This window comes from Lycium ferocissimum, chromosome 3 (genome assembly GCF_029784015.1).
Source record: "Lycium ferocissimum isolate CSIRO_LF1 chromosome 3, AGI_CSIRO_Lferr_CH_V1, whole genome shotgun sequence".
Lineage (NCBI taxonomy): Eukaryota > Viridiplantae > Streptophyta > Magnoliopsida > Solanales > Solanaceae > Lycium > Lycium ferocissimum.
This window is the reverse complement of record NC_081344.1, coordinates 30,816,327-30,888,415: the sequence shown is the minus strand read 5'-3', so window position 1 is coordinate 30,888,415 and position 72,089 is coordinate 30,816,327. Positions and strand designations below refer to the sequence as shown.

The 72,089-nt window shown below is 36.5% G+C and overlaps 3 protein-coding genes across 4 annotated transcripts; 1 reads left to right on the top strand and 2 right to left on the bottom strand.

Moving 5' to 3' along the window:
* Window positions 1–29,273: 29,273 nt before the first annotated feature.
* On the top strand, window positions 29,274–33,590 carry LOC132050171 (BTB/POZ domain-containing protein At4g08455). The gene is made up of 2 exons (XM_059441268.1): window positions 29,274–29,739; window positions 32,962–33,590. The coding sequence occupies exons 1-2, from the start codon at window positions 29,362–29,364 to the stop codon at window positions 33,427–33,429; spliced, it is 846 nt and encodes a 281-aa protein (XP_059297251.1). The 5' UTR covers window positions 29,274–29,361; the 3' UTR covers window positions 33,430–33,590.
* A 1,411-nt stretch (window positions 33,591–35,001) lies between these two features.
* LOC132050170 (3beta-hydroxysteroid-dehydrogenase/decarboxylase) lies at window positions 35,002–47,178 on the bottom strand. Its single transcript, XM_059441266.1, has 13 exons — window positions 46,914–47,178; window positions 46,425–46,666; window positions 44,944–45,033; window positions 44,655–44,788; window positions 44,395–44,565; window positions 44,063–44,188; window positions 42,353–42,432; window positions 39,237–39,435; window positions 38,678–38,783; window positions 37,296–37,470; window positions 36,880–37,036; window positions 35,774–35,840; window positions 35,002–35,575 (listed from the first exon to the last, which is right to left on the bottom strand). Exons 2-13 carry the CDS (start codon window positions 46,657–46,659, stop codon window positions 35,430–35,432), a joined length of 1,686 nt encoding a protein of 561 aa, XP_059297249.1. The 5' UTR covers window positions 46,660–46,666; window positions 46,914–47,178; the 3' UTR covers window positions 35,002–35,429.
* Window positions 47,179–55,644: 8,466 nt separating this feature from the next.
* On the bottom strand, window positions 55,645–67,796 carry LOC132050169 (uncharacterized). 2 transcript variants are annotated; one of them, XM_059441264.1, is made up of 12 exons: window positions 67,436–67,795; window positions 64,811–64,940; window positions 64,581–64,683; window positions 62,704–62,827; window positions 61,393–61,458; window positions 60,512–60,550; window positions 58,420–58,500; window positions 58,269–58,316; window positions 57,529–57,579; window positions 57,264–57,332; window positions 56,486–56,737; window positions 55,645–56,308 (listed from the first exon to the last, which is right to left on the bottom strand). In XM_059441264.1, the coding sequence occupies exons 1-12, from the start codon at window positions 67,586–67,588 to the stop codon at window positions 56,060–56,062; spliced, it is 1,365 nt and encodes a 454-aa protein (XP_059297247.1). In that variant the 5' UTR covers window positions 67,589–67,795; the 3' UTR covers window positions 55,645–56,059. The 2 variants fall into 2 exon arrangements, with proteins under 2 accessions (XP_059297247.1, XP_059297248.1); XM_059441265.1 differs by lacking the exon at window positions 60,512–60,550 and having other exon boundaries at window positions 67,436–67,796.
* Between the last annotated feature and the right edge of the window lie 4,293 nt (window positions 67,797–72,089).

The following is a 72,089-nucleotide window of genomic DNA, read 5'->3' as shown; positions in this document are numbered from 1 at the left end:
GATGAGTTAGCGTGCTTTAAGAGAGAGGATTGTGGAGTTCCTATCAAGTGAGGCTGGAGCTATATTTTCGGGGTCGGACCCTCCTCACGGTAATTCAGTATGATTACAAGTAATATTGACTAAACAGTTTGGGTAAGTACTTTTGGATATTAATGACCTGGGAGTAATTACGTGATATTTGGAGCGGTAGTTGTAAGATTGGACATGGCATATCGAGATGTTACAATGGGGCATTCTATGGTTAAGGGGGTATTATATGAGGCTGCAGGTTTTGCGTCAAAAAGTTCAGAATGCTATTGGATTTGTATATTGGGTAAAGGTTGAGAAACATGAAGATTGAAATCGTAAGGTATAGCTATTCGGTACTAAGTTAATAACTTGGATAGGACTCAACTTGTGGAGTCAAGGGTGACAGACATGAATTGTTATGCGTGGTATGACTGTGATTGGTTTCGAAATTTGGAGTCAGTTCTAACGACTATCGTTGACATCCGAGAGCTGTGCATTCATTCAGGGTCAGCGTGGTTCGAATTTAGCTTAATGGTCTATGGTTATAATTCTAGGAAAACATTTAAGGATTTGATGTGTTTCGGCTCAGGTTTGAGGTATGACAGATTTACCAAACCTTGTTAGGATTTCCTAGGGGATTTGATAATATTTTCTAAGAATAGTACTTGGGTAGAATAATGGATTGCAATGAGTTTAGTACAGATTCGAGGAGAACTGTTGTGCGAGAGGCGATCGGTTGTTTGCTCGATGAGATATTTAGTGGTATGGTTCCTGCATTGTGATTTGAAAGATTAAGAAGATTTGGAACTGGCCAAGTTGGCTGCTGGTAAGATCGGTTTTGATGGAATTGCGTAGTGATTGCAGATGAATCAAGGATTCTTTTTGGCGAGAGTAAGTTATGGTTTTAGAATTTTGGTATGTGTGATCATATGAATCTAAATAATCGCGGTACAAGAAACGACTCTTGTAAGTGCGAAAGAAAGGTTAGCAAAATCAGAGTATTTCATCGGTTCGGAATGGGATACGGTCTGTGGTCATGTTTCAAAGGATTGTGATTAGTTTGGGATTCAGTTTGGTCCGATGAGAATCTTTTCTATTATGAGAAGCCCGATATATGGTCGAGATACCCCCAGTTATTGCGGGCTCAGGTATCTTCCTCGTTCCCTTCCTTGTCGCTTGAGGACGAGCGATTGTTTAATTGGTATCTGATGTAATGACCCGTTTGGTCGTTATTGTATCTCCGACACTTCTGAACCTTTCCTGAGCTTGATTAGCTCACTTTTGACCAGAGGGGACCGTTGACACGCTTTTCGAGGTGTTTAGATTTGATTCGGGTGACTTTTTGTGAAAATTAGGCTTAAAGCAAAAAATAGTTGACTCAAAGTTGACTTTTCGATAAACAGGCCTTTTTTAGAAATCCATCAATTCCGAAAGGTCCGGATGGTCGTTCAGAACTTGTGTATATATCTAGTTCGGTTCCCAATGCACTCGAATGCATTTTGAGACTTGGGTTGGGAAGTTGGTTATGAGGTATCGGGGGTTGACTTGGTCAACGAGACCTCTGACGAAAATTCTGAGGCCACGAGTGCGCTCGTAGAACGTTTTTATGTATATCTACATATTTGGTTTGTGTCTGGGAGGTTCCGGGATGGTTTCGAGCGTCGATTCTAAGTTCGGAAGACACCAGAATTTATCTGGTGTCTGGCGGCCGCCATAGCGGTCGGGCGGCCGCCAAAGCGATCGGGCGGCCGCCATAGCGGCTGGGTGGCCTCCATAACGATCGGCCGTAAAAGCGGTTGGGTGGCCGCAACAGCGGCAGACGGGCAAAATCTGCTATTTTTAAGTTTTAAAAGCCCCAACCTTAAGTCATTATTTCATTTTCATATCTTTATGCTTGGGAGGCAATTTTGAGTGGGTTTCCACTAGTTCTTCACAAAGGTAACATTCTTGACCTTAGAATCATCTATTCACTTCTCTTAACCATTAATCTATGCTAAGATTCTTCCTAAGAGTATGAAGGCTAAGTGGATTTTGGGGTTTTCTTCTATAATGAACTTGTGGTAATAAAACCTTGATTTGCTGGTGGATTTAGCTTGGGTAAGCATGGAATTGATGGATAATAGCTATAGTAACTTGAATCTTCCATTTCTAAGGCTTAATTTGTGAATTAAAGGCGAGGGTTTATACTCAAATTTGGGGGTTTTCTATATAATCCGACAGGCTTCGTTGCTTTATTTTCTTCCGCCATATAGATATACTGGGTTTGTGAATGTTGAATTAAGGGTTCACCTACCGAGGTTGGATAGGTAGGTGCCCGCGCGACCTTGTGAAATTGGGTCGTGACATTTCAGGACCCTAAGGTTTCCTCAACTCCCTAGACCTTGTTCTCATGACCGTGGAAGTTTAGTGAGAGTTGGTAATTTGCCAAGGATGGTTTGCCCAGGCTTGGGGAAAATGCTTGTGATTTCTTGTTGTCTAAAACTAAGATAGAATAGAGGGAAAGTTATTTGTTATATCTTTGTCATGCCTTGGGGATTTTGAATTTCATGTTGTGCAAAACTAAGTTTGAAACAAAGGGTAGTTGTCTGTCATGCCCTTGTCATGATTAGAGGGGTCAAAATTGTTATTAATTAAGTCCCAAAGAGATGAGTTGCTTGAATTCATGTTTCCTTTCTTTTCTTGAAGTTTGGCTTGTCTGATTGATTGTTTGATTCCTGAGGAGTGTGTGTCAAGGGTGGTATGGTTTGTATGTGAGGATTGTGATCATGTGAAGACATTTAACTTAGTTTGGACTTAGAGATGAACACTTGATGGACTTAGAGATGAACACTTGATTAATCTTAGGTTGGTAAGACCTTTCATTTCTTGAACTAAATGGCATAACCTAGACTAAAAGAAATAAAATTGTGATCTGTCTGGTATTAATTGGTCTTGAATCATTAGTGCTTTAAAAAAAATACTGTTAAACACAGAATTAGGAGAATGAAAAGACTAGTGTATTGTGCCTATGCTAAAATGAATGTTGTTAAATGGGAGTTGGTCTGATGTTGATTATGGAGGTGTGATAAGTACTCCTAAGGGCAGTATGGGCCACTTGGTTTAGACTGGTCTTTTAAAGACACCTCAAGAGGGGCAAAGAAGAGCCAAGTTTAGCTTGACTAATAGTATCTACCCCCAAATGAGGGGTGTGATGACCAGTCTATATGCCATGGGGGACATTCTTGTCCTAAAGGGATATGACTTCTTTAAATCCTGTCATTTCACTTTAGGGGTTAGGAATAATGAATGTGATCCATTCAAAAGGGGTTGGTCTTTAGTTTGTTTCTAAAGCAATAAACTGGTTTAGGATCATTGGTAATAAAATGTCCCTATTTAGGAGTTTAAAGAAGTGTGAATATGTGAAGGTTAGTAATTGAACTTTATGCCATTTTCTTTTTCTTTGGGACTTGTTGATACACATTTAGTTTGATTCTGCTCCTATCTATCTTAAATGGTAATTGGTATGAGGCTTTGTTGTAACATGATCCTGCTATTACTGTATTAAAACAAAGATTTTTCTGTGGTCTTTCATGAGAGTAGGAGACTGTGCAGTATCACTTCCATTTGGGGCTGCTTGGTCCAGGCTTTCTTAATGTTCCAATTTCTTTTAGTGTAACTATAAGTTACAGAATCTCCCCCTTGGTTTGTACTCTCCTGTTGTACTTCATGTGATCACCTTAGATAAATTCTAACTTTGTGCTATAAACACTGCTAATATATGGGATTGATAAGTCATTTATTTTGATGTACATGAAATTTAAAGTTGGTCTTTAGTTAATTTTACCCTGTGTATGGTAATTGAACATGTAAGAGTAAGGTTAAATATAGACCCTACCTGGATTTGTAAAAGAAAGGGAGTATACACATGGTATACACTTGGTATACACATGCCATGTGTATAGAAAGGATATACTATGTGTATACCTATAAGAAAGTAGGCTAGTTATGGGCAGTATACATATGCGAATAAAAGAATATGACTTGTTTGGGCCATTTACTTGACCAAGAATTCTGAAAGTATTGTGTATATTGAATGTATATCGTTACATTACTATACTTGTTCCAGTCTTTCGTCTTGATTCTGAATTCATTTAAAAGCCACTTGTACTCAAAATATTTCCTACAAGTTGATACTTGTGCACAGCTTTAAGACCATGATTATATATTGTGGCAACACTGGTTTGTTTGGGAGTTTGAGGAGGTTTTCGGGGATAGGTCTGTACTCCCGACATCCATTTTCCTGTGGGGTTCATGAAACCCCCTTGGAACTTGTCGATTAATCGGGAACAAGGGTGGTGACAACCTTTTCCCATTGGTATATTGTGGTTTAAGATTTTCCAGTGGAGCAATGGTATATAATTAAGTCCTTGGTTGTGCACTTGTGATCAATGTGAGGAGATATGTGTATATGTATGTATATATTATGTATGGTCACGATAGAATTAGGTCCATCAAACATAGATTTAAAACATGGGAATGTATATGTATACGTCTATACATGTATATATGAATGTATAATCTTGATGTATATATGAATGTATAATCTTGATAGTATCAGATCCACCAAACCTGTACTAATTTAATTCCTTCTTCTTTTTCCTCCTACTGCACGGCCATTTGGGCCAGAGTCCAGCCAGCCTGTTGGCCCAAACGCCCAACAGGAACATTCTTTCAAACTGATTAAATCTAAAATGGAAGCTCATATTATGAAGGCCCGATACCATCGGTGAGAATGGTATGAAGGGCCAACCATGGGTAAAAATGGCTTTTAAGGGGTTTGGTACACCCCTAACTCATTTCCTTTTCCTCCTTTAAATTTTAGCATGTCAATTTGTTCTCTTATTTGAAATGTTGTATTTGTATAAACTCACATTATCATTGGAATCTTTACATTTTGAATTAGGCATCTTAGGTGAACGGTGCATATGTCGTTTAGTTAGACCTTAGGCCCCAACACGATTTTTAAAACTCGGGTTAGCGTAAACATTTTCCAAAAAGAAACAAAAACGGCTAAGGTAATAAAGAAAATAGAAGGATCAGTCCTATCTTTTGTAAGAAATAACCCGTTTCTATCTCCTTTCCTCAAACGAGACTTTGTCTTTGCAAAAAAACTAAGAAAAACGTTTTCTTTTCAATCAAGTTTCAATCTTTTCAAAAATCCTATTTTTCGTTCAGGCAAAAAGAATTGGATTTTCAAAATTGTACGAATGTTATGTTCTTATAAAACGAGCTCTGTCTCTTTAAAGTTAAAAAAACCGACAAAGGTATGGTCTTTTTTCTAAAAACTGTGCGAATGGTAGGCTTTTGTAAAACGAGTTCTACCCTTTTAAATAAAATCAAAAAAATGGTTTTTAGGCATACATAGGTGTAATCCACTTTGTGCTGATCTGTACACATTATTTTCCTGGAAATAAACTAAGGTAAATTACAGAGTTTGAGGGCCAAAAGCCCAATCCAAGAAGGTCGTGTTTCAGGCCCCATCTAACCAAAAAATTCAGATAAGTAAAACACAAAATATATTTTGGGCTTAACTAAAAAAAATGGATTTTGGGCCAAAAACTAAATAAACTCTAATCATTTTAAAAAGAAGGCGAAATTTTGGACCTAAGCCCAAGGCCCAAGACAAAAAATTGTTCTTATATTATATAAGCAAATTAGAGGATTTAAGGCAAAATTCTGGGAATCAAGTTAATTAATTTGATTATATAGACCAACTCTTGTAAAATCTGTGCAAACTATTTTTTTAAGAAAAATGAGCAAAGTCCTAAATAAAGGTTTTCTAAAAAAGTACTAAACAGACTAACCCGGACCATGTATGAGCCTAAGCATGAACGAATTTCATTTACTCCAAACTTTTAAAACAACTTTTACCTTTACAAAACAATATTATCCTTATATGTAAAAGGAACTAATTTTATCCGGATATTATAAATCCGAACCTAAATACCCTATATGTAAGGGGAATATATTCAATTCTTTTGAAAGATGATATGCAACATGACAGACTTTTGCGGAAATAAACACTAAATAAACAGTTCATGCAAATACTCACACATTGGAATTCGAAGGTCAACCGTATAGTACGGATCCTTAATACTAGAGTGCCTAACACCTTCCCTAGGGGATCACCAGAACCCTTACCTAGAACTTTGGATTAAGAAGGATTCTTCACGGCGTATGAATAAACCCTTCACAACTAGTTTTCCTAATTTCCTAAAATTAGGTGGCGACTCTTTTAAAACAAAGTCCGAAAGAGCACCAACGATTTCAAAGTAGCTTTTTCGAGCGCTAACCCCGCCCACAAAAATGCGAACCGTTACAGTGGGTTTCGATCTCTTATACTTGAATTACATGTTTCACGTTTGAAATTCCCGTTTTGCCCTTATGGGCCCGTTTTCCTAAATCCTATAAGCTTAAGTTGGCCAAATTAGAAGCCTTGCAATATGGGTACTGTTCATCATGATTTCTAATCTAGATTGCGTTATAAATAGACCCTGAGTATTTGGAGGCATTGAGGAAGGCAAGGCGCTCCCGTGATTCGTTTAGGATTCCTATTCGGCACTCCAGGTAGGTTATAGCTTACCGTTTTTGTTAGACTTCGGTTAGCGACTCGTATGTAGTACTAGGGAATTGTTTGAGACCTCATGTGAACCTTCGGGTATGAAGTTTGGAATGAAATTCTTAGGTTGATATTGTTGTGTGACTTTTGTTTTCGGGCTCGTGGCCTGTAGAATCCTAGGTTATGCTTGGCTTTTCTTATATGAATTGGTGGTTGCTATGTATTATGGAAGATTGGTGGGAAGGAACAGATTCATGTGATACATGTATTATGATGGATGTCCTCATACGAATTGATTGGAATCCATGTGTTATTTATGATATTCTCATTGCATAATATACTTTCTCATATCCATGATATATTTGTATTGATCTTGATATTAGGAAATGGTGATGATGGAGGTAAGTATGATTCATGCGACATTGCTATATTTGCATAGCCATCTCTATGTTGTGTGATACGGAGTAGTTAGCAACGATTTGGATGGAGAAGTCATTCTAGGTTGTGTGGTACGGAATGACGGTACATGGACTTAGCGGTTCCCCATGGGTCATGACTGTTGAGAGGTGGACATCATTCCCCGGAGCTTATGTGTATCATTGCATTGCATTCCACATGCATTCATAATATATGTTCTTATTGTCCTTGGATTGATATTGATCTTCGGTGATACTTGAGTTATTGGTTGATTAATTGGTTATGTTTTTATTACTGAAATATCTGAGACATTGTTTGGTAATTGATTACACAATTTGGGACTTGTTGAATTTTATGTGTCTGTGAGCATGATTATCTTTCCATTCCTTGTTTACATGCGTGATCTAACTATTGTAGGCCTATAATGCTTACTCAGTACCGTGTTTTGTACTGATGCTACCTTGTTGTACTCTTTTTATGAGTGCAAAGTTCGTTATTGGGGAGACTTCTACACCTCGCGACTGATCCCAAGGCGACGTTCCTAGAGTTCTGAGGTGTGCTACTGATGATCCATGCAGCACGAGACTCAATCTCCTTTATTTTTCCATTTCTATTTCGAGACAATATGTATTCAGATGATGTAATGACTATTCAGACTTATAGTAGTATTTAGTAGCTCTTGTATTGATCAGACCGTGATTTGGGATTTATTTATCTTCCGCACTTGGTATTTATATATTATGTCAGACTTATAGTATTCTTCTTGGGTTTTCCATTCTTTTATTCATGATTTATTTACTGATGATTGGTTTCATTAGGGACAGTTCGCCTACTGAGGTGGGAAACAGTAGGTGCCCGCATGTTCCCTGAGTTAGGGCGTGACACTAGAGGCCCAACCTCCTTTCTTGATCAAGTCTGAAATCAAAAGAAGATGATCGAAGGCCCAACTATGGGTGAAAATGGCAATTGGTGCTTTTAGGTAGGCCCTCCAGCCTAACCTTTCTCTCATTTCATTTTATCTCATATATATCTTATTTGTATTGCTATTATGTAAACAATTTGTAATGTATGTTGAAACCCAAATGCATTAGGAACTTAGAAAATTCGCGTAGTTGCTAAACATTTTCTCAAACAACTTTCAAGTCAAACACGGTTATTAAAAAAATTTGCATGAAATTAGTAATTTGAGATTTTACAAAACTGTCTAAATCTGAAAGTTAGTGATATTGTACAAATTTAACGAGTTCTGATCAAAGAATGAGTTGTTTTTGGGCTTCAAGCTTTCAAAGAAAAATTGGAAAATTGATCATCTTAGAATTTAGACTGATTTGGACAAAGCAAAAACCAAATTTTCAGAAGAAAAAAAAAACATAAAGGACAAAAAAAAAAGATTCTTTTGAAACTAACATGACTTAAGGTATTTTCAAAACCTTTTTGGGCCCAAGGCCCAAACCTTAAGGCACAAAAACAAAAGGAAATACACTTGGACTTTAGTTTGAGAATGAGATGGCTTTGGTATAAGGTACTGGATGACCTTAGATGAGCTATAATAGAATTAAAAGTAAATAAAACCTTACTTATAAGAACTACGCTATTTTTTTACAAAGGGGATATACTCCATCTTTTCTATATACATATATACATAAACTTATAAGGACAAATCATAACATTGGACCAAGAAAGTACAAACTCTACTTGAGATAAAATCTTAAGTGTGTTTTGGTCTGGAAATGAAGTGATATTAACCCTTGGTAACATTTTTTTTTTCAAAAAGAAAAGAAACCAACTCTTTTTCCTTAAAGAAATGTTTTTGTAAAAAAATGGAGTTATGATATTGATATGAAAAATCTTGCAAGAAAGAAAACATTGTAGCAAATAATTACAATTAATCACACATTGAAGCTCGAAGGTCAACCGTATTCTACGGATCCTTAATACTAGGGTGCTTAAAACCTTCCCGAAGGGATCACCAGAACCCTTACCTCAAACTCTGGCTCTAAAAGGATTTTTCTCTTGTTTGATAAACACTTTAAACTTGGTTTTCCTAATTTTTCTTATAAATTAGGTGGCGACTCTAAAAATATAAAATTCAAATGGAGTCCACAACCTCTTAGTAGCTTTTATGAACCCGTGTAAAAGTGAACCGTAACAATACCAACGGTATATCATGTTGCTGCTCATTAGCTAAAACTATTGTCGAATAAATTGGGTCTGCCTTCTTAAATGCTAGTCTTGTAACATCTGATTTGGGCTTTGTTTGGTATTATTCACGCATGATGTCCTCTTATGAAATACATTCGAGCCTGTCTCCCTCCCTTTGACTGTTATGTGTCCTCAAGATTATCTCAGCTTATATAATTACACTTGCTGTATAAATAACTGTCTATGTGATTATGTTTAAGTATTTAAATTCTTATTAAATTAGTTATCAAGCATAGATGCTCTCTAACCATATTCCTCTTTTTCCCCTTTCCTTTTTCTCGCATGGGAAACAAATGTCGTGGGCCACTTGGGCATATTTCTCCCAAGCCTCTGGCCCAACACATATCTTTGATTGGGTCTGAATACTTGAAGGCCCAACCATGGGTGAAAATGGTTAACTGGTGGACTCGGTAGGCCCACCAGCCTTACTCACTCTTGTTCTTACATTCTTTTGTGTGTGTATACATTGTGTGAACACTTATGAATATTGGAATCCTTCGTTAGAACCTAGATTAATAAGTTTAGAACAGATAGGAACACGTTACTATTTCAAAACCAAGACCCAACAAAATATAAGTGATTATATCTTCAAGACTTGGAACAATAGAAAATGATTTCTTACAAATTCTCGTCTCATTTTACAAAATTGAAAATTGAAACAGTTAAATATATACCATTTTTTGGAAACAAATAGACATTTTAAACACAAAACTAGAACAGTTTTGAGACAAAAAATTGGTAACTTTACTTCTTTCAATTTAAAGGCCACAAAAATCGAGAAACTGATTTCAAAAGCACAAGTGTTGAAAATGGACTTCAAAAATGACTTATGAATTTTCAATCTTTTTGGTCGAAGCTCAACCTTAAGTTAAACAAACAAAAGTAAATACACTTAAACTTTAGTTTAAGGAAAAGGTTTGAAATTAGGATATGGTTGACGTTCAAAATGACTAAAAAATGGATAAATACATTGCTTGTGAAAGAAAACATTTTTATACTTGTATAAACCCATGGCATATTTACAAAGGAGATATACTCAATGTTTTTCAAATAAAATTTATAAGGACTAAAGGCATACCACTGGACCAATTTAGTTGAACTCTACTTAAGAGAAATCTTAAGTGTGTTTTGGTCCGAAAATGAAATGACTTCAACCCTTATATACATTTTCAAAGGGAAATCCAACTCATTTTCACACTCACATGGAATTTTTGCCAAAGTGTTTTTATGACATGTCATGACAAGTTATACAACAAAATAAACTGTTTCAAGCAAATTATTACAATAAATCATATTGAAGCTTGAAGGTCAACCGTATTCTACGGATTCTTAATATCGGGGTACCTAACACCTTCCCCGAGGAACCACCAGAACCCTTACCTCAAACTCACCCTTTTAACTCGATTTTCCTAATTTCGCTGAATAAATTAGGTGGCGACTCTAAAAAATACAAAAATCCAATAGAGTCCACAACTTCGAAGCAGCTTTTATGCCTCGCTTAAAAGTGAACCGTAATAGATGCAATGCAATGCACTGGCCAACTTTCCCTACCCGTACACACATGCTAAGAGCAATGCCTCAAAGCCATGACTCTAAAAAATACAAAAATCCAAAATGATCTTTTATTTCATCAATTTATCAAACCCTCAATTATGGAGCAAATCCATAAATTAACCCTTTTGAAAATCCGTTTGAAGACAAAATTTGAGTTGGAAAAACTTACCCAAGCTTTACTAAGCTAGAAACTATGAAATCCTCCCAAAATATTGATGATTAGTTAAGAAAATCCCTTTACTAACATAGGGTTTATAAGTCATCAAACCCTCATTCAAAACAAGTTTCCCACCATGAAAATCCTTAATTAATCCAAGATAAAATCATAAATCAAAGATAAGAGACTTACCCCAAAGTGGTACCTTGAGAACCCTTTAACTTCCTCCTCTACTGAGCTATTTGGTCTAAGAAATGATTTAGGGAGAATGGGGTTCGAAATTGAAAAAAACGGGATTAAAAGAGATTATCTGGTCCAGCGATCCCGCATCTACTGACAATCCCTTACAGATGCGGGATCGCACTTACGGAAGAAAGTTCGCAGGGGCGAATCCCACTTAAAATATCTGAAGGCGCAGGTGCGGGGAGACTCCGTAAGTGCGAACCCGTGCCTGCGAAAATACACCGTAGGTGCGAAACTTGCCTTGACCGTCCATCTCCGTGCGTGCGGACCAACATACGTAGATGTGGAACCATAGGTGCGGCCAGAAACCCGCAGGTGCAGCGCACCAGAAAACTAGAAAAATCTGGTTTTCACCAAATTCAACCTAAAACCCGAAACTCATCGAAGACCTCCCGGATACAAACCAAACATGCTACGAACTCACCCATGCCCTCGGACTTCCCAAAAGAGGTCATCTTGACCCGGTCAGCCCCCAAACACCTAAAATAAGATTTCCAACCAAAAGGCCAAAATATCCCTGAGTGCCTCAGGAATCGAACCAACCACCCAACCAAGTTATAATATACCTTCCGTACCTAATGGAATCAATGAAATCCCCAAAAAGAATCATTTACCCAAAAGTCAACTATTGGTCAACACTTTTTCTCTTATTTAACTTAAAAGCTTCTAAAATCCTCAAATCCAACCGAGACTCACTCGATTGCCACAGGAACTGCTCGAACCATCCCTGCAAGTCAAATACACTCTAACGAAGCTAGGGGAAGGGTCAACAGGGGTAAAAGGGCAAAATGTCTAAACGACCAAACTGGTCGTTACACCTTTGCCCCGTAGTCTCGGATTTGACTTGGCTTGAGTAGCGGACCGCAAAATTAGAATGCGGACCGCAGTTGCTCATTGCATGTTAGGTATCAAGTTCCTATTCCACTGTCAGCTTTTGCGGTGTAGATCCCATCTACGGCCTGCGGTCTGATTTTATTGTCCGTAAAGAATGTCTTTTTCTGCACTTCTTCATTCATCAGCACTTTTGTCCACTTTTATTAGCTTCTCTCAATTTTTGGTGTCCCAACGTAGAATTCTACAAAAACCAAAACAACATGAGAAACACTAAGTAAACAAGAATTGAGGATATGAAAAGTCTATGCAATTGGTTTCAAATGTGCCTTAAATTCACGACACATCAACACCCCCAACTTAAATTGTTGCTTGTCCATAAGCAACTAAAATGAAACTAAAGCTATGACTAACAACAAAGCAAGAATGACTATGGTTGGTTCTATCTATGAGTATGGTTGGTTCTATCTATGAGTTTACTAGCATGCAACTCAAAATACTAACAATCTCTCAATTTCCTCAAAAACAACTCGAGAGTGCTTAGCTGCGAACAAACATTTCATGAAAATCAAGCCTCAATTAATGACTAAATGCTACTAGTGACTAAATGCGCACAAGTATAATAATTTAAGAAGCTCGCATTTCACATAGTTCATACAATCCATGTGCCCTCACGATAAAGGACGTCCCAACACTCAATATATCAATGCAAAACATGGGACATATGCATAATCGCTAACACTCACAAAAAATGGTAAGTGTCACAAGTATCATGCCATAGACTTACCCTTATTTTAAACCAGCTCTGCTTAAAGAGTGCTCAGTTTCGGATATCAAAGAGCTTTTCGAGCTTTTAATGCAAGTTTTGGGCCGGGTAGGATGTTCATTTAGGTACATGTGACTTTGCCCTCCTTGAGCACTACACATTTCACACTTTTAACTCTTTTCTTCCTTTTCTTTCCAATTTTTCTTCCATCATTTTTATTCTGGTTTCCCCACTTTATCCCATTCTTTTTGTTTTTCATTTTCTTTTTTCTTTTTGTTTTTCATTTTCTTCTTTCTTTTTCTCTTCTTTTTAATCACATTTTAATCCTTTTTTTATAGTACTATTTGCATCACAATTCTTTTCCCTTATTCAACCTCATGTTCCACCTCCAACTTAGACATTTAGCCTCAATCTTCACATTCAAGTTCTTCGAGGAAGTATTTGGTTCGAAAGACCGTTTGTTTCAAAAAGGATTTTGTTTTGTAATGTTGTAGCCAAAGAAAAAAAGTAAAAAGATTCAAAGGGGGACAACTAGGTACTCTTATCTCACGGGTAGGCCAAAGAAGTTTCAAAAAGAGGTTTACTCTTATAAGAAAGCCTAATATCATTTCCTCAACCAAAAAAACTTACAATTGCGGTGGCAAACAACGAGGTAAGTTCTAGATGATACAAATAAGCACAAGAGGGGAATTAAATACTCACCACACGTTGCACATAAACTATAAGAATTGCTACATTTTTAGCTCTCTATTGAATACAAGGCTATCATCTAATGAAGATTCAATCACAAGTAGACATAGAGTCACAAAATTAGGCACACTTTTACAAAATGACAATTCAAATGCACTGCTACTCTCTTTTTCCAAAGTTAAACTTTTTTAGGGGTGTTATCAAAACCAAAAAGAAGCTACACATGGTAGAAACTAAATATAGGTACCAACCAAATCAAACTACTCTATCGCTAGGCCATGATTTCTGAACATACACCCTTGGAAAAGAACCAAGCAAAGAAAAACCAACGAGACTAACATAAAACTAACACAAACTATAAAAAAAAAAAAACTATGCACAAGCTTGTCAAGTCTCCAACAATGCAAAAACATGATACCCGACCCCTAACTCCAAAAACATGTGTTTTCCTCAATGCATAAAATTAAATCAAAAGGACAAAAAGTTTAAGGGGCTTCCTATGGCACACTAGGCGCTCTCTTGAGTCTGGCTCGCTAACGCGGCCTCTGATTTGGAATCAGCATCCTGAGACTGTGGAACGGGAGCAGATATCTCTGAATTGCACTTCTCAAGCTCTGGTGGTGGTGGGCTAATAGCACGGGCAGGTACAGTATTATCGAATTTATATGGTGATTTTCCTTTTTTAGTTTATTTAAAATACTAGTGATTTACAGTCTTACCCTTCATCGTACTTGTGAACTTACTCTTATTAAAAAGTTAAAAATGGTATATCTTCATATTTGATTTTTACCCTAGTGACATGTTACTCTATATAATGACCCGCTAGGTCGTCAAAGTAGGGTGACTTAGAAAACTAGACCTCCGTTAGGAATTTTTAGGCCTCGAGTGATCGGTAGCGTGATTTTATGTGTTTGTGCATGTTTTGTTTGAGTCTGTAGGGCCTTGGATAGGTGTTGGGTGAAAACTGGTGAAAATATCCAAGCTACTGGTCAAAATACACCGTTGCAGCGGGTGATCGACCGTTGCAGCGAGTCCGTTGCGCCGTAGGAGGCGGGACTTTAATGAGGTCCGCCACAGCGGGAGCCTTCTCGCTGTCGCGAGGATGTGACCACTGCAGCGGTCGACGGGAGGCAGAATCCGCGATTTATATTCTTTATTCCGAACTCATTCCCCACATAACACCAAAATAATTTCCAAGAGCTGTTATGGCAAAAACTAAGGCTAGGGCTAAAGTGCGCTTGAAAGGTAAGCCTCAACCCTTGACTTTATTAATTCCATCATCATGTTAGAATCCATGACTAGTTAAAGGTCCGTCAATGTTGAATGAAAGGGCTAAAACCATAGAACTTAAAAAAACCCTTCATTAATGAATGGGTGGTTGATTTTATTGTTACTTAATCATCTAGGAGTATATATAATTGCTTTCTAGGATGAGAACTTGTCTATTAATGGTGGAACTTGTTGATTAAGACCTAGGGCTCCATAAAGATGATAAATTTGGCATAAAAACTGCTTGTAATGGGTTGGAACAATTAGAAAATAGATGAACGGATAGAATATGATTATTGGGGCTGATATTGTGATGAAATAATGCTTAATGATAGTTCACCCATTTGAAAAGGGTAGAAGTAGTTAGGTTCTCTTCCCCAAAGTGTTGTATTGTTTGAGTAGATTATTTGAATACTCATATAGCTCTTCTAGACTTTGAACGTTCGAAAGCTTTGCGAAAAGGGAAAGCTATCGTAGATTAATTACATTGTTCCAGTTCTTCTTTGAGGTAGGTTACTGTCTACTTGAGTTAGACTTTGATTAATTGATTGTATGTGATACGAAATTGATAGGAGAAGCATGATTAGGGCTTCAGACATAACGTGGTTGATAATTCCTACAGTTTGATACAGATTGATTAATTATATGATGAATTGATAAAGCAGGAGTTCGTATATACTCTTCTTGTTGACTTGGAATAAATCCTTATTCATGATTATTGATGAAATGATTTTGAGTCTTGCTATGACTTGTGATGTGTGACTTGTGTTCCCTGATGTTGATTTTGATTGTTCACATTCCTTGTTGATTGTGGAACGAAACTACATTGTGATGAGAAAGATATATACATATGAAAAGGCACATTTGACCGGGGGTGAGGATGTGTCCTAAGTTAAAGGCTCGTGATCTGAGGTAAGATTCCGGAGCAAGGGTACATGGACACCATAGGTCCCCTGTAGGTCATGACTAATGGGTCAAGCATTACCATTTAGCGTGTTTGTATGAATATGTGACAGAGTTAAGATAATTTGCGATTTACGATTGTGTGTGGTGACTACATGGGTTGAGTACTCTTATTGATATCTATTTGTGTGGATTTACCTTATACCTGCGTAGGCTGATATTTCGTTGTTGGATGATTTATGTTGATAGTTCTTGAGATTATGTGTTGTTGTGCCTATCTGTCTATTTTATTAATTTTGTAATTGTATGCATGATATTAATCTTAGTCGGCCTATGATATCTACCAGTACATAGTGTTTGTACTGATACTACCTTGCTGCATTCTTTTAAGTGCAGATTGTGATCCAAGGACTTCTACGAGACCTCATATTTAGCTGAGGCCAGATTCCAACAGATTCGAGGGTGAGCTATTGTTACACCCGAGAAAATTTCGCGTTACTAAGGCTACAGACGGCTTAATGTGAGCTCAAGAAGGAGAAAATATTACAATTATAAAGGATGAAATTCTACTGTATTAGCATGAGGATAGCATGAGTATGATATTTGGAATTCGTACAGTATGATTGGAATGATACGTTAAAAGATATATAGCCCTTGTAATCGTAAGGTGGGGTCCACATGTCGAGATTTTATAAAGGACATATGACAAGTTATATGGATAATATATGTGAAGTTAAACACAACTCAAGAAGGATCCTTGAGCCAAATCCAAGTGGAAGCCCTCCAAAAAGATATTTTTAAGTTACGTTTTCGGGTGATCTGACTTCGGGAGGCCATAACCCCATCATTATTTGGGAATTTGGGAAAACTCCAAACATGAAAGTTGTAGATAATTGAAATACCTTTCCAACCATAGGTCGTGAGCCTGCATGTATCATCGGAATAAAAAGTTATGAACGTTTTAAGACGTAAAAGATAATGCTAGGCAATGGGCTACCTCAACCGACTCAAGGTCGGCGGGAACCGACCCAAGACCCATATATAAGGTCTAAAGTCATAAAAATTCATTCATTTATACATCAAGCAGTCCACAAACTTTTAGAGAGGGAGAGAGGAGAGTTAGAGAGAGAAAGTGGAGAATCGATCAAGTTCGAGGCCCCGAGGCTCGTGAAGGATAAAGTGTAGTACGAGTTATCGTCGTCATTTTAAGCTAAAAGTTGAACTTGGGGGATGTTGGTTTCGTGGTGGCTGCTCATATAAGGTATTTTTAAAATGTTAATGATGTTCTTATCATGATCATTGATAGATTTGATGGATTCTGATAGAGAAAATGACGTTAAAAGTTCGGTTATCATTTTTGGATATCAAATAAGTTGGGGTCCGTTTTGGTATGATTAAATAGGATAGAATTAGTTGGATATTGATATAAAATAATTGTTGATATTGTTGTTGATGTTGTTGATAAGTTGGTGTTCTTGAATTTGGGAGAATAAAGTGAATGTAGATATCGTATACAAAGCGTATACTGGGTTGTTTTGGTGTATATCTTTGGGAGTTGATGCTTTGAGTTTAAAGAGGCTTATATGAGATGGTTGTTGTTGTTGTTGGTTGCTTATTGCATTGTTAAATTGAATTGGAATTAGAGGAAAATGAAGATTTCAGGGAAAATGCTGCCCGAATTTACGGAAGTTAATTACAAGCTTAGAGAAGTATATGAACCTCTTTCAAGTTGTCTACGGTTTCCTTTACCTTGATTGTATATTGGCCAGTGTTTGGAAGCATAAGTTAAGCTAATCACGTAAGCGACAATGTATGTAAGGCAAGCCTTTCTTCTTTTGGCATGATTCTTGTTGTTATTCGTTCTATATGTACTCCATATGATCCCATTCTTAGACGAGTAAGGTCTAAATGTTTCTTGTGATGCCTTATTGATATTGTACTCCTATTATGTTCGGCGGAACACCCATAAGGTGCCACGTTGAGTTGTGTATATGGTTTTACTAATGATTTCGAGGAAATGAGTTTTATACTAAAGAAAACACAAAGTTTGATTTTCAAAACCACTCCGAAGGGGGTGCAAGATTTTACTACTTCATTTCATTTACGATTTATGTTTACATTCCATAGTATCATCCCTTTGTATTGACATGATCATTTATTCTTTGGGTAAGGCCATAAGATGAAATTGAGTAGAATATAGGTAGTAAGAATTTTATAACAATTCTACCCTCAAACCCGGAAGTATGTCCTCCTGAGTCTAGTGAGATACAAATTTGATAACTTCTTATGAAAAACTAAGGCTAATAAGCGGATTGTGATGAATTGATTAGTGACTTATGATATGAATTGAAATTGATACTTGTGGATTGAGTTTGTGTTGACATGATTGTGATATTAAGCGGAGCGGAGCCCGAAAGGGCCATCATTATTATGCGGGAAGCGGCCGTACGAAGGACTATTGTGATACTAGCGGAAGCGGTTGTCCGAAGGGACCATTCCGTTAACATGTCGGAAGCGGCATGTGTGTTGGATTGCATTATTTACTTAAAGATTGTTTTGAGACTTCGTGTGCACATTTTTGTTTCTTCCGGCAAAGGTCGGTATTGAGTTAGATTGTGACTTCTTCTCTCCTAAATCAAATTATGATTATGATTTGTTACCACCTTTCATACTCAGTACATTATCCGTGCGACGTCCTTTTGCTGGGACGTCGCGTTCATGCCCGCGGCCCATTGTTTGGCGGAGTTAAGTGTATAGCTAGAATGCTTGGACGTCATACGGGATTGGCAAGTTCCGCCTCATTCGAGCCGGTGTCGAGTCATGTATAGATATGCATAATTATGGGTATGTCGGGGCCCCGTCCGACTCATAATATTCGATTCCCACTTCTTAGAGACTTCGCATGTTGACTGTTACGTGGGTATATTTGTCGAGATGTCGACAAAGTGATGTCAGTTGAGTCATTTGTGGATTTAAAAAGAGTATGTATTTTAGATGATTTCAATCGGTTTAAAGTACTTATTTGATTGAAAGTTTTCATAATCGTCATAAAGATAATGATTTCTATTTAGAAAAGTTTTATGTTTTTAAAAGTTTTTGAAATGACAGGTTTTGATAGAGCGAATGTCTAAGGGTTCGCTCGACTCTGATGAGAGTCGGGTGCCCGTCATGCCCTACCATTGTTAGGGTGTGACAGCTATTCTCCATGCCAGGCCACCTGAAGATCTTTCCTATTTTAGATGTCTATTTCATTTTAGACATTTACATTATTTTTAGATAGTTATTCGTTCGTAGACAGTTATGTTTTAGAGTCCTTGTACGATGACTTTCGAATTTTGGGGTTGTAATAGCTAGACCTCCGCAGATTTTATTTATTTATGGCATGACTATATATTTGGAGATTTTATTGTTATATCCTGGAATACTTTAATTTGGTTAAGTAATTTGATAATGGTTTGAGTGGTTGGTTAAGTAGATGGTTCGCCCACTACGGGATTTGGGTGGGTGCTACTCACGGCTGTTTGGGTCGTGACACTCTAGGCATAGAAATAATATAATTCAAAGTGTTCAAGGTTCGGTTTGAGTCGGTTATCCTCTAAAAGATGACCAAATCAACTTAGTCGATTTTTTAAATGTTAGAATCAAAATCACATCAATTAAGTCGATTTTTCATTGCTTCGGTTTTTGTCGGGTTTTTCAATTTTTTTATTTTTTGTCTGTTTTTATTTAAATATATGACATTATACGTCCAAGGACATATTAAATTGACTATTTTCTAACATAACACTACCAAATCAATTACTCTTATTTGAGAAAAGAAGGAAATATAAACTTAATCAAGTCATATATGTACTTTCTCCAAAATTTGCATGCATCATTAAAGAATTTAGCCATTTTCAAGGAACATAAAAAAAAAGTTCTTACAATGAATTTGTTTTTGAGCAATAAATTAAAGATCTAGTTGCGATATACCAAGATATCTTGATGAATAATTAATGGACTCATATTTTGAACAAGAAATAGATTCTTAGAATTATCAAAAATTGGATTACTATAAAGGCAAAAACATAGATTATGAAGCAAGTGTGCAAAAGATTGATATCGTAAAATGTCAAACTTTTTCTATATATATACACACACACACACACACATATATATATATACATACATAATTTTTAGATAAATATTTATATTGTCAGTTTGGTTCGGTTATTTTTTGCTTAAAATCAAAATCAAATCAAATTTTGTCGGTTTATAAAATGAAAAATCAAAATCAAATCAAACCAAAAAGTGTCGGATTTTTCTTTGGTTTGATTTAATTTTTCGGTTTTCCGTGAACATCCCTAATTTATAAGATTTCTTAACTATGTGCAATAAGTTTTTATGTGACGTAATAATCTAAGAAAAAAAATAGAAATTGAACTTGTAAATTCGATAGTAATGTACTCCAATATTCTTGTCTGTGACGACAAATTTTTATAAAAGTAGTTTAGCAACAGAAAGAAGGGAGTATGTAATGACCTCACCTATTACTACTAAATATTAGAATAAAAGTGTGTTTGCGGGGGATCGAAGTCGAATCTCGGAGGAACAAGGGAGTATAGTTATATATATCGAACAGCTAGGATAAAAGGAAGATTAATGAGCTTGGAGGGTCACGATCGTGCCATGTCACCTGGAGTTAGTTATAACAGACAGGGAAAGGAGAGAGAAACTCAATTATTGCACAGGTCATTGTCCTCTCTCTTCCTTCTCCTTCACGTGTTCTTCTTCTTATTTCTCCTCTCTTTCTCTTTCCTTTCTCTTTCTAACCATATATTCCTTTCTTATTTTTCTTCTTCACGGATCATTGATGGCTATGATGGATTCTCTTATTATCTAGTATCATTTTATTAAGCATTTTATTACCTTATACTTGAATTCCATTTTAGTTATATAAACAGAAAATTGCCCCAAAAATTCATTTCAATTCAGTATTGTTCTTAGCTTAGATCCATACCTGGATCATTACAATTGGTATCAGAGCAGTTAATTTTGCAGCTTATGGGTCGAGATATGGTAGAAGGAACTCGAATGTAAACTATGGATGCTAAGTTGACTCAGCATGATGCTGAGTTAACTGCAGGACAAGAAATTCTCCAACAAACTCAAAGAGGGATTCAGGGAACCCATGAGTTGATTTTGGAACGATTAACAACACTAGAGAGGCCTGCTCAAAGGGGTCAAGGTGATGGAATACTCCCAAATCCAAGTCAGGAGGCAAGATAAAACAGACCACAAGCAGTTATACAAACTCCACCACCAAAATAGGAGTTGCCTAGTTTTGAAGGACATGAACCCAAGGTATGGGTCCGTAAATGTGAGAGGTATTTCAATCTCTACATAACTCAGATAATCAAAAAGTAGAAGTTGTTCCACTCTATCTTAATGGTGTAGCTGAGATGTGGTACCATTCCTTGGTACTGAGCAGGGGTGCTGTCAATTGGGCTGGGTTTACAGAGGAACTAGTTGAGAGGTTTAGTGAGAAAATGATGGAGGATATAGTTGAGGATTTCAATAAGTCGAGTCCACTATGAATTTCTGGCACAATTTGAAGACAAAAAGGCTCAGATGCTAATGAGAAATCCTCATTTAGATGGGTCCCAAATTCTGTCTAGTTTTGTAGGAGCCTTGAAGGAAGACATTAAGGTTGGAGTGAAGCTTCTCAAACCACCTACCCTCAGACTTTCTATAGAGCAAGCTAAGTTACAGGAAAGGGCAATAGAAGTAGATGAGAAGAAGACTAAGGAACTAGCCAAACTTCATACCAAAATGGGCAACTATTCATTTACTAAAACTCCCCTAACAACTACTACAAACAAACATGGTGGATTTAGGCTCACTCCTGAAGTATATGAATATAGGAAAAGCAATTATCTGTGTTTTAGATGTGGAGAAAAGTTTGCTCCTGGCCACCAATGTAAAAAAGAAACAGTTGAAATGCATGATGGGTGCAAATGAAGTGATTCCAAGTGTGTCTGAGATTGTAGAAGAACAAGATTGTGCTGATTTGATGATGGAGGGAGGGATGGAACCAGAAGTGATGGAGGTTGTGTGTATGAATGCCTTATCAGGTGATAACCAAGGGGTGAACACCATCCTTGTCAAGGGCATTATAAAGAATTAGAAATTGGCAGTGTTGATTGACTCTGGAGCCAGTGTTGATTGACTCTGGAGCCACACATAGCTTCATTGACATGAACACTGTCAAAACAACTGGATATGCACCTAGTCCTTGCCCTCTAGTTAGAGTGACAATAGAAGATGGAAATTATGTCATGACAACTACACATTGCAAGGATTTTCTGTGGAAAATGCAAGGGAGAACATTTCAGGAAAATTTACTTATCATTCCGCTAGGTGGTTGTGACATTGTGCTAGGCAATGATTGAATGAAAAAGCACAATCCCTCTAAGTTTGATCATGATAGAAACTGCAGTGATAAGCTGATACTACATGGTATTTCTGAGGAAGGCAAACCCAGCATGATCACTAGTGTAACCATGGTGAAAATGCTCAAAAAGGGACCAGCCCTTATAGCTCATCTATTTATGATGAGTGCCATAAGACATGAGGCTCAAGAACCTATAGATGAGAAAATACATAAAGTACCGAACCAAAAACTCTACCTCCTGCTAGAGCATTAGATCACTCAATACCACTTAAATCAGGGCCCTGGCCAATCAGTTTGAGGCCCTACGGATACAATTATTATAAAAAAGATGAACTAGAGAAACAAGTAAAGGAAATGCTCACTAATAGGATTATTCAGCAGATTCAGTCTCCATTTTCATCGCCTGCTTTGTTAGTTAAGAAGAAGGATGGCATATGGAGCTTTTGTGTTGATTATAGAGGGTTGAATGAAATTACTATAAAGGATAAGTATCCTATACCTATTGTGGATGACTTGTTGGATGAACTATGTGGAGCTATGATATTTTCTAAGGTGGATTTGAGAGCTGGATATCATCAGATCAGGATGAGGATAGAAGATGTACAAAACTGCTTCTAGAACACACATGGGTCACTATGAGTTCAAGGTCATGCCATTTGGCCTCACAAATTCACCATCAAATTTTCAAACCTTGATGAATTAGGTTTCTCAACCATTTCTCAGAAAATTTGTGTTGGTCTTCTTTGATGATATTTTGATTTATAGTATATTTGTAGATGACCATGTAAAACACTTGATTGTTGTATTTGATACTTTAAGACAAAGATTCATTATTTTCCAAAAAATCTAAGTGTTCATTTGGGCAGTCTTAGATTGAATATTTGGGACATGTAATCACTGCAAAAGGGGTATCTACTGACCCCTCAAAAATTCAAGCAATGGTTGATTGGCCTAGACCAACCACTCTAGAGCTCTGAGAGGATTTTTGGGATTAACAAGTTATTACATAAAATATGTTGCAAACTATGGTACTATATGCAGACCCCTACTCATTTAAGTGAAATCATGAAGCTGAGCTGGCTTTTACAGCATTGAAGGAGGCAATGTCTACTACTCCTGTTTTGAGTTTGCCAGATTATTCCAAAGAGTTTGTTGTAGAGACTGATGCTAGTCAAGGAGGAATTGTTGCAGTCTTGATGCAAGGTGGGAAAACTATTGCTTATTTTAGCAACGTGTTGGCTCAAAAGCATGGGGATAAATCAATAAATGAGAAGGAATATATGGAACTCTTGAATGCTATAGAGAAATAGAGATACTACGTACAGTAAAAGCATTTTGTAGTTAGGACTGATCATCACAGCTTGAAATTTCTACTAGAACAAAAGGTAACTTCTACAATACAGCAAAAAGGGATGACCAAACTACTAGGACTAGATTATGAGGTCCAATATAAGAACGGCGCTAAAAATAGAGTTGCTGATGCACTCTCTAGACAACATGAAAGTCATACTACTCCAGGTCATTACAAGGGTCAACTCATGGCTATTAGTCTGTTTGTTCCTTCTTGGATGCTTGAGATCAGCTCCAGCTACGAAGGAGATGATTATGCTTTGGAAATCATCTCTCAAGTTGCAGTAGATTTGTATCGGCCTAAAATTTGGCATTATTCATCTAGAATTCTTAGAAGGAAAGAAAAATTATATATTGGTAGTCTTAGAAACAAGTTGATTACCACTTTTCATGAATCTCCTATGGGAGGACACTCAGGACAACTTGGTACACTTAAAAGGTTGAGTCAATTATTCTACTGGCCCAAGATGAAACAAATGGTGATTGCTTTTGTTTCTAGTTGTGACATTTGCCTCAGAAGTAAGGAAGAAAATATGGCGTATCCTGGTCTGCTGCAACCCCTTCCAATTCCTAATCAATCTTGGAGTCATATCAACATGGATTTCATTGAAGGATTGCCTAAGTCTAAAAACAAAGATGTGATCTTAGTGGTGGTAGACAGGATGACCAAGTATGCTCACTTTATAGCACCTGCTCACCCCTATACTGCTTCTATTGCTGCTGACTTATTTTGGAAGAAGGTGCATAGTTTACATGGCACACCTGAGACTATTGTTACTGACAGAGATAGAGTGTTCCTCAGCAAATTTTGGCAAAACTTATTCAAACTACTAGGTACTCAACTACATTATAGTACTGCATCTCACCCTCAGAGTGATGGACAAACTGAGAGGGTGAATAAGTGTTTAGAAAACTACCTTACATGCATGACTGCTAGCAGGCCTAGCCATTGGAAGCATTGGCTTCATGTTGCTGAATGGTGGTACAATACCAACTTCCACAATAGTTTGCAGTTCACCCCATTTGAAGCTTCGTATGGGTATTCTCCGCCTCAGCTTTCCCTAGGTCCACTACTGGAAACTATAGTGACAGTAGCTAAAGATATTATCCTAAAGAGACAACAAATGCAGCAACTATTGAAGGATAATCTAAGTAAAGCTCAAGAAAGAATAAAGTACTATGCTGATAGGAGGAGATCTGATAGGGTATTTCAAGTAGGAGATATGGTTTATTTGAAGCTACGGCATACAATCCTCCATTGCTTTAAGGAAGAATTTGAAGCTCAGTTCTAAGTACTATGGTCCATATAAGGTGCTAGCAAGAGTTGGCAGTGTTGCTTATCACTTAGAACTACCTCAGGAAAGCAAAATTCACCCTGTATTCCATGTGTCCTTACTCAAGAAGAAGGTAGGTGATCGAGTAGTGGTGCAAACCTTGCTTCCTAGAATGATAATGATGGTCAGTTTTTAGTGAAACTAGTTGCCATCTTACAAGGGCAAATGGTCAAACAATGTTGTTGTAGCTAGAGTTTTGGTGCAATGGTCAAAAGAAACAATGTTGCTGTAGCTAGAGTTTTGGTACAATGGTCCAACCTACCTCCTGAGGATGCTACATGGGAGGATTACCAATTTCTCAAGGCTAAATTTCCAGATTTTGATACTTAATCCTTGAGCTCAAGGATTGTTTTTCAAGCAAGTGGGGTAATCAGAATGACCTCACCTATTACTACTAAATATTAGAATAAAAGTGTGTTTGCGGGGGATCGAAATCGAATCTCGGAGGAACAAGGGAGTATAGTTATATATATCGAACAGCTAGGGTAAAAGGAAGATTAATGATCTAGGAGGGTCACGATCGTGCCACATCACCTGGAGTTAGTTATAACAGATAGGGACAGGAGAGAGAAACTCAATTATTGCACAGGTCATTGTCCTCTCTCTTCATTCTCCTTCACGTGCTCTTCTTCTTCTTTCTCCTCTCTTTCTCTCTCTTTCTAACCCTAGATTCCTTTCTTCTTCTTCACAGATCATTGATGGCTATGATGGATTCTCCTATTATATAGTATCATTTTATTAAGCATTTGATTATTATCTTGTATTTGAATTCCATTTTAGTTATATAAACAACAAATTGTCCCAAAAATTCATTTCAATTCAGTATTATTATTGTTCTTAGCTTAGATCCATACTTGGATCCTTACAAAGTAAAAAGAGTTTTAAAAAAAAAGTAAAAGGGAAAAGCAGATGAGACGGCGTCACCTACAGAACGTCGTCAATGGACTTCGGAGAAAACGATGAAGATGAAGAAACATCATCTAGACAAATAATTTGTAAGTTATCAACCTATGTTTGTCACAGATTAGTACTCCCTTCATCTATTTTTACTTGTCATGTTTGAATTAAAAAGTAATTAATAAAAGGAATAATTTCAGCTTTAGACCTCTTCTGTATTACATTTACCTCTCTTATTTTGAGTTTTTTGTCTTTATATATTTATTATTAATATAAAAAATTACAAAACTGACTTATTTGCCCTTTTCTAACATTAAACTCTTTTGATTTAATTAGTTTTATCGAATCTCCTTTAATAAATTTTTAAGAGTAAAATCTAATTTCCTTCTTTTGAAAATCCTCCTCAATTATTTTTGCAAATTGCTTTCGTTATCCATGTTCTTCTTCCTTTTTAGTCTTCTACATAAACAACTTTTAGGGGAAATTAATCAATGAAGAAGTCAAAATACTACTCCATAAAATTTAATTTTAGCAGCATGAGGACTAATTAAAAATCATATTGATTCTTGCAGAAAATAAAACTTTAACAAAGCCTGAGGAGAGGTCTCTTAAATTATCCCTTAATAAAATGATAAGTTTACTTTATCATCCTTTGAATATAATAAATTAAATGTATTTAAAAATGTCCTGGAAAATGATTAGTTATTTAATAATAAGTGTAAAATAGGTATCAAGTGTAAATTATCGCTTGATTTTTCAAATTAGACAAATAAAAGTTGATATCTATTTTTATAGCGGCCAAGTTTTAGGTAGTACTAGCAAACTATGCCCGTGCGATGCACGGGGCCTAACATGATAAATTTAATTACTCGATTTAGTTAGTCTTTATGGTTTGTATATTTTGCAAAGGATACTGCGATTCTCCTTAGTGAGTCTCCACATTTTTTTTCTTTTCCTCTTTTTTTCCCCTTAATTTCTCAATTGTTGTTTAAATTTGTCTTATTTTGGTTATGTTTGCCTCTTTTTATATTTAGTAAGTTGACAATTCAAATATCCTACATGTCAAGTTTATAATCACAAGATTCAAAGGATATTTTATTATATTATACACATTTTAAATTTAGAACCACAAGATTCAAAAGTCTATCTTTATTTCTTAGACTCCGTGTCTAGTCAAACGTAGACACTTAAATTGAGACAGAGAGAGGATATGTCAAATAAAGGAAATGAAAGGACAATTGAGACACTGCGGACACGTGGGGACTTAAAAAGTAAACACACAAGAGGTAGTATTAATGTTAAACTTCTGAAATGTACACATATTAGTCCCGGCTTAGAGTACAATTTCAGTTGCTTTTTGTACAACTTATTGTTGATGTGTTCGTCCACCTTGGGTGTTTGTTGTTAAATAAAAAAAAATTATCTTATTTTGTTTATGTCCGCCTCTTTTTATATTTAGTAAGCTGACAATTCAAATATCTTACATGTCAAGTTTATAATCACAAGATTCAAAGGATATTTCATTAGATTATACACATTTTTAATTTAGAACCACAAGATTTGAAAGTCTATCTTTATTTCTTAAACTCCATGTCTAGTCAAACGTAGACACTTAAATTGAGACAGAGGAAGTATATGCCAAATGAAGGAAATGAAAGGACAATTAAGACACTGCGGACCCGTGGGGACTTAAAAAGTAAACACACAAAAGGTAAAATTAATGTTCAACTTCTAAAATATACACATGTTAGTCCCTGCTTAGAGTATAATTTCAGTTGCTTTGTGTACAACTTATTGTTGTTGTGTTCGTCCACTTTGGGCGTTCATATATAATAAGAAAAATATAGAATAGAAAAATAGACATATATTTTTAATAATGTGACCAAATAATAGGGGACGAAAGGAGTACTTTATTTGTTAATTCTTAAAGAACGTGAAAAGTCAAGTATAGTAATGTGGCCGAGTAATATGGGACGAAGGGAGTACTTCATTTATTAATTCTTAAAAAACGTGAAAAGTCAAGTAATGTGGCCAAGTAATATGGGACGGAGGGAGTACTTCATTTATTAATTCTTAAAGAACGTAAAAAGTCAAAAGTGAACAAGTAAAAGTGCACGGAGAAAATAAATGTATCAGAGAATTAAAATTGAAGTGCATACATGTATACATGAGAAGAGAATAAATATTCGGCAAGAACGTGAAAAGTTAAAAGTGGACAAGTAAAAGAAAGACGGAGGAAATAAATATGTGTCAAAGAATTAAAATTGAAGTGCATACGTGTATACATGAGAAGGGAATAAATATTAAGTACCATGACATATGTCCACGTTGGATAAAAAAGTAGTTGGGTAAAGTGTACAAGTTATATAGCTTTTGATACAAGTAATCATTGCGTGTACAATTTATAAAACTTTTGGTACAAGCAGTCAATGCTGTGTTGGTCCCTCTTCCACACTTATATATAATAGAAACGGAAAAGGTCCATTTATGCCCCTCAACTATTCGAAATTGCACATATTTGCCTGTCGTTTAAAGGTCGGTTCACTCATGCCCCTAACGTTACGTTTTAGTTCACCCATGCCGTTGAGTTAACAGAAACCTAACAAAAATATTGGAGGGCAAATTTGTACAGTTCCGCATAGTATAGGGGCATGTTTGATCCACTGAAATTTCTAAATATTATGGCACAAAAAAATCCCTAAAACGACGTCTAAAATGAAAGGGCTACGAGAGACTTTTTTTAGGGAATTCGCGAAAGGGGCAGACCACATTAAATTTTATGTAAGACCATATAAATCCCTAAAATGAATATTTTCTCTATTATTGCTATCAAAATTTCAAAGACTACGGGAGACTTTTTTCAGGTGTCATAAGTCTAATATAAGTTATCTCTTTTTTCTTGTGATTTTTTTATGGCAGATCTGTAATGAATTTTTTTTATGTTTATGTTTTATGCGGTAATTGTTGCATGCATTATCGTATAGATATTGGGACTGGAAAAAAAAATATCTAGAAAAAACTATCCAGGTCATCAACATATTGAAAAAAGAAGAAGATATTATCATTAGTAAAACAAATCTTTTGAAAAGGTAAAATGGTGCTCTTGTTTGTGAAAACAATCTTTAAAAGATGCTTGTAATTGCATTTGATCTTTTAGTTATATAATTTAGATATAATGTAATGGTGGGTGCATGGATTGTAATGGCAACTATTTTTTATGTTTTGGAATGAAGTGATATTTTGTGCCATAATATTTAGGAATTTCAGTGGATCAAATATGCTCCTATACTATGCAGAACTGTACAAATTTGCCCTCCAATATTTTTGTCAAGTTTCCGTTAACTCAAGGGCATGGGTGAACCAAAACGTAACGTTAGGGCCATGAGTGAACCGACCTTTAAACGACGGGCAAATACGTGCAATTTCGAATAGTTGAGGAGCATATATGGACCTTTTCCGTAATAGAAATTAGGTAGTACTTTCGCTGTTGGGTTTATTTAAAATATAATAATGATATATCTTTATAAGTAAAATTATTTACTACTGCATTTTTTTTTAATTTTACCCTAGCGACACGTTACTCTACGTGCAATAAAGTTTTATGTGACTTAATAATTCAAAGAAAATCAAGAGTAGAAATTGAACTACTAAATTCCATAGTACTCCATTCGAAAGTGGTAAAAAGAGAGAACAAAAGGAAAAAAGAAGATGAGACGTCATCACAGACGGCGATCATCAACGCCGTCAGTAGATTTCGGAGAAGACGAGGATGAAGAAGAAGAAACATCATCGGAAACATCTCGAATGAAGTGCGTGTCATGCAAGGAGGAGTACACCTCACGTGACGCAGGCACGTGCAGGGAGTGTTACGAGGAAGCTAGTGAGACTGAAGAAGAACTCAAACGTGAGATTGATGACCTTAAATCTAAAGTCAATTTCCTACGTTTTTGGGCCCCACCTGACCCACTACACAGATCTAACTCAAATAGTGTACCTTTCTTTTCCGACGTCGTTTTGGTTGCTTCACATGATGATGAATCTGGAACGTCTACACCTCATCCTGTTCCTGCTAATCGCGCTGTTTTGGTTAGTACCCTTTTCAATATTTGTTGTATGCTTTTTTAATGGGTATGCGCCGGAATTGTAGTTATAGCCTAGTTTCTTATTCTTTAATGTGTGTACGTTTTTCCATTTGTTTTGTATCTTGGTATTTTCCTGTCTTACTTTCTTTTGAACCGAGGGTTTATAGGTAGGGCTAAGGTCTGCCTACATCCTACCCTCCCCAGACCCCACTTGTGGGATTACACTGTCTATGTTGCACTCGATTGAACAAATTTTAGTTTCAATAAGTGAATGGGATTCTGGTAGATTGACATCTGTTTAAAGTAGTTTGGCAGGAGATATAAAGGATTCATGTAGTCAACCCGAATTAATTTGGGGTTGAGATGTAGATGTAGAGGGTGTTCAGTATGAAGGAAAATGTTTTCCATGAAAATAAGTGGGGTTTTTACTTATTATCTTGTGTTCGAATGACGTAAGCAAAAAATATATTCTAAAGGCATTTGTATGGTATAATCTAGCGAAATACTATGGGAGGTGGGGGATATGGGTGTGGGGTGGTGAGGATGGGGGCTGCAGGGGTGGGGGTGAAGATGAGGTATTTTGGAGGACACATACAATGTGGAATGTCACTTGTGGAACTTGCTTTCCCCTTTCCATCAGGGAAGTCATTTTCCGCATTTGTAAGAAACTTGTTTTCCTAGAAAAAATGTTTTCCGAGAATTTTAACCAACCGAACTTGGGAAAATTCTCCATAACGAACACACCCGTGGTTGATTGATACTTTGAGATTAATTCATTAGGAAATATCAGACACAATGATCAGTTCCAAGTACGCGTAAAGGAGTTAGGGTTAGTAGGTTGATAATCAATGAAAAACTAGTCTAACTATGGATCCGCGGAATTTGTAGAGTTGGCCAGATTGATTTTTGAAGTCAGGAGTAGTTGATTGCTATGTTGAGATGAACAAGCGAGGTAATTGTAGTGTAAGTTCTCTTTTCATTAGGAAATGATTAGATGGAATCATCAGTGTCAAGCACTAAAGGGAAAATTGAATCACACACTATATTTTACAAGTATAATATTACTCTCTTTTTTTAATTAGCAAAGGTAAATATTTTCCATATTATGGCCCCTTGTGAACAAAATAAGGAAAAATGCCGTGGAAGTTGTCGGGGTATGGCATTGCGTCGATCAAGTGCTCTTGAAATGAAACAAAGTGCTGGTAGTTTAAGTTTGACCTGGAGCACAACTTGACTCTAAGTATTGGAGTATATAGTGGGTTTGGTCGCCACTCTTTATGACTATTATTAGTGGATGGGAGGCTAAAGTTATCTGTAGTTGTTTTCTGTTAGGCGTTCACTTTTGAAGTTGCTCAAAATCTGCAAGTTGAGCGAGTAAGTCTCTGAAGAAATTGATGTTATGACTTTGTAAATTTACTGCTTAAAGGCCAGAACATATGTAAAGCTGCAGTTGATGGACTTAAGTTTCTACACTCTCCATCAGAGTTGGCAAAGTGAAAGCATAAAAAACCACTAAGATCTACCAGGGCATTATGCGCAAGGCGCAACTAAAACCATGGGCCTTAGCGAGTAAACGTGCTGGTGCGATAAAAGATAACTATAAAGGCAAACAATAGTTATTCGGACAACTGTATTGACAAAGCTACAATCAATCAAACTATTTGGGTTCAATCAAGTTTAGAAACCCATTTTAAATCTCTGATTTAGATAGAAAGATGGAGTTTTAATCTTTTCGTTACTAGTTTTCTTACACTAACGTTCTGATCTCTTATTCCTTTTCGCTAAAAAGTTATTTCATGTTTATTCAAAAAAAAAAAATATATATTCATGATATTTTGTTAACAATTAGTATCACTTCCTCAACTATGTTTATTTTCTAGTGATATCCTCTTACCGTCATAGTTCGAGAAAGACAAGGTGCATGCCTTAGTGTCTTGGTATCTGCACAAAAGTAAGCAAACCTGAGCATCACCGAGCTTCAAGGTTTAGGTGCACTTCAAGAGAGCCTTTAACAACACTACTCTTCGGCTATACAGCATGTCGATTTTCAAACTCACTCCATGTTAGATGTCTTTCTGAAATATTTTAGTAGCTGATCTACAATATAAATCATGCCATAAAATGCCATTCTAGACTCCGTTTGGTAACTTTTGACACTTGAACATAATATTCTTGTAGCTTTACTAGCATGATTTGCTTTAGCATAATGAAAACTATTATGTTAAACTGATTCATAAGAAAGGGGTAAAGCAAATTGCTTGTGGCTTGAACTTCTATAAATAGAACACACGATGTTTTACACTGTTTGGTGCACTATTATCATGATAGTCAAACGCTATGCCACATTGGACAATTTTGCAAATCATCAAAAGCTTATTCACGTGTAAGGGACACATTTTGCACGGTCATGTTGGTATTCTTCTGGCCTTGGAGTCTTTTTTTTTTTTTTTTGAAACTGGCAACTCTTGGCCTTGGAATCTTTATCTCCACTCAATCATCATGATGGAGCTTTAAAAGTTTGTGAACAGACAACAGTAGCATAGGTAAGCTTGCATTTGTAATCAATATTTCATGATCATTTTGTTATGTTCTGCCCTATGTTGCTTGGACTCTTCAAAAATGCCAGCAGATACGTGTCGGCTCCTCCAAAGGTAGTGCATTTTTGGAGGATCCGTCTTCAGATGCTTCAACGACAGGGCTGCATCATGCAAGTTTTGGAGGATACTTCTCTCGGAAGTGAGTGTTAGGATATCTAATACACAGAAATAACCGTGAGATAATTTCAAGTATTTGAATACAGTTCAAATACTTGTATAGACCTAAATAGTTGCTGGACATACGAGTCCTCTAGATTCTTTAATCCTTTTAGGAGTCAAATCTCTATTCTTACTCTCTGTATATAATTAGCCGTTTATTCAAAATTGTATAATCAAGGAAAGTAATACAAAGCTTAACTCAAGCTCTTTCAGTGGGGACACATGTGAAAACTAAGTTTTTCTTAATTGTTGTGTCTTTATTTTTTCTGCTTAGATATGATCTGAACGTTTGAAAAACATACAGAATTTAGTCTCCTCTTTCTTTAAATCTGTCATATGCGATTCCTTTAGTGTTTTAATTGTTATTATTCACTAAAATGGTTTTGTGACAATTTATCTAAAATAGTTTTTTTTTATATAGTTTTTGCGCATCTTTTTTTTTTCCTTCAAAATTTTGATATTCCATGCAGGCCAGTCGTTCCCCCGTGTTCAGAGCGATGCTCGAAAATGAGATGGCAGAAAGCCTCAGTGGCACGATTAAAATCAGTGATGTGTCATATGATGCACTTCGTGCCTTTGTAACCTATTTATACACTGCTGATGCGTGCCTAGATGAGCTTATGGCTTGTGACCTACTCGTTTTGGCAGAAAAATACCAAGTGAAGCATCTGAAGACGTACTGTGAGAAGTTCCTGATTTCCAAATTAAACTGGGAGAATTCACTTCCTAACTATGCGTTTGCTCACCAGCACAATGCAAAGAACTTGCTTGATGCAGCCCTGTCATTGATCATGGAAAACATGGACAAGCTGAGCAAGCGAGAAGAATACAAAGAACTCGTGGACAAGGATCCCAGGCTAGTTGTAGAAATCTATGAAGTTTACCTTTCCAAACAGGATAACACGGCTGTGCATAAAGATCTAGTCACTAAAGTATAGCCCATGGTCATATTAACTTCAGTACTAGGAGGATTCTCTTATATAGTGGTTAAGATTACAGCCCCCTGAATGATGAATGTAACTGAAACTGTTTGATTTGGATGTATTTTACTTTTAGTTGCAGATGTTTATCTTACAAGGTTACCAGGCTGAGTGGTTTACTGGAGGGTTTACTCGGTTAGATTTCTGCGTCAGTTCAAAGTAGTAAGAATTATAGACATGTTCCAGAATTACTAAAATCGCTGAGTTTCTAAAGCTGATATTCTGTAGAACATTAAGTTTGTTTAATGCTTATTCATGTTAGTCAGAACTCGCATGTATGAGACAATGCCTAAAATCTCGAAGCAGGGCTACTGCACAGCGGACGAAGTATGTGCCTTTAGTTTCATGAAGCTTTTGAAGTACAAGAACATAGTGAAATCCACATGAGCTGTTTTCCTTCTCTTAAATGACTTGGAATTGATGAAGCAAACTCTAGCAACTCTTCATCACATTCAAGTGCAGATGTCTGTTGAACATCTAAAATTACACGTGCGTCAACACCACCACTTGGCTTGTCATCAACTAAGAAGAATGAATTATGTAGTGGACAAGGTGCAAAACTCACCCTCATAGGTCTTCCCATCCCAGTCTCTATGCTAAAAACAGTAAATCTGATAAAATTGATAGACAAACAAGTATCAAATTCCTTATCTGAATATGGGTTTTCCCCTTTTTCAATACATTCAAGAATTGTCAATACTAACTCATTCTGTCTAGCATGGTCTTTCTTGAATAGCAGTTCAACTTCATTTCTGAACACTCACTAATTTTGGTAATTGCATTTCACCCTTACTACTTGCTGTTATGGAAAATATAGAGATAATATTTCCAACAGTGCTACGTTTCAAGAGCCTGGTTGAGAAAATAGTGAAGAATCCACAAAATGGACCAACTTGCATGACCTGAAGGAAGTACTAGTAGATTTTGTCCTTGCAGCACACTTGAAAATAAGTCGGATTCCACACTTTTGAATCCAATTCCACACTTCTCTCCCCACACGTTCTTCTAATTTGGATTTAACCAACGGAAAAGAGTCAAAAGTGCCATTGAAAATGGCTCAAAATTGCCCTCCGCACACCTATTGGTCATAATTGTCCTTAACATTTGATTTTAGTCTAAAATTGCCCTTCCTTTTAACAGAAAGATGATGTAGAATATATTAGCTTTTTCATTAAATACGTGACAATAGTTTATTGGTCCACATGTAATTAGACCCAACCCATTCACAACCGAACCATTAACCCAAACCCGGTCTATAAAAAATCCAACACTTTATCCTCTTCATGATTCACCATTGTGCCATTTGAGAGTTCTTCGGGCCATAAAACTTCATACTTTTGGTATTCTCTTTAGTCATTCTAAGCTCGCTTGCAGGCAGTAGGTTCTAATTTCAATTTCCAACTATTCTCTTTCCACCCAAAATTCACGCATATGACCTACGGGTTCAACTTTATACAAATTGAGATTCCTACTTGTGGGCCATGTATTATGCCTTTTTAACTTCGAAGTCAAACTAGAGGAAATCTGCCCTAACACAAAAACTAACACATTCTTGATTCTTCAATTCACGAGCAAGCAAAATTATAGATTATCACATAACTATAATCTGTATCTACCTCCACCTCTGCCCAACAAATATAGGGCTAAAACGAAACCCTTCACACCAACGCAGCGAGAGCCAAGCATACTCTAGCAATATTGGCAAAGCTGGAGAAAAGAGAAATGAGAACAGGTCAAAAGATGACGCCTTGACACACCGCAACCTGATATCAGCAGACACAAAAATTGGCTTTCCTTTAAAAAAAAAAAAAAAAAAAAAAAAAACTGCCTTTTGGCAAGGTTCCCAATCATGAATATGTTACACACAAAGGATAAGTGTGAAGTCCTTGAACTTCAAGAACCTGCTTTAGAAAGCTTCTCAAGATAAGGAAGAAGCTCGATCAGGTCATTGCTGCCCATTATCGGTCTTTTGCAGAGCTGAAAAGTTTCCCAGAAATATCGGTCTTCAACTTCCATGTAAATGAGGCAATCTCATGAATTAGACAATCTATTTCTTCCTCTTTTTTCTCATATATGAAAAACAAAGTAAAGGCACCTGGGATTCCTGCAGTTGAATATAAGATGGTCAGAGCACCCAATATGGGATTAAACTAGCATAGCTCGAGCTTCTATTTGCATCATTTAGAAGAAAGTAAAACATATTCTGGATGCAAATGAGTTTTTACCATGTAAGCTCAAGGTGCGCTATTTCAGTGTCAATAGGTACATATACGGATAGAGGGAGGAAAGAGAGACCACTTACCAATGACAAACAAACTCTGCAGAGAAATGGTTCCAAGGATACTTAGAATCAATAGAGAGAGAGCCACCTGTTTCATCAATTGGAAGATGTTAATGGCATACAAGGATGTATTATTGTCCTCACTAGAACTCTTAAGTCTTTTTATAAAGCCAATACAGCACTGACTTGGTGCTAATAAAAAAAGGCCAAATACATAGCCATCGCCTTGAACTTGTCAGAATTTTCCATTTTGGCACCTCAACTAAGACTAGTACCTATTGAACACTCTTAACTCCAACAAAAGTGTGCCTATTAAGCACCTCGTACAATATATGCAATTAAGTCCAGTACCGTGAACTACCCGCACAGTGACATGGTGAAATTGACCAATCAAAAAAAGCCACCTGGCTTTTGAATCTAAAAAAGATTTTAAGAAAAACAACACAAAGAGAAGACAAAAGAAAAAATAGAAAAGAAGAGTAAAGATCAATCGTCCATTGCTGCCGTCGATCGTCCATAGCCAACTGTAATTTTAACCCCCCGTCCACTATTTAGGATGCCTCTTCGCCCCCCTCCCACGGCATCCCCTTTCCAGATGCCCTCCTCTCCTCGGAGGATTTGAATTTTAGATTTCGCATTAATTTTCATTACCGGTGAACATGTCGGCATTAATTATATTAATATTATTGCCAATGGACAGATTTATTCTTCAATTTTGTTTGTTAGATCTAAAAACTTTTGCTGCCTGTGTAATTGATTAATGGATTGTTAAGAAGCTGCGGTGGCGGTGTGGTGGCGGGACAGAGGAGGATGAAAGGTAAGGTTGGAGTTGGTGGTGGGGAGAGAGGAGGAAAGAAAAGAGAATATGTGATTCAGAGGAAAAAAATTCAATCTGGGACTAATTCACGCGCTTGTAAATTAGTGAAGAATAATGTTTTCGCCACGTCAGCATATGCGTTCAATAAGCACACTTTTGTTGGAGTTAGAGTGTTCAATAGGTACTAGTCTTAGTTGAGGTGCCAAAATGGAAAATTCAGACAAGTTTAAGGGGTCCGCATATGACTTCATACATTAAAAAAATTATAAAAAAAATAAAAAATAAAGAGTCTGCATGTGTTAGCAATTACCTTAAGAAAGAACATGCAATCAGCCCCTTTACAAAGAGATTTTAAACCCTTCACTGCAGAATTCCAGCCTGAGGCCACTGACAGAGCAACTTGGCGCGATGTCTCTTCCGATACATGGAAGCATGACATGGGAACTTTGTCAATTTTATAACCCATTCTGTACCAGAAAAAACAAAAAGCACATATCATCACTCCCGAAACTGACTCAATGTCAGTTCCCAGCCTACTCCACTTAAATACATATGCAATAGACTGCACCTTTATCAGCATGTATATATCTTTTGGGTAAAGTTTAAGAAATTTTTTGTATATATCAGAATGACCATTAATGTAATGCTGAATAATTTCTAAGAGCCAGATGTCTGCTGCACAGAAAAAAATATGGACAAACAGAGGGAGAGAGTACAGATGAATACATTCTCTGAGGCAGTCTTCCGTGGATGAACAAGAAAATCGCTGCCACCAACAGAATCCTTGATATAGAAGTTACTATGGTGAAGCCAGAAGCTATGAAATTGAAATAAATTGCAGCCAGAACTAATGCTGCTGTTAGTGTCTGTTTCTTATCCCTCCAAAGAAGTGTGTCAGCAACTGCAAAATACAGTCACACAGGTTGAGTTAGAATCTTTGTTTTTTCTCTTAAAATTGAATACAAGTCTTCGCCATTGATTGTTTCTCACATTAAACAAAAAATCTTCTACAAACATGCAGTATAACTAAGAGGGTGTTTGGATTGACTTTTTAAAAGTAGCTTATAAGCTAAAAGTTAGAAGTCATAAGTTGGTAATCCGTAATACCCAACTTTTGGCTTTTGGCTTATTTTTGTATTTTTCTTGCGTAAAAGTTAGTGCTTTTAAGCACATTTTATCTTTGCCAAACACTACAAAAATTAGAAAGGAGCTTAAACGCCAATCCAAACACCCTCTAAGAAATGTCAAAATGTTTAAACTGTGCTCAATATACAGATAAATAAGTGAAGTAGTCAAATCTATGTCTCCAGATAATACTGGAACACCAGCCCAAACAAGGGGAAAGCCAGTTTGAGATTGCACAGTAAAACTTCCCACATGTAAAGATTGTACTTTATTCATTGCAGAGAACCAAGCAATTGCATTCCGACGCTTAGTTTGTAAGCCTTCAGTTTCAGATTGATAACTAATTCATATTCAACTCCCAACTAATCATTCACCACAAAAACAGAAATCCACTTGATGCTAAAGGAGGAGACACCACTTCATGGGCTTAAACTTCTATAAAATTGTGTGCATTGATATGGTCAGCATCAAAGCTAAAAAGCTTATTTAAAATCATTCCACTAGTGGTCAAAGATAGTGATGGGGATAATACAAACATTTCTCTATTCACCATCCACCAACTACTGGTTCTGGATGTCTTTCCATTCACTCTTCAAACACGGTAAATATGGGTGATGATGTAATAAGGCAAGACGCAAATACAAGCTTTTGCTCCTCATGCATTTTATTTGAAATATAACAAAATAAGGGACCAGTTCGAGGTTATGTGTTTCCTCTGGCAATTGAATTACTCTGACAAATCTAATCAGTGCATTTACTACAGACAAGTCACATTCAACTTCTTGACCAGAATGAGATGTTCTACAAGAAACAAATTATGAAAGTAATAAGTTTCACAAGGCCCATCCTTAGCAGGATCCCATAGAGAGAAGCAATACGTCGACTATAGAATTAAAATAATCTATCAGACAAATTAAATAATTGTTAAATTTCAGGTGGGGAGACAAGAGGCTCAAGTTATGAGAAAGAAGTCAAATGTATACCTCTCCCACTTCCGAGAAATAGAGAAGCTTTAGAAGGGCCTTTCTTTTCTGGCCGCTGTTCAGCTCTCAGATGCGGATATGATTCAATGGTCCTCCTTAGGCCCTCCTAAAGAAATTAGAATCACATCATCACTGGGTACATAATGAGAACAAAAGCCCAAGAAACTGTGGGAAACTGAATAATCCTTTAAAGTGATGTTATCAAACAAGGCCCCACAACTAAATTCTTACACTTAAAATCCAGGTATAAATACAATCTAATTCCAAAATTCCTTTCATAATGGAAGTTCAGACTGATGCATCTGTGAAGCAATAAATATCTATAGAAAGTTCAAACTCAGAGCACCAAAAGTCCAAGAATATGTTTTAGCCGAACACAATGACCACATTTGAAATGAAAGGATCCATTAAGAGGTTAACAAGGACTCTTCCATGCAGAAGATTATGAGTAGAATAACTCAAACACTTAGAGAATATGAGACAGATACAGCATGGAATTTATGATTTATATGTGGAATTACCAGACCCAATAGATCAATTTCAAGGAAAGTACAGGAACCTGAAGTGGGACAATTGGTGTGTAGCCAAGGCGATCATTTGCTTTCGAACAATTAAATGTTCTGCTACGAGATAGGAGTCTGATTCTTGACGGAGTCAACTGTGGGACCTTCATTCCGTATGCCGCCAACAGCTTATAAGTCAACTCCACCAGATGTGCAATTGGCATCATAACAGAGGCAGGAATTTTAATTCTTGGCCTGCATACTATAAACAATCAGAAATAAAGATAATAGACATCGCAAGAAATGAAGCAAACGGAAAGCAGAAAAGACAAATAGTATCTACTAGAGTCAGAGTGTGAAGCAAACAGAAACTGGTTAGAAATAACAGAGAAGCCATAGTGCCTGCTCATGAATACACGAGATAAAATAAGGTCTGTTATTCAATTGCATCTGCAAATGCCAATGGGCATAATACACAGCTTCAGTTGGCTAGGAATTACAGTGAGTTGGTTTTACACGTAACAAATCACCAACAAAAACACACATACATTCTCCCTCTCTCATATACAAACATGCTGACAAATGTTGAGTAATCCGACAAAATAGGACATGAGGTAGAGTGCCTCAAAATGAAAAAGAAACAAAAGAAAGAAAGCAAATCTGAACCTGTCAAACCCATTTAACTTAATATGTTACATATATTTTCATAATTTTCATAACCAACTCTGAGTTTAAGTCACAAATCACACAGTGCCACTTGGTCCTAACAATAAAGATGATAATGATAACCAATCTCAAAGCAACAACCGGCTCAACCATCATAACAGCATAAGTGAAAGAAAAAAACTAGAATTGTACATTAAGCAATCAACTTAAACACACTATTCTCAAGTCACACTAAAGGGTATGTCTTCGTCAAACGCCACCGCCAGCCATGCAGAAAAAGGAGAAAAGACCGAAGAAGCAAAAGAAGAAAATACTAGGGGGGTCGTTTGGTTAAGATACAAGTTATGCAAGGATTAGCAATGCATGTATTAGCAATGCAAGGATTAGTAAAGCAGGGATTGTGATGTAGGGATTATTTGTTGTTGGATGTTTAGTTTGATATAATAAACATTTAATAAACAGTGTATAATTTAAATTTTTTATTTACTTTTTAGAAAAACAAAAGTGTGTTCACTACTATGAAGATTAGTTTTGTCAGTTTAATGTTCTAATTCATTTGTTGTTTAGTACACGTATTCTTATTCAACATTCTATCCGTTTAAAATACTCGATAAATTTCCTCATTAACTTAAGTGGGTATTACGTATGAAGAAACGGAAAAAGCTAACCAAACACTACATATGCTATGCTGGATTTTATACCAAGATTAACTCTACTAGAAGCACCAACCAAACAATGTACGATATTGTGTTGATTTTTATACATAGATTAACTGTCTTAAAACACTAACCAGAGACATCAATCCCTCCCAAATTGGCTAAAGATAATTTACAACATCCACCATAGTGAGCAACCCTTTGCACTAAGATACATGCTTATGGTGCACATGTATAATCCTTACAACCAAAATCAGATTTTACCATATATGTGGATAGTTTTGCTTGTTGATCGTTTGTGTGGATATCTACTTGTGGAACGTAAATGGAAAAAGTGATTCATTACTTAACCTTAATATAGTCTGTGAAGCCCATGCTTCTCTAGATCATCTCATTCACATAGTTTACAACCAAAGCAATTAACAATCGCTTAGATGTGGCAATCTCAACCCAAATTTTTTAAGCCACCCAAAATCACCCATATTTGAAGAATTAACCTAAATAGCCGCTCACCCACCCGCTTAAACCAAAAACAGTCAGTGGATGTAAAATAAATGTATAATCCATGTATAATATGTGTAGATCATCCATGCAAAATCAGTGTATAATCTATGTATGGAAAAGTAAGCATCGAATCCGACCGGCTATTTGTGTAAAGACACCCCAATAGTTTAACAATTTGGATCATTAGTATTAAAAATAGGGTTTAACATGGGTTACGCCCATAATTATTAATTAGCTCCCCAAAAGAGTATAAAATGAGTTCAAAGCTGCACCCAAGGCATGGCCTAGTTGTCAATGAAGTGGGTTGAGAACCATGAGGTCTCACGTTCAAATTCCAGCGGAGACAAAAAACACTAGGTGATTTCTTCTCATACATCCAAGCCTGGGTGGATAGAGTTATCCAGTACCTGTGCAGTGGAAGGTAGTAGGTACGCCGTGGAATTAGTCAAGGTGGGCGCAAGCTAGCCCGGACACAACGGTTATCAGCAATAAAACCAAACATATCAAACCATATACTAAAACTGACATTCTATTTTATTCTGATGTACAAAACTAAGATGCCTCATACTTGGTGGTCATCATTAAAACTAAATATACCACCTGCACAAGGTAGGGGTAAGGTCTGCGCACACACTACCCTCCCTAGACCCCACTTGTGAAATTACACTGGGTATGTTGTTGCTGCTGTTGTTGTTGATTTATGGAACCCTCTACTATGGCCCAGTAAGACAGAAAACTTTAAGCATAACAGAAGTTGTGCTCTATAAGTTGATTTCCTGGAGCAATAATCAAAATTAGGCCCCAAAAGGTTCCAGCAAGTGGTTTCTGTAATTACTTAATTTTGTGGGAGCGACAGTGCATAAACAGCAAGAACTTAAAAGCTTTTCAGGAATAATCTTTCTCTCGATTTCTTCTACGTGACAGAGGATGCCTTCTCCACTGTTTATGTGCTTGGACTTTTATAGTAAAACTGATCCCCAAATCACAAAAAATATAAAGCAGGTCAAATCTATGTTTCTCGGACTCGTTTACAGGTAAGTATTTTACGTTCCATGGAAGTATCAGATACAGGTGTGCAACTTATTTAATTTTCAGTATATTTTGAAGACGCTATACAAAGTACCCACACTCTTATCAGACCCGTTGGACACTGGTATGTCAAGACATATGAAGGATCCACGCAACATAGGGTAAAATTCCAGACATCTGCAAAGTAGGAATTATACTAGAACAAGTTTTAGAGTGCTTTTCATAATAAGACCACAAAGTGATCTAGCGAAAACAGATAGAGACAAGAATTTTGTAGGGAAATTTTCTGACAAAACCAGAGCCATAAATAAGAATACCTCTCATAGCCAAGACCTTCAAGAATAAGTGAGACAAACTCCCAAAACTTTATGGGCTCCATGTTCGTGACAAAATACACCTGCCAACATCATTTTTTTTTCTTATCAAGTCTTTATTATTCAACAGAGTTAACATCCAAAAAATAGCAAAAAACTACTAGTATGTTCCTCTCAGAGGAAAATTGATAACATAAGAAAACGATGATTACTCATAAGTCTACATGGGCAATATGACCATTTTCATTTCTAACCTTACCTCGCATAGAGGTGTTAACTATAATACTAGGAAGTTCCCAAACTTGCTAAAGAAAAAGAAGATGACAAAGGTACTCTTATTTGATCCTTTACTGTATAATTGTAACAGCGAGGAGGGAAAAGGCTACAATTATGATTTAAACCAAGTATAGAAGCTCCCTAAACAGCTAAGGAAAATAACTACAAGCAAGGAGTCTCTTATTTGATCGCTGAAACTATAATCTAGATAATGATGAATGGATAAGTGTTGTCAACTACAACGACTGGCATAATCTGCATTACCCAATGAAGTTTTATAATAGTTCCACATAACCAGCAACTTGTTAAGTTTGTACTCTTTTAAATGCATTGTCAGGGAAGCAAAGAACAATATTAAGATAAGTGAGATGATGAGGAAACCTCTCCCTACCAAAGAAGTATAACTAATATACTGCCACACAATAGCCAATAACCCTTAAATAGTTAAACCACCTAGGCATTTAGTCCTTCATGGAAAATGCAAATTAATAAGATAGATATTAAGCGAAAAAGGAACCCAGAAACCACATGGACCTAAAGGAAAGTAATGAGCTTCACCAAACCTATGAAGTTGAATGATGCAACATACATATTTACTAAACCTTGATTTAAGATATTTCGATTAAAACTTAAGATTGATAGCTCAACTTTTGTTGCTGCAAGACTTGATATTCGTCTTAATATTCTTGTGGCATTGATCTCATATAGCAACTATGAGGCTGAGTACAAAAATGAATGGGACACCAATGGCAACTCAAAGATTCTTTTATTCTGTTAGTGCAAGTGTGCAACCCAAGAATTTCTATTGCATTGCATGATCCTGGATACTTCGCCACAACTTCACAAGTCAAAACACATAACTACTATGGACCTGTGTTGTCAAAGACTCGCTTAAGCCCTGAAGTGAGGCGCAAAGCATGTTGAGCGCCTCGCTTTATGGGCGCTTCAGTGTCGTCATAAAGGCTCTAAGGCATACTTTTCCTTGCAAACAAGTGTAATCCTTAAGATGCAACACTAACAATTGATATTTCACTTCATCATAATTTTCTTTCAGTTTCTTTGTCCATATATTTGTTACTCATACTTATGATTATTAATCTTGGATTACACATCCAAATTTGTATTTTTTTTCCTCCATTTGCTACTATTTTCATTAAAGCACACGCTTTATTTGTGCTTTGCGCTTAAAGTCCCAAGAACTTTACAGCTGTTTTGCGCATTTCGCTTTTGATAGCACTGCTATGGACTCCAAAAATGTGGCAGCATTCGTGTTGGATCCTCCAAAAATGTACCACTTTTGCAGGATCTGAATGCAGCCATCAACATTTTTTAAGAGTCCGAGCGACATAGGATACATTAGATTGAAAGCATATGGCGAAGCATGGCCATACAGCTGTTTATCCAGAACATAGAAAACAATAAAATTAGAAATGTTACCTGGCCAGATGCTTTTTCTGCAACTGCACCGCCTGATGCAAGAGCTCGTTCGGCACATACATGAGCATGTGCGACATTTTCTACATAAGTGAAATCATACATGTTGTTGCCGTCACCAATAATGAACTGTACAATTAAGGATCAAACAAGTCGTCAAAATCATTCAAATAGTTGGAGAGAAAATAAAAGACATCTAAAATCCATCAGTCTTTCGATATTACAAATAATTTGGACAAGCAAAAAAAAATCAATAGTGAACCAGTAGTAAGTTCCTCAAGACACATTTTCTAATCAAACTACTGAAAAATAAATATGAACTATTATATAATCACCTTAGATTTTCCAGCCCTTGCAGCTGCGACTAGTGATGGAACCAACAACCTGTCGCCAGGGCCAAAAATACTGCTAGGTCTAATGCAGCAGGTCAGGAGCCCTTTAGTATCATTTGACTTGATAACTAGTGCCTCTCCTTCAGCTTTAGTTGCAGAATAGGAATCATTATGCTGAAAACATTATCAGTAATGAGGTATGTTTATAGACAAATCTAACAAAGATTCATTTGGATAAAGTAAAAAGGAACCAGAGTCTATACCTTAGAAGGATATGGTAGTGATTCATCCCCATTGATAATACCATGAACTCCATCAAACACCACACTGGGGGAGCTGGTATAAATAAGTCTCTTCACTTTTAGCTCAACACAAGCATCAATGATATTCTTGGTTCCTTCATATTTGTTCAACAGAAAAGAGGGAAGTAAAAAATCTCATACAGAAACAGGAAGTCAAACAAGAAAACGCATTAACAAGTCGAATTTCCTTTTTTTTTTTTTTTTTTTTTTTTTGAGAACAATGAAAGCTTTTCCTAGATATGAACAATACCTAGCACATTAACAGAATGATGAAGCTGGTGGTTGTTGATGGATGAATCTGGAGCAGCCATGTGGAAGACAACCTCGGCTCCTTCACACGCTGCAAGTTAACAAGTGAAGAGTTATGACACTACATAACTTCACAAAAGCTATTTTGAATATTTTAACCCAAAGACGATGAGTCTTAACAATTTGTGGCAAAATTTGGAAACGTGCTTGATACGAGACATATTTATTTGTAACAGTCTTAAAGGTGGAAATTCTTCGCATTTTTGCTTCATACTATGGTTAAAAGTACATGGAATGTCATTTTTAGGTGTATAAAGGATCACAAACCATAATTGGAAGCACTACCAACCTCCTTCGGAACTTCTGTACCCTTGATAAACTACATTTTTTCAATTTTCAGCTAGAGAACAAGTTATCGAGATCAACAAATTCAATGGCTCTTCAATAAATTCGCAATGTATTGCTAAGCATAGACAATTTCTTTTAAAAAATATTAACACTACATGGAATCTACAAATGTATTGCTAACTTTATGCTGGTTCTATAAATAAAAGTTGCGCTCCCATCAAAAAGTTGCTAAGATTTACGCATTATATAATTAAAAGTTACACTTTACTTGTCAAAAAAACCAAATGTAATGCTAACATAGATACAGTCAGACCTCTCTATAACAACATCCTTATATAACAGCACCTCGCTATAACAACCAAGTTTTTTTCAGAACCAATTTTTTATGTTATATTTTACCTCTTTATAACAGTGTTTTACCTATAACGGCAACAACCATCTTTATAACAGTACGCTCTTTGTAATATTGCCCCTCTACAACAGCTATCTTTTTTTTGGTAATATAGTAATTAACCATCTTTATAGAAATAGAATCTCTAAGATTACCAATAATATGTCTAGAGATTTTGACCAAATATTTCAATAATTTAATACACTATTTATACAGAGAATATTCCATGAATATATATTTCTATCATTAAAAGATTTTCCTTCTTCATAGAAAGTGTGATTAAGCTTAGTGGTCAATGAGGTAGGTTGAGAAAGAAGTTTTCATGTTCAAATTTCAACAGACTCAAAATCATTAGGTGATTTCTTTTCATCTGTCCAAACATAGGTGGACAAAGTTACCTAGTACTCTGTGCTGGTGAGAGTACCCGTTCAATTAGTCGAGGTTCGCACAAGCTGACCAGGACACCACAGTTATGAAAAAGGCAAAATTGAGAGTAAACTGTTAAGAAATTAGATGCAACCAAGGGTGTAACCTAGTGGTCAATGAGGTGAGTTGAGAACCATGAGTCCTAGGTTCAAGTTTTAACGGACGCAAAAACATTAGCTGATTTCTTTTCATCTGTCTAAACATAGGTGGAAAAAGTTGCCTAGTACTCTGTGCTAGCAGTTACCCATGGAATTCACACAAGCTGACCAGGACACCACAGTTATCAAAAAAGCAAAATTGGAGTAAAATTTAAAGACCTTTGAGCACTTGGGACTTGTCACGAAGATCCATGGATACATACTTGGCACGTCCAGATCGGAGAGCTTTTCCAACCGTGCCTTCCTCTTCATGAAGCTCCAATTTAATATCCGGTCCTAAATCAGCAATTCTGACATGAAACATTTCATATCGGATCAGCATTTCCACCAAATGCCGAGCAGCGAACCCTCTTCCTCCTGTCACCACACACCATCTCTCTGCCACATCACCCATTTTCCTACTACAATAACAAGTAAATTCGATTCAATTAATCAGTTAATGCAACTATAAAAAGATTCATCTAACTATGGTTTGCTCATTTGCTAAGATTGTATAAGAATTGGGGAAGTTTCGATATTTTTAACAACCTGGGGTTTTCATGTTTACGAGAAAAATACGACTTTAGAAATTCAAATGGCATGCCCAAATAAAACTTAAACTTCAAATCATGATTTCAAATGAGGAGGCAATGCAGCCAGATACTGTACCTTGTTTGTATTTGTAGTTCCAACTGTAGGAGTTAGAGACAAAGAGGGAACACTTTGAATGACTTTAATCTCATAATCTGCGTTAAATTTCGGGAGTTTTCTAGGGTTTTCTACCACAAATTTGCGGGAATAAAGATGTGAGATGAATAAAGAGATATTCTAATATGTGAAGAATATCCAATAAATTTGGGAGATTTGCACCAATAGAATGATGTTTAAGACCAATATTTAAATTTTATTTATCCCCAGATACAAGAAAAGACGAGGACATAGATGATGAAAATGAGTTTGTGGCACTTGACACGCGTCCTTCAGTTAAAATTAAGGGCACATTTGTATCAAACTATAATAGCGGTATTTGAATCAAAAGTATAACAATGAGTATATTTATATTACTTTTGATACTACGGGGTATATTTGACCCTTTTCCCTTATTAAATTGCTCACAAGTCTTGTAATTATGGTAAAATTTGTGTATGTTCAATTGTTCGCAAGTTATGATAGCGCCTAGTGGATCATAACTTTTAGTATAATTTCATTCTCATATCTTGTTAAAATCAGTGTTTTAAAAGGCAGTGTAAGGACTCGTCCCGGGGCTCGCCTTGGGACAGGGCAGTGGCAAAACGCACCGGGACTAACATGCGGGGCTTAGTTCCTATGAGGCTTATGCCCTAAGCGCCCGATCGTATGCCCTAAACACGCCTAACGCCCAACGCTGTTTGGCCGCCGCCACCGCTTTGCACAAATTATATTTTTAATTCCTTAATTAAAATCTTTCACCCTCATAATTGTTTAACAAAATAATGATACTTAATAGTTTTTCATCTATAGAAATAGAAGATTGGGTTTAACTCAAGTAACAAGTCGTAGTATTGGATATTTACTATTTGAGAACATCGTGAGGGTGAATATTACTTAATATTTTTTTAAAAAAACATATAGCGGAATTGTACATTTTCACTTGTCATTGGTCTTAAGTCCTATGTATCAGAATTATCATAGTATAATTTTAGTTTTTGTTCATGAAGAAGTAAAGTTTTAATTGTAATATTGATAAATTTTATTGATTATTTGCTTATAGGGAGATAAAATGAAAAGTATGATAGTAATAGTGTTTTAAGAAACTGTGACTTTTTCAGTGTTTGAAAGTTAAGATGTTAGAATTTATTTGCATTTCATAATAGCTTTTGTTTCGTTGTATTGTTTATACTTGTAAAATTATGTTATATATAACTACAAGTTGTAAGTGGCGTATTGTGAATTACTTTGATTAGTTTTTGTGAGGATCAAGCACATCTATATATATATATAATTCATTTATTTACAGTTTTCTTTTATTTTTTATGTAATTTTACCTATTTAAAAATATTTATTTATATTATATTATTTTAAGAAATACTAAAAATTAAATACCCATGGGGCTTACACCTCGTCGAGGCATATGTAAAATGCCCCGCCTTTTAAAATATTGGTTAAAATATGCCCAAGTCTTGCCAAATTGGCAAAACGCGCTTATGTTCAATATTCAATATGACAGCCAATCATAACTTTGATAGAATCTTCGTTCTCTTATCTTATTAAATAGTTCGCTAGTCTAAATTGCATAAGTTATAGGCGTATAATCGGTGTCATAACTTAGGTTACTTTGGTACAATCATCACTCTCTTGTCTTATTAAATTATTTGCATGTCTTGTCGATTGACAGAACTTGCATATATTCAATTGCTCATAACTTATTGTTGCTCTCAAAGGCACACGCAAATATACGTGGTAGTACAAGTAATATAGTTATTTCTAAAGTAGAGTGTCAAACCCACATAGACTTATAATCAACGATTAACAGACTTAACTAATGCCAATTAATTAATCGAATATTTTCTCCAAATGGTGCTTCTTTTGTATTAACTACGGTAAAAGTGTAAACTAATTAATTTATGCTAACAAATTATCATGAACGAGAGTGCAGAACTTAGAATAAACACAAAGAGATGAATATTTCAGGGTCATTTGCACGATAACCCTTCAAAGGCACTGGTCTTTAATTTTTGTCCCTCAAATTGGTGGTCTTTAATTTTTGCCCTTCGCCTAATACCATGAGGTTTGGGGTTCAAACCCCGGCTCAATCAAAAAAAAAAAAAAATCGCAAGACAAAGTTTTGTAGCAAAGTTAGGCCTCAGACAGAGTTTTGAATGCAACTCTATCTTAAGGTGGAGTTTGAAACTCGGCCTTGCTAATCCACCTTTTTTTTTTTTTACTAAGCCGGGGGTATTAGGCGAAGGGAAAAAATTAAAGACCACCAATTTGAGGGACAAAAATTAAAGACCATCAATTTAAGGGACAAAAATTAAAGACCACCAATTTGAGGGCCAAAAATTAAAGACCAGTGCCTTGGAAGGGCAATCCGCACAAAAAAAATGAATATTTCAGGATTGTGGTTGGTTCACCAAACATATTGAGTTTTCAAACTATTTTTCATAAATCCAAATAATCAATAATTACTAATTAAGCAGATTATTAATACTCGTAGTGTTCTACCGAACTACTACTTGCCTATTCAAAATAGATCGCCCCTTATATTCTTATGGAACTAATTTATTAAGAATGCATAATGTCTAAGGTATTCAATTGAGCAAAATAACTAAGTTTATCCCTACCCTAGCAGCAAATCTGTGCCCTGATTTCAGGGAATTAGATAAGCCCTTTTTAATTCTCCTCTAATCTAAATAATTTCCCAAGCATGTATATTAGATAGTCTATAAAATTTAACTGATGTGCTACAATTAAGCAATTAAATGTAGAATTAAAGAAACAATCACAAGTGATAAGTCGAACTAAGATAGAATAATCTTCAAATGTCAATATTTATGGTTATACAACATAACTATAAAAATTAGCTACTCATGATTTGAATGACCAAAACAAGAATTAATGATGAAATAATGGTAAAAAACTTGATAACGAACTATTCCACGCCCTAGCTCTGCACGAAATTATGTCTCAGATCATTTAATTCCGTCGAAAAGTGATATTTATAGAGTATGGGGACGCCTAGGGCTTTTAAAACCAACTTCTATTAACAATCGACCCATCATATTGAAGCAATGGACACCAAATTTCGATTTTAATGTCGAATTTCCATCAGAGATACCATTGTGGGTACTGTTCCCTAAGCTGCCTATGAACTACTGGGGAGATGCTTCGCTCAGTCGGATTGCTAGTCTTGTCGGGACACCCATTTATGCTGATGAATGCACTTGTAAGCAGACTAGGATCTCGTATGCTAGAATCACAATAGAGAGGTCAATGTGACTAAACCACTCCTGAAGCCGTAGTCATAATGGATTGCGATGGGACCAAATACACCAATTTGTTGAATACGGCCGGAAGCAGGGAGTTCTGTGAACAATGCTTGGTTGTAGGTCACAGATGTGTCGAGCAGCCAGCGAAGATGAATGTACAACAGCAAAGACCAAACGTGCAACGAGCTAGAAGGAGGAGGCAAAATAAGGTTGACACTCAAGAATGGCAATACAAAGGGCCTGTTCAGGAGCGGCACATTACAGGGGTTGATCAGGATATTGTTACACTAGCAGACAACCAGCCAGCGCAACGAACACAACAGCCGGAACCAGCTAACCTTGAGACAACTAAAACTCCCCCACGACAACGGGAACCGGCGACAAATCCCCGGCGACCGACAACAAGGCGGCGGCTCGAACTTGTTCTCGAGAGCCGAGCACGGAGCATTTTCCTGCCCTTGATAAGGCACCTACTCCGATCAGGAATTCTTTCTCTGTGTTGACTAGTGGAAACAATGAGACTCATACACGGCCTCCTGATAATGCAAGGCCAATTGAAAATTCAATATGACTTGGCTTTGTTGGAATGTTAGAGGGATGAATAAAAGGTACAAACAAAAAGAGCTGAAATACTATATCACTAGTAAGAAGCTCAATTTTGTGTGCCTAGTAGAAACTCGTGTTAAAATACATAGAGTAGCAAATGTCTTAAATAATGTGGCTCCTAGATGGGGCAGCCTACACAACTATAGTCATGCCGAGAATGGTAGAGTTTGGATGCTTTGGGACCAAAACAGTTACGAGGTGAAGTTGATAGAAGAAGGGGCTCAATACATTCATGCACATGTGAAAGGTAGACTTGATGGGTTTGACGCGTATGTCACTGCGATCTACGGGTACAACAGTTTGGAACAAAGGAAAATGCTATGGCAAAATGTGATTCGCATAGGCCATGGGGTTACAAAACCATGGTTGATGTGGGGCGACTTTAACGCAGTATTATCTCCCCTTGATAGACTTATGGGCAACCCTGTTACTTCTGCCGAAATACAGGACTTCTAGGACTGTGTCCAGGATCTACATATGAATGAATTAACATGGAAGGGTGAGTTTTATACTTGGTCAAACAAGCAAACTGGTGCGGACAGAGTCTGGAGCAGGATTGACCGAGCTTTTGGAAATGCGAATTGGTTGATGCAATGGGGACATGTCCAGACGGAATATGACATGCCACATATTTCGGATCATTCCCCAATGCTTCTACAGCTATACACAGCCCCTCAAAGTGGCAAAACTCCCTTTAGATTCTTTAATATTTGGGCTGAACATGACCAGTTCCCTCGCGTACTACAGGAGGTATGGATGCATCCGGTGGGGCAAACAGGTATGAAGAAAATCTGGCAGAAACTTAAAACACTTAAACCGCGACTTAAAGACCTTAATGTCAAAGAGTTCAAGGGAGTTCGGCATAACATAGATAAGGCTCGACTAGAATTAAAAACTGTCCAGGCACAGTTGGGTTCTCAATGTACTGATGAGTTGATAGCAAAGGAAAAACAACTCCTCCTTAATCTAGAAAAATGGTCCTTGATTGAGGAAAGCATTCTGAAACAGAAATCTAGGGCCTCTTGGATCAAACTTGGAGATTGTAACACCAAATATTTTTCAGCTGTGATGAAAGAGCGATGCCAGAGGAAATTGATCAGTGATATTCGCTCCTTAAATGGCCAGAGAATTCATGAGCCTAAAGATATTGAAGTGGAAATCACTAATTTCTATAGAAGCTTGATGGGGTCGACTCAGGCATGCCTCCCAGCTGTAGATAAACGAATTATGAAGCTAGGACCGGTCCTAAAAAGACAACAACAGCTAGAGTTATGCGCAGAAATCCAAGATCAGGAAATTTGGGAGGGGCTTAAATCTATTGATGATGAGAAATCCCCAGGCATATATGCGTATTCGGCCTATTTTTTCAAGAAAGCATGGGTTATTATCAAAGAGGATATATGTACAGCAGTCAAGGAATTCTTTAGCTCTGGGTTAATGTACAAAGCCATAAACTGTACTACTATCACGTTGGTGCCTAAAATCCCGAGCCCTGAGACGGTCAAGGACTTTCGGCCTATTGCATGCTGTACCATTTTGTACAAAATCATCGCTAAGATATTGACATCAAGAATGCAGAAGATTATGCCTTTCCTAATTTGTGAGGCTCAGTCGGGTTTTATACCAGGTAGGAGGATTTCTGATAACATCCTACTGGCTCACGAATTGGTGAAAGCCTACTCTAGGAAACATATTTCTGCTAGATGCATGATCAAGATTGATTTACAAAAAGCGTATGACTCAGTTGAGTGGGCATACCTAGAACAGATTTTGGAGGAGTTGAGATTCCCTGCAAAATTTAAGGGCTGGCTAATGCAATGTGTTACTACTGTCAACTATACTATCCTGGTAAATGGGTCCCCAACTGAACCATTTGATGCAGCAAAGGGGCTGCGACAAGGCGATCCGATCTCCCCGTTCCTATTTGCCATTGTCATGGAATATTTAAGTAGAAGTCTGAACAATCTGCGGATAGACAGGTCCTTTAAATACCACCCACGATGCTCAAAATTAGGGATAACTCACCTCAGTTTTGCGGATGATTTATTGCTTTTCTCCAAAGGGGACCTAGCCTCCGTGACTGCACTGCATAAGGCTTTCTTGCTGTTCTCTCGGGCATCAGGACTACAAGCAAATTTGAACAAGAGTTCTATTTATTTCGGTGGGGTTGAACAAAATGAGCGGGATCGAATCCTACACCATCTGGGATATTCGTGTGGAGACCTACCCTTCAAATATCTTGGTATACCGCTATCTACAAAGAAGCTTACTCTAATACAATGGCAGCCACTGATAGAGAAAATTGTTAAAAGAATATCCTCTTGGACTGCTAAGAAACTATCATATGCAGGGCGGGTTCAACTAGTACAAAGTGTATTATTTGGCATACAATCATATTGGGCACAACTCTTCATCTTGCCTGCTAAGGTGATCAAAACCATTGAAGCATATTGTAGGAGCTATGTTTGGTCCGGGGTCAATACAATCACAAAAAAAGCACTTGTTGCATGGGATAGAGTCTGTTGTCCTAAGGCGTCGGGTGGTCTCAATCTCATAAACCTTCAGGTGTGGAACCAAGCGGCTATAGCTAAACTTTGTTGGGACCTAGCGAGGAAGCAAGATCGACTCTGGATAAAATGGATTCATACATTCTACATCAAAGATCAGCACTTGGCCACTCTTCCCATACCTCGTCAAGCAAGTTGGATGGTGCGACAACTTATTGGCACTTGGGGAAAGCTCGAGCAAATGACCACTGGGACGCTGCCTACCAAAAGCATGACCAGAAGCATTTATCTACAGCTACTGAACAACCATGAGAGAGTGAATTGGAAATGCTTAATGTTCCATAATGCTGCCCGACCCAAATCTGTGTTTATTTTGTGGCTCTGTCTTCATGGAAAATTGTTGACAATTGATAGACTACTCAGCTGGGGACTGAGCTTTGATCCAATGTGTGGGCTATGTAAAACGTATAATGAAGACAGGGAACACCTGTTCGTCAAGTGCGCATATGCGCAGCAACTGAACAGACAGTCGCGTGGCTACAAAGAACCCCCGGTGCGCAAACATAGGTACACGGCACACGGAATGGCTGATCAACCGAGGAAAAGGTAAGTCACAGCAAGCTAGATTATTTCGTATGGTGTGTGCTGAAGTGACGAACTCAATATGGACCGAAAGGAATGCGAGGATTTTTGAACAGCGAAGCCGTGAAGTGGAGAGAGTTGCCCGCGAAATAGCCTACATATGCAATGTGCGAGCTACTCCAAGCCTCCAATCTCCTCTGAAGAGCTACACATTCTGAGGGAGTAATAGTCCCAACATTAGGCTTATATGTGTTTTGTAGGTAGACAGTAGTAAACCAGATAGATAGCTGTGTTGGCTATGCTATGGAGCTGTAATTGACACACTTGGTGATTAATACAACAAGTTAGTTACCAAAAAAAAAAACCAACTTCTAATCGAGCAAGAAAAACAACAATCGTGCGCCACCCTTGCTATGCAAGAGGTGGTGCAACAATGTTGGAAAATTTCAAAGACACATTTTTCTCACCTTCAAGCCACCTTCAAGCATAATAATTAAATAAATATGTCGAAATGTTTTTTCAAAACTTATCGAATTCAAAAAAAAAAAAAATTGTCAGAACTAGAAATTGCATTGCCACCAGGCAATTAAAACAATTCAAATGTTTATTGGTTTTCATAATAATTAAATAAATATGTCTTGAAATGTTTTCAAAACTTATTATCTATTCTATGAATTCAAAAAAAAAAATTATATATATATATATATATATATATATATATATATATATATATATATATATATATATATATATATATATATATACTATTATATATAAGAGGGAATGTGAGGACTTTTGTAGTAGTACATTGATTAATTACTTTTATGTCCTAATTCAATAAAATTGAAATCTGCATTTCAAAAGCTATCGAGCTGGCAATTAAAACAATTCAAATGTTTATTTATTCAATGTTTTGTTTTTAAGTCTACTTTTCAAAAGCTATCAAACCTCCTACCTCATTTTTCATGTTCTTTGATTTTCGATTTGCAAGCTCAAGTATTTGGGCACCCAACGCGCTTAGTTTAAAAATCTCAAGTGGATCAATCAAAATCTTGAGAAAGTCTTTCATTTGTCTATCATTATAAATAACCCATCCATATTATCTATTATATAACTACCCATTGGAACTGGTATATGATTGTCTTGTTATTGTTTCATTATCTCTTATATCTTTATCTAAAATTGATATATATATATATATATATATATATATATATATATATATATATATATATTAATGGAACAATGTTCATAATAAATCGTATTTTTTTTTAATTACCCTCATTTCAATAGATTGAATGCTCGAGCACACAGCGATTTTTGTGAATTCCTCATTTATAATAAATTATTCCACAATTTACAATAAATAAATGATAGTAGCTCTATAGTTTATAGGCTTTATCATATTCAAATTTCTAACGTGAAATAATATCACAACTTACAATAACCTCCCGATTAATAGGAAGGAAGCTTAATCGGAATGAATAATAATATTTTTTTTTTTATGATCGATCGATATAAACATCAACAGCTCAACTTCTAATCAATTGTCAGAAATATAGACAAATAATCACAAGATAATTTGATTAGTTTCAGCTGCATCATGATGACAGATTTCAATTTTCAACACTGGCTGGGCCTTAATAAAAGATCCGATCATAAAGTGAAACAAGAAAATGAAAGGGAAAATTTCATAAATGACGAGGAAATAAGTTTTTCACAATGTACGACTAAAACTGGTTAAATTCATCATTTCATTTACAGCAAAAGCTTACATTATCCAGTTATGCATAAAGGAAGAAGCTCTGTATTTTCCTATCATCATGGACATAAATATAATACTCGCACAAAAATGCTTTCATTCTTTAACCTACAAAAGAGACAATAAGAATGATACATCCTGCAGCAGTAAAACAAAGAGGCATGCTACCATGGCAAAGGACACACCATGTACTCTACAGCTCTCCTTGCCTTCGCCACTGTCTACAAAAGATAGTTTTCTAGTTTCGCCAAAATCCATAACGGGCTCAAAATCTTGGAAAATCACCAACTCGAAATCTCCCTCATGTCTTGAGCTGTCTCCCTGGCAAATATCATGTAAACAAAATCTTAACGCGGATGGACAAATGAAGCTAGGGAAGGGTTGATTGCATCAGGGATGAGCATAATGTAGGGCCTTTGGTGGTACATATAAAGCATCACCACACTCAATTGGAGTATGCATAAGTGGGTTCCATCTATCAAACACTATTCTGCCACCTCGACCAATCCTTCCACGAGAGTTGAATGTTTGTCCAACTAGGCCATTATCCATTGAAGAACCTGGAGGTGTAATATTTGCAGCTGCCAATTTTTCTGGATCAAGAGGTTTAGTAAACAGGAGAAGTGGCTCATTTGGATCCTACAGCAAACCAATAAGAGCAAAGTCTGGTAATTAGTTTAGTACTACGAGTGCGTTAAGTTCTATGTAGCACGTGCTTACACACAAAGGAAAAGTAACTCATATGTGAATATATGAATATATGAATGATTAAAGAGGATCGAGTAAAAAAAAATTATTAGAAGAGTAGGTAAGCACCAATTTGTGGAGCCATCCATGTGGGACATATCGCCGTTTCAACACTCGCTCTCGCCTCATGCTTCCAGCAGAGGCCATCACCGGCTTTGAGTCAGTGAAGGTAAGATTTGGTGAGACAGCAGCCTGAGCATGTGGACGGCTAACAGCAGCGTCATCTGAGTCGCCATATTCCTCCTCACTTGAACAAAACTTATTTGGGAAGGAAGGATATCCAGGCAGAGCCAACATGTCCTCAAAAAGCTCAATTTCATTCTGGAAACCGAAAAAGTCTTACTATTAACTCAGAATCAAATCGCATTCCACATTACCATGAAGAGCGGAGAACCAGTCATGGTGCTAAAAGATACTGAATTGAAGAGGCCATGGTAATATGGAAGTTGACAAACAGCAGTTAGCTAAGAAAGATCTCTCCCACGATCAAAGATAGTACTGCCATAAAGAGTTAACTCTACTTTAACCTATCCAAAATGATTTATTACCAGCCTATTCGGCACACAACTTTTAATGGATTACAGAAATGTTCTTTTCCAGTACTACAATTGGAGGTTAATTCATATCAGCGTGTAATCTCTAATAAACTCACAATTTCATACATCTCAGAAAGCAATCATTGTTAACTAGGGAGCAGGCATACTCATAAAATGCTGCCTCCTGTTGTGACGCCGGAAAAAAAGTAATTTAATTGTGGATTGTCAAATAGCAATATCACTTCCGCAAGTAGGTATTACAAGCTTAAAAGTTGCGAAGGAGAAAGAAGATAATACCACACTCCACATACCTTGTGCTTCATTTGAAGTCTCTGAAGACTAACCTCACTCTCCACAACCTCTCGTTTCTTCTCCTCTCTCTGCATATAATCACATCAAAGGAGTTGAAAACTGCTGATTGGGGGATCAGACAGATCGACTTTGTATAGGTCTGTAATTTCTTCATTTTGTGGGAACAAGCTTACAAGGATAAAAGAACATGCTTTCATATCTTCACATTGTAATGCAATAGTTCTTTTTAAGTTTTCCACATTGCAACTATTAAGAAAGACAAACCTTGATGAGAGCCTCAAGAATGGTCTTTGCTTGGTCAAGGTTGCGCCTAACCTGCAGAATGTGAGACATATAAGATTTTATACAATACAGTTCAATTTGAGAAAGAAATACAATATTTGTTCATCTGTAGACAGCAGAGCCCCTGCACGAGATGCAGTTTATCCCTCTAACCAAGTATATGGGAGGCGTGCTAGAGGAAATCATGCCGGGCAATAGCTTTTGTTTCTTAGTTCATTATTCTTATATCACCAAGACAATCATTCTATATGAGAGTGTGTCTCAGATAAGCAATGATGCCAGGTGTGGGCGCCAAGAACATGCAAAAATGACCTGCAATTTGCAACTTAAAATATATTAAGAAGATGTTCAAATTCATTACGGAAAAAAGGGAGGTTAAAACACAAAAAAGCGTGATTATTCTGGCTTGGTGTTGCAATACCAATATACCATGTTCAAACCATGCAGAAGTTGAAGATAGATTGGATGATACAGCTAAAAGTACATAAAATGAAGGGTGATAAAGAAAGGTCATCCGGTTGTGCAAAAAATATTATAATGCAGGTCAGACTAAGAAAGAGGCTGAGCAAGACCTGTCATAAAAGAGTGGTCTGGGCCAACAGAGGGTAAGGACACGATAAAACCTCCACAAACAAAATCCCTGTTGGTAATTTTTTTGTTTCTAGTTGTCAGAACAGGCGGAAGAAACGAATTGAGAACTCTAACTGTAATTCCCCACTCACCTGGCGAAGCTTTTCAAATGACTGCACATTGTTTTCCCTCCTTTGCATCTATACCAGAAAAGGGTAAGCAAAATAAAATACCTCATAACAACTAATCATCAAGGCCGATGATTTAACAAAATATTAGGTCAAAGTAACCACAGTCGCATACCCTCCTTGTGTGAAGCCTGTGAGCCTTCTCCCTTGGCCTAAATACATTATATGGATTGGTATCATTAACAGGTGGAGGGGGCTGCAAGAATGAAGGTAGAAACAGCAGTCAGGATGTAATCTTTAACTAATAGGGTCACGGGACACCAAATTTAACTATGATCATCTCTTACGAAGGTGCATATATCAAAATCCACCAAAACAAAATAAAGAAAAGGAACATGAAACTTTTCATTAGGAATGATATAACCGGTCACATGTTAGAGAAAGTTGGTGGTGCAAACAGGAGTGAGGATGCAACAACATTCATGTGAGAATTGTTACACGACTATATTGATCAAACGGGAAAAGCAGCTGCAAAAATATGTGATTTATTGAGAATATGTCAGCAATAATATTAACAATACCTTCAATCTGAAATGGTAAAAAAAGGAGATTTCATTGCGCCCTTACCTGCCATCCCCCTCCCACCAGAAAAAAGTCTCCACCAAAAGAAAGGAGTAAAAATAAAGCGACACATGAAAGCAAGAAAGAAAAAAAGTGAGGACAGCTAAATGTTTGCTTTTTATACAGAGATAAAAGCTCAATTATCTTATATCACCATATTTACTAACCGAAGATACGACCGAAGAAGTCTGAATATCATTGCGGGAATGTGAGTATATTTATTGAAAGGGACACTACACTGCCAGGAGTGACTAAAGTGGGATATAAAGGGGCACGGAAATAACTGAGTAAGGCCACCAATGGTTCAAGAAAACACCCCTCACTTTCTCCACCATTCTTACTCAATTGAAAAAGAAGGTTATGAAGAAATATAAAAAGGGAAGTAACCACAGAAGAAGATTAAGCGAATAAAAGAGAGGGAAATACTGAATAGGATGATCAGAAGGCATCAACATGGAGTACTAGACCAGATGACTTAATCGTGTGAACACATAATTTAAGGTCCTGAATGCAATTAGAACTTTCAGCTTTGAGGGATATGAAACAACTAGAAACATTCTTTTTGAAATATCTCGCTCATCGTCAAGAATGAGGATGGGATATTAAAGAAATGGAATGCGTAGCATTAAGTGCTGAACAAGCAAAAGTACCAAATTCTAGTTTCTACGGAGCTTCACTGGTACATTTTAGTATTTTCTTCTATAAGTATAGCCCAATTAAGAGCAATAATATTATTGCAAGATCTGAGTCCAGCTTCTCTTCTACTAGAAGAGAGTAACTTCCCAAAATAACTTTGCAAAAAAACCTCTTGCATAGTGCTTGGAAACATGTTTAACTAATATGAAGCAATGAAAGAAAACATCAATAGAAGAATCTGGTCATGGCATCGATTGATGCTTATTGAAGGCCCAAAACAGTCAAAGAGAATCAGTAAAGTTGTTTCATATAGCCAGGCAAACTGAGAACACAATGAAAAGCACTGAGGTAATTTACCTGTCCTAAGAGAAAATTAATTTGACATACAAGAAGACTAAATGCTGGAAAAATTCAGACATAAGTAGAAGAGAAGAAACGGCGAAAACTGAAAGGGGGAATAAGTTGGTTTATGCAAATTTTCTTGGTACTTCTTGAAATTAATATTTAACATAAATTCAAGGAGCTACCACCTCTTTCTTTCCATTTTCTCCCTTCCTATTAATCAGTTTGCAACATATGTTTTTCAACACAAGAAGTGTATCTGAACTAGCATATAGAGATTATATATATTATCTAACATGACAACCAAATCACAATGAATTCAAAAACTATATAATGCTGAAGAGAGATTTTAAAACCACCAGCAAGAAGAGCGTCAGGTTATTTATTAACATAAATTAAAAAACGGAATCACTGACTTTAAGAGGCTAACTATCTCAAGATATCTCTTTTTTGTTTCTTCTGATGAGACAGTCCGGAGAACTAATTTTAAATGATAAAATCATCAGAGAAAATTCAGGGAGGAGAACCTTATCCCCGTGTCTTGTGCCAAAAAAACTGATGAGGTTATGGAAGGCAAAGAAGATTGCTTGACAAACCATATCTGTACTATGTGTAACACCAATGCAATCACTTATAGCTGGATTACAATACAGAAATTAAAACTTGACCTGCAAACGCCGAAGAATAGGCTTCTGCCACCGTTCTCGCTGATAGACAAGAAATGTGAATTCCCAAGAAAAAGAGATGCGTGAGATTCATCTTCAAAATACCAATTTACTAAGAATCTACCAAAGCTGATAATAAAAAAGAAAATATCATAGCACCAATTAATTAGTCAAGCACTTGAAGCCCATTGCATGTTGGTACATAACTGAATAATGATTGAGATATCAAGAAACTTATCACCGTGCATATAAAGTCCAGTATTAAAATTGAGTAGGAAGTTCTTAAAAAAAGAAAAAAGAAAAATCGGAAGCGCAAGCTAGCCCGGACAACATGGCTATCAAAATACAAAAAATAGGAAGTTCTAAGCGTTAAGTCATATAACCACATACAATTTTTTTTAAATAGACATTTTAAACTACAATCCCTTAAGACTATATTTTTTGAAACTAATCCCTTAGGACTATATATATCCAGTAAATTAGGTCTTTTTATATCAGAATGGATTACCTAATAGAAGCCACATATCCGTTCACAACCATTTAAGATACATAGTTTCAGCCATCCGAAATGATCCAAACTAAAACTTCTTTGTTCAAAAGGGCTTGCATTAGCACCTATGTGTATAGCTTGTGATAATCAAACATGATCTGAAATTTGACAGGACAGATTCATCTGTAGACTTACTGATTACAATGTGACCTTGCTAGTATTAGAATAAGTGGAGAAGAACTTTATAGATGTCTGTTGTATAAATACAGATATCTGTTTCAATACCAACTTTGATGATCCCTCCAACTGGAATCACATTTACTTTGTCTTCATCAAATTGCACAATATAAAATGTTGTTAAATCACAAAACATAAATTGGTGAAGAATAGGTACCTTGTCTTTCCAGTACGTATAAATTGACTGGAAAACTCCATATTTGATTGTTAGAGATTGCAACGCCTGGATCTCAGGAAAAAGAAAGAAAGATGAACCATTAGACTCAACGCTAGCCAACTCCTCAGAAAATAAGTAAAACTACCGAATCACAACACTCAGAGAAGCAAACAATCTCATGAAAGAAAATCAGTCATGACATCCAGAATTAAGATCACGCAAGAAGCAGAAAACTCTTGTACATGTTATGCATTTAGAACTGAACAAATGAAAATATTTCCCCCAAATAAAGATGCCTCCATACCTAAAGAAGGCACATATTCAATACATTGACATAAGTTGCAAACTGATGTTTCTCAGTGAAACAGTAATTTTCAGATATTTCCTACAAAAGATGTTGTCCCTTTCCATTGAACTGACAAGATGCATACCGGAACATGGAAATTTTCAACTTGACAGTAAAAAATACCAAAGAAGGCCAACGATTTCAAACTTCCTTACGTGATACTGTCAGCTGTAGTTCAACACAATTCCTATCTTAAATTGATATCTCTTCAGGTCCTTAACTGAGAATTTTAGAAGTTAAAAGTAAACCTTCATGTTGTCAAATTGAAAGTGGAACCTATCTCTTTACTTACCAAAGACTAGAAAGTATGAGAAGTCCATAATGTATAAGAAATCAAACTCTTTGGTCTCGATGTAATCCTTCTTCAATGTTAAAGACCAGAAGCTACACATAACTATCATTGGATTTTAGTAGTTCTGTTTCCGTAGAGGAAGTCATTTGGGATACCACAACATCGGCAATTTTCTGCAACTACGTAATATAATTGCATCCATAGTTCAACAGCTTCATGTGAAGGCTTCTTTTTCACGACTAGATAAAAGAGCAGATAATCAATGGATCAAACAACCAAAAGAGACATTAGCTGGCACTAGAAAACTATTACCCATGATGACTCTTGAAAATACCTCCCATGCATCCCTTAAGATCATTTAGTTCATCGGATCACTTAGTCAAGAAACAAAAGCAGAAGGACTACAAAAAGAAAAAAATTGTGTTGGTCTTCATCTGATCATGCGACACATTGCCTCTAGAATTCTGTTGTATATTTGCAGACTAACGTAAGAGGTAAACTAAAGTAATGAACACAGGTTCTCTACAAAATCCACATTAACAACAAAAATGTGTACTTACTACCAAAACCAATATATCAACTACTCGAAAGGAGGCTCTTTTAAATAAAAAAGCAACAAAAAGGTCAAAGTAAAACCAGCAAAAAGAAACAGATTAAGCAGAGCTATTTTCACCTCAACAGCAGCATCAAAACTTAGAAGCACTGGGATAGGTGAGCCAAGAGTAGGAGTAATCACTCCTGCTCTTTCTCGGGCCTTGTGATCTAAAACCTCTAATTTGTGCAGAATGGTCTCCAACCTATACAAGGCAAAAAGCAATGTCTGAATAGCAATCCAAAATTCAAATCATCAACAAGGTTTACTAGAATTGGATAGGAAAAAGATGAAGAATAAATGCACAACTAGTGAAACTCCTATGGATGAAAGAAAAAAGATTTAAGAAAAATACAGAATAACGATAAGCTAATGAAACACAACAAGGGAACGATAGCAGTGTGAGGGAATGGGGCATAGCAGTCTGACTGAGTTGGAAAGCAACAAGGAAAAAAAGAAAAGCTCAAAAAGAAAAAAGGCCTGTATGTCACTTAGTCAACCGTAAGAGAACTTGTAAGGATAAACTAAGGAAAGAAGGCATTCTATGCTGCTAGAGATGATGAAACTAAAGAAAGAACGAGGTAGTGACAAACAAGTTTTTGTGATATCAGAAATTGTACCTCACATGCAGTTGAAATCAGGTTAACAAATGGAAGGATTAGTTAGTAAATAGATATGGACTGCCAGACAATAATGAGCTTGATCAAGGCAAGGTCAAGGTGGGTAACCTAAGAAGATCCCACAAAATAATGAGCTTTTGCTCTAAACATCCACGTCATATAACATGTCAGTATGTTGTGATCGTTTGCACGAGCTTTGTCCTCCAGAGCCAGGTAAAGATTCCAGAAGAATGGATTGAGCGTCAATGTGGTTTAAAGCATCACAGTGAAGTCAGGTTCCATTATTGAAGCACACCAGAGCACTTAAGGCAACAATGGCAAGATCAGAAAGGGGCTCTTTCCCTAAAATTTGGGCTTCCATAATTTAATAGCATCACACCCCTTGGGGTGCGGCCGTTCCCGGACCCTGCTAACGTAGGATGCTGTGTGCACCGGGCTGCCCTTTTTCTCATAATTTAGTAGCAACTACCTGTGTAGCACTTTTTTGTTCCAGAGCTATGTAGCACTTTGGCTAATATATAGCTTAAGAAGTTGTAATATGAGTAAATAATGGAATCATTACGTCTCTTCTTTTTTCTTTTTGTTTTGCATGACGGTGGTGTCCGAGCCAACTTGGAAGCACCTCAACCAATTTTGTCGGGTATCTGCTACCTTCCACCAGTATAGACGTCGGGTAATTCTGTCCACCAAGGCTTGGGTAGATAAGAAGATATCACCTACGGTTTTTGTCTTCGCCGGGATTTGAACCTGAGAGCTCATGGTTCTCCCCCACCCCCCCCCCACTTCATTGACCACTAGGCCATACCCTTGAGTGCGGAATCATTCTATCTCCTTAATTTTTTCCCTTAAATATTGATTTTTAGGTTGCTTAAGCTCTAGTGTCGTGGTCATATGCGTGATTAGTGCCTGATGAGTTATACAGTCTACAATGAAACCTGCACCAAAAATATCCATAATCCCCTTTTTTTTGGGTTTTGAATAAGATAAGGATCCATAAACCATAAACCTTGGATGGTTTTAGCAGGTCTTACACCTTTTTTTTTTTTTTTTTTTTTTTTTTACTTTTGACTGAATGAATAGGTACAAGTACCAGAATTCACCATTTCCACAGAAGTGCAACTATTAATCCAGTAAATACTATTGGTAAAAAATCTTAAACAGTGCAATATTTGCATTATATCAAGAAGAAAGATGGGAAGACCAACTACAAGGAAGAAATAGATAGTAATCATTCAAAGTACATTATCTGAGGTAAAAATGAAGACAAAGGACTGCCAAAGCAACAATGGGCAATGAACATAACAAAATATACATGTAAGAGTACAGTATGATTTTTACTTTTCAGCTGCAAGAGCCTTCCTCTCTCGGTTTAGGTCTTGAAGCCAATCTTCATCCTCATTGTCAAGATCGTACTCAACAAATTCTCCAATCTCGGCTCGGGCTATAGTTAATTTAACAAAACTTTAGTAAGTTTTCTTCTTGGATAAAGAAGAAACAGGACATAGTAAGGTTCAGAGATACTGTCAACTATGAAGTAAAATCAAAATGCTAGCCATTTCGTCGCATACCTCCTCTAGCATGTATATAAGATGCTGGCTGAGCAAAAGTACGTGAATAATCTCTTTCATATGTATCCACCACCACATACTCAGGGATAGGTATTTCGGGAATAAACTTCTTGCTAGAAGTCTGTTGTACCTAAGGAATAATATTGTCCAGCATAATCAGTTTAGCTACAAAGACAACCTATCCAGGAATCAATCCTAAATTCCACATCTTATCCTGCACTATAAACTTCACAGTTTCAGATATGTTCTGCGTTCCTAGTATACAACTCCCAGTGGAGTTTAAAGCAAGAACAGTTTCCTCAAAATGCAAAAAACAAAATTGCTAAGATCTCTTTATAAGAACTTAAGAAACCGAAGAAAAAGGATAAGTAGACTTTTGAAGATATGTTTACGGCATCTAAGATACAAGGATGCCAATATAGATTATTGAACAGCTACTTTTTCATCTCACTGAACAAAAGATGCCCATCTCCCAAGGAAGTCGAGTTTAGTGCGCAACAACAAACTTTAACATCTCAGATTATCCTACTAGTCTTTAGGATATACCGGCTTTGTGGCTATGGCTGAGTCACTTCCAGGGAAGAAACAATTATAAATTCTTTAATTATCACGAATCATTTTCTCAAAAAATTCATCATTGATTGAACTAAAAATTACTTCACCTTGTTTTCTGGTGCTTCAAAAGTAGAATAGGTTAAACGTATCAAGAATATTATACCCCAGTGTAATCAGACATTACACCTTAGTGTCTCACAACGAACTTGACCCCAAAAACACCTTCACACCACAGATTCCTGAAGGCATCAATTAGGGGAAACACGGAGTCTTTCCTAAAATAATCAAGGCCTTAAAATTCTTACAACAGGTACTTTACAATCCCAAAGATCTCTTCATCTCTTAAAGAACACCACCAAATAAAAGGAGCAGCAGTGCATACTTCATCATTCAAAACAAAAGAAGGAAGCCCTCATTTAGCAAGTAAATGCTTGCCAGTGGCTCATCATCATTCAATAACACTAAACCATCAGTAACACTGACCAAAAAGAAAAGAAAAAAAAAAACTAAACCATCAATAACTACTGCACATTTCTAGAATGAAGAGTCTTATGATGACTTATGATTTCCTATTTTAATTAGAGACCAGCAGAAGCGAAAGGGCAACATAAAGTGATTTTCCCGTGAAAACAGCGGTGCAAATAAGAATTAGGAACAGTTAAAACACCATATCAGAAGCTAATCTAAAAATCACTAAGTCCATAGTATGCATCTCTTAAGAAACTTGGGAAACATCTCTTAGTATAATGAAATAGATTACCTACCTTTTTTGGATATGTTCACTAATGTGGTTATGAAAACCAGAACCCTCCTCTATGTTAACCAATAACAATATATAGTTGTCAACTTGAGCTAACAAGATAAGTACACCACACCAATAGAAGCCCTGAAACACACAGCTGTACAAGCTTTAGTCTACCTTTCTTGAGCATCATGACTTATTTTATAATAACGTGCAAAAAAAAATCTTTTGAGCAGTCTTCTTTTAAAAATGTAGTAAAAATTTCTGATTTTTGTTCAAGACTAAGAATCCTGCTACCTTCAGCTAAAGCAGTCAATTATATCTACTCTATCATCTAACAAAAAGATGTCTACTATGCATTCTTAAAATAATACCCCAGTTGCAGGATATAAGTATCGTATTGTATTGTACTTACTGTGTTATATTCTATTGTACCGTATTATTTTGATGAAAATACAACGTTTGGATAGATTGTACCGTTTCCTGTCGTTACATAATGCCATCAGTAGCAATTTGAAGAACAAACCTTAAGGGGTAGAGCTATTATAAAAAGGTAGGGTAAAGGATAAAACAGGATTAGATACTAAGAAAAGACAAATGAGAAGAGGAAAAAAAAGGTAACGATGCGATCACACCAAATGAGTCATTACATAAAATGGGACTTTTCGTCGTTACGCAACGATGGATTTAACGACACGATACAATTAAATTTAAGTAACAATCAAAACAAACATTGTACTTAAATAACAATACAACATAATACAATAGGTAACAACCATCCAAACAAGCTGTAAAAATAAGGCAACTACGCGATCACACAAAATCGGTCATTACATAAAATGGGACTTTTTGTCGTTACGTAACGATGGATTTAACGATATGATACAATAAAATTTAAGTAACAATCAAAACAAACGTCGTACCTAAAACAACAATACAATATAATATAATAGGTAACAACCATCCAAAAAAATAAGGTAACGACGCGATCACACCAAATCGGTCGTTACATAAAATGGGACTTTTCGTCGTTACGTAACGATGGATTTAACAATACGATACAACAAAATTTAAGTAACAACCAAAACAAACAACGTACTTAAAATAACAATACAATAGGTAACAACCATCCAAACAAGTTGGAAAAAAAGGTAACGACGCGATCACACCAAATCAGTCGTTACATAAAATGCGACTTTTCGTCGTTACATAACGATGAATTTAATGATACGATACAACAAAATTTAAGTAATGATCAAGACAAACATACATTGTACTTAAAGTAACAATAGGTAAGAACCATCGAAACAAGGTGTAAATTATGAAACCTCAATATCGGCAGCCTCAGCAGCGAGACGAATGATTTGATTGCGAGTATTAGAGGGTGTATCATTATCGTCCTCAAAATCCTTTAGAGATTTTAGAATAGGTAACCTCTTGTGAATGTCAAGTGGACGAGGCCTAAATGAGAGTCTACTCATATTTTATCACCTCAAACTCATTCTCCACAAACAAACTTCACTTTCTCTGTGCATTACCACAAGCAAATAAAGTGGACATTAGTGCAAAAATAATAAAAGAGAGTAATGTAATAAACCTATCAACCATAATGAAAATAAGCAGTCAGCTCATTTCAGAGTTCAAATGAATGGAGTAAGTGACCATTTTGATTGTCGAATTTACCTGAAAACGAAGAAAAGAGATTGGTTGCCTCCGGCAGCTTAGGGCTTTTATAGGGGGGCTTTAATCATTCTAATTGAGAGATGTCGGGTCCACACCTGCCATCCCTTTCGGGTCGGGCACTATTTCTCGGGTCCTTCAAACATTATCAAAGACCATTAGTTATGTGTTTTTGTTTTGGGCATTTTTAGGAACGATCATTAACGATGTACTCCACATGCCAAAGTTGTGGATAGGTAATTTCACTATTTCATGTCGGAAAACTGAGGTTTGACTCTTAAGTATGAAAAAATCATTTATAGAGAGCATTTCCTCCCCGAATGAGAACTTATGCAGCGCGCATTCGAATATAGTCGGTCTCCAAATGTGAGTAGCAGACACCAAAAAAATTAATAATGTACTCCCTCCGTCCCATATTAGTTATCCACATAACTATAAATATTCGTCTCAAAATACTTATTCATTTACAAAATCAAGATAGAATTAATTAAATTTTTTCCTACTTTGCCCTTAACATTTATTGTTTTTTTAAGTAACTAATATTGATTAGAGTGCAATTAACTGGAGAAGCATAAGGGTAATGTAGTAAAAAATACACTTTTACTTATGAGTTCTTAAAGGGAGTGTAAAGAAGAAAGTGAACAAGTAATATGAGACGGAGGGAGTATATAAAAGTTACCGAAAATTTATGTGCTAAAAACTTTCCTAAATATTGTGTCAAAAGTGCACATTAATTAATCATCGCTATTCCCAAAATTTCGGCAAACAGTCTGTTTTAGCACCTCTAAATTGAGTACATCGGATTGGATATGAAAATTTCGGTTTGAATTTTCGATTTTCAGATTATGTAAATTACAATCCAATCCCAATAAGCTCGGATAGGATTGAATTTTTTAAGTTCGATTTCGGATTAACAGGTTTGGATATTTTGAATTTTCGGTTTTGACTTTTGAACCTTTAAAGCAGATTTATTATGAACGAAATTCATGTGCTCCAGTTACCAAGCTACAGGTCTTACCATAATATGAAACCAACTATGTAGATTCAACAAAGAGTTGTTACCACTAAGCCAAAAGGTTGAGTCATATAGTTCAATTCTACATTATTCCCTCTATTTCATTCAAGTTGTCTTATTCTAAAGCAGTGAATTAAACTACAGCTTTGCAAGTTATATTATATTTAAGGGTAAATCTGCAAATATATTCTTCAACTTTGTGATTTAGAGTAGATATACCCCTCGTTAAAAAAGTGGTGCATAAATACCCCTGCTGTTACGCAAATGGTGCAAATATACCCTTTTCGCTAACAATTTTTTTTATAAATCATTTAACTTATTTTTTAATTAAAATATATCACGTGGTTTTAAAAAATAAAACTACCCTTTTTTTAGTAGACTTATTTTTTAAATTCACGAGGCATATCTTTTTTACGGTGGGTTGTTTGGTTCATTTAAAAAAAAAAAATCTTGGCTTTAAAAAATAAGTCTACCCAATTTTTTTAAACGAATCAGACCCGATCCACTAAATAATGACCACGTGTCTTTAAAAAAAATATGTCTACTAAAAAAAGGGGTAAACTTAATTTTTTGAAATCACGTGGCATTTTTTAATTAAAAAACAAGCTAAATAATTTCAAAAAAAAAAAAAAAAAAACTTATGTCAACAAAAAAGGTATATTTGCACCATTTGCGTAACGATAGAGGTATATGTGCACCATTGTTTTAAGAGGTATATGTGCACCATTATTTTAATCAGGGGTATATATGCTCTAAATTGCAAAGTTGAAGGGTATATTTCCACCTTTTCCCTTTAGTAGAATCTTCATATTGGACTTAATATTATAATGGGTAGGTCATAGGGCAATTCGCACAATTGCCCTTATTCGGGGGTGGTATTAGGACCGAGCGAACCAACTGCGATATCTAAACTCTGTAACATGAATCATAGGCCGACGAGGCCACTGAATAATAATAATAAGAAGTATATCATAACAACGCACGCCGAAAAAGGCCCAACAACACATATATGCATTACAAGGGCCAGACAAGGCCACAATCGAAAGACAACTAGTCGGAAGGCCGGCAAAGGCCAAACACAATACAACACCTGTGGCCGATGGTCGCGTAAACCTCTAAGAGCACTAATATGCATCAACTGGTCGGGACAATGGCCCCGACATACCCATAACCATACTATATATATATATATATATGCATGCATCCTATTTGATGACTCGACCCGACTCGGAGAATAGAGTGCGGACTTCCACTGCGAACTTTGGTATCCTACTGCGAGAAAGGTACAACAATCCGTCTCGGTAAATGGGCATGATCACGAGCGCACAAAATGCGTCGGTGCGAAAGATGTGCAAGTATGTAAGGTAGTAAGCATAAACATAACATAAGCATAAGAGATACGATTAACTTGGGAAAAGATGTAGAGACTGACCTAAAACTGCGAACGAGGCCACCGGGTGACCATAATCATGACATAAATGTAAATGCGTGCCCGTAAAATCATTCCTGTTTGCTGTGGAGGCATATATCATATCATATAACAATAATAAATCCTACGTAAGGGTGAGCTTATCATCATAACATCATCTGCTAGGCGATCGGTGGCAATGCGCGACTACGTGCCTACCCGACCGCCTACAACACGGCTCGGTAAAGAAAAATACATCTAGGTGCACGACTACGTGCACACCCGGCCGCCTACAACACGGCTCGGTAAAGAAAGAAACATGTCTAGTGCCGTATAAGTGCCTCCCCGGCCGTGACTATAGCGCGGCTCGGTAATGAAAATAAATACATATATATAAGTGCAATGAAAGTGACGGCCTCGAAAGAAATGTCATGGAAAGAGTCAGGGTGACCTATCGTCATTATCCTCCGACTATCATTATTGTCGCTACGTTTATCATTATTTGATCATTAGGCCAAAGAAGTAAAAGTACAAGGAAACATCTTGTTATGAATTATTCACGAAGCCAAAGTTAGCCAAACTCTTATGAAATATGATTGACATAATTTTTATCGGAAAGAGTGTGCTAACGAGAGGTTCGTCACCTTGGAGCAATAGACAAGAAGATAAGGATTAACTCAATTAAAGGAAGTACAATCAACTCAACTTTGATGTGAAGAGTACCATAACTAATATCATTCTTCATTCGATAAACAAGAGGGATATGAAATGTGAAAGGTACTTCAATACAAGCTATTCATGAGAAAAGGGTAAGCTTAACCATTTTGGGACATAATCGACACAAGTTGAACGGAAAGTCTTTTAATCGATAGCCAAAAGGAGATGTGGACCATAATTTGGTACAAGTCATAGATGAGTATGTGTCGGCCCTCAATTATCATGGAACGCGATCGATCCAAGTTAGCGGAACAACTTTTCAATGAAAGGTCATTTGAAATCTAGTCATGCCACAAAGAGAATAGAAAGCCCTACATACCTCGTCGATGGAGTTGTGTACATTTCCCCGAGTCCTCGAACGTCTTACGAATGATTTCCTACATAATACAGACTATTCAAGATCAAAACCAAGGTCATAACTTATAGAAATCTTCATTTAGACATTTAATCGAGCAACTCGTGGGCGTCAATTTATAGGACTTTTTATAGCATAATTTCCTCGTAAAACGCTACCAAATTCTACTTTTCTACTCCTCCTCGTCAATACGATCCAATCCATATCAACACAGCTCCAAACAACACGTTAAAACCACATAAAACAGCCAACTATCAAGCCAAGTCCATAAGAGTTCACAAGAATTGTCAAAGCTTATTCTATAGGGTTTTCACCAAATTTCTAGGTTTAATTACTTGTAGAAGTTCAAAGAGATCAAAAGGAAGTTAAAATATACCTTAGATGATCAAAATCACTCTAAACTCCAAGTTACCTCAAGGTGAAATCCTTATCCAAGAAGCAAATTAGCGAAAAAATCACAATTCTGTAGTTGCCATGTTGTTCTTCATGTTAAAGTTGATAGATTTGCTCTTGGTTTGGATTGAGATTGATGGAGGATTAATTGGAGAGGGTTTGAGAGTTTTACAGGTCATGTATGGTGAGGAAATAGAGAAAAAATCATGAAGAGCGGTCTTTTATATAGCTTAAAGTGAGCAGCCATTGACCTTGGTCACTGTTCCCGCGGCAGTTTGCGTCCTTGGTCGGAAATGCGAATATCTCTCTACTCCCATGCCGTATTAACTAACGGTAAAATCTGCTGGAAACTAGACTCATAGACCTTCGATTTGATAGATGGATCACCCCGTAACTCTAAGTATATTGAGAGAA

Excerpts from the sequence above, each read along its gene's own strand:
- LOC132050170 (XM_059441266.1), bottom strand. The coding sequence starts at position 46,659 with ATGGGTGATGTGGCAGAGAGATGGTGTGTGGTGACAGGAGGAAGAGGG. Across the intron at positions 38,784-39,236 it reads CACCAATTGTCCCACTTCAG|GAGGGCCTAAGGAGGACCAT; the intron begins GTTCCTGTACTT and ends TAATTTCTTTAG. Across the intron at positions 37,037-37,295 it reads GGAAGACTGCCTCAGAGAAT|AATGGGTTATAAAATTGACA; the intron begins GTATTCATCTGT and ends TTTCTGGTACAG.
- LOC132050169 (XM_059441264.1), bottom strand. The coding sequence starts at position 67,588 with ATGAGTAGACTCTCATTTAGGCCTCGTCCACTTGACATTCACAAGAGG. Across the intron at positions 57,580-58,268 it reads CATTTGAAAAGCTTCGCCAG|GTTAGGCGCAACCTTGACCA; the intron begins GTGAGTGGGGAA and ends CACATTCTGCAG. Across the intron at positions 57,333-57,528 it reads TTCTTGAGGCTCTCATCAAG|AGAGAGGAGAAGAAACGAGA; the intron begins GTTTGTCTTTCT and ends GATTATATGCAG.
- LOC132050171 (XM_059441268.1), top strand. The coding sequence starts at position 29,362 with ATGAGACGTCATCACAGACGGCGATCATCAACGCCGTCAGTAGATTTC. Across the intron at positions 29,740-32,961 it reads CTGCTAATCGCGCTGTTTTG|GCCAGTCGTTCCCCCGTGTT; the intron begins GTTAGTACCCTT and ends TATTCCATGCAG.